We start from the raw sequence: 72,089 nt of genomic DNA on the forward strand, positions 1-72,089 counted from the left end.
GTAAGTAAGGTCACCAGGTATCTACTGCATGTAAGATGGCCATCATTTCCTTCTCATAGGTAGATTGTCCCAGATTCCTCCCACTTAGTTGTTGGCTTGTGAAGGCCAAGGGTCGACCTTCTTGCATTAAGACCACCCCAATACCCGTACCCGAAGCATCACATTCAATGACAAAAGATTTGGTGAAATCAGGTAGTGCTAAGACTGGAGTGGAACACATGGCATTTTTGAGAGCTGTAAATTCCTGTTGTGCATCATCATTCCATAAGAATGAATTTTTCTTCAGGAGTTGAGTGAGGGGCTTCGCAATGCGACCATAATTGCGGACAAATTTGCGATAATAGCTTGTGAGACCCAAAAATCCTCTCAGGCTCTTCAAGGTCTTAGGTTTGAGGCCAACCCTGCATTGCCTGGATCTTTTTGGGGTCCACCTTGACACCTTCACGCCCCACAATGTGGCCGAAATACTCAACTTATTCCATGCCCAAAGAACATTTGGATATCTTAAAAAATAATTTATGCTTGCGGAGCAGTTGCAAGAGCAGATCTACATGCTGAAGATGTGCGGCCCAAGTGCAACTATAGATGAGGATGTCATCGAAGAAGACAAGGACAAATTTCCTGAGATATGGTTTGAGAAGGTGGTTCATAAGGCTCTGAAAAGTAGATGGGGCATTACAAAGACCGAATGGCATGACCAGGAACTCATAATGGCCTTCATGAGTTCTGAAAGCAGTCTTTGGAATGTCATCTTCCTTCATGCAAATTTGGTGGTAGCTTGAGCAAAGATCCAACTTAGTGAAGAATTGAGCCCCATTGAGTTCATCCAGCAAATCATCAACAACCGGGATGGGAAATTTATCTTTGACTGTCAACTTATTAAGGGCCCTGAAGTCTGGACACATCCGCCATTCCCCATCTTTCTTGAGCACCATGACCACCGGTGATGAATAAGAACTAATGATGGGATGAATGACACCTGCTTCCAAAAGTTCCTTGATTATTTTTCCTATTTCATTCTTTTGGGTGAACGGATATCTGTATGGGCGCACATTTGGTGGTTGGGCCCCTGGAACCAAGGTGATGCTATGATCATGTTCCCCTCGCGAGGGTGGAAGCTCATGAGGCTTGTCAAAGACTGGCAGACGGTTATTTAAAATCTGTTACATCTCAGGATGAATCGGCAGAGAATTGGGTTCGACGGCCTAGATGGCATTAAATTGAGCTATAACTCCATAATGGCCCTTTTTAGCAATTTTTCCATCCTATGTGAGCTGATGATAGAGGGAGCTCCCGCTTGGAGTCCACGGAGGGTATGTGTGGAGTTGTTCTGCTTAAAGCTCATATATAACTCCTGGAAATCCATTGTGATTGGCCCAAGAGTGCGAAGCCATTTAGCACCGAGGACAATGTCGCACCCTCCCATGTGTATGGCAAACATGTGGGTCTTCAACTGATAATCCCCCATTTGAAGTTTGACATTTTCACAGCGGCCTTCACATTTCATTGTTCCCCCATCCGCAATTTGGACTTGGAAGTTAGAAACTGCTCGTAAAAAACAATGCACTGCTTCCGCGACTTTTTGATGGATGAAATTATGTGTACTTCCACTATCAATCAAGACTACTACTGGGCGATGTTTAATAAAACCTCTGATTTTGAGAGTTTGAGGTGAAGAAATCCCTGCCAAAGCATGCAGCGAAATAACTGGTTCGTCAGGGACACTGTCCTTCTGGTTGCCCTCTTTTACCTCTTCCGGTTCCTCAAGTGGTGGGGCTTCCTCCGATGAGCTGTAATCAGTGGCATCAATTTGAAAAAATTTAGGCTCCTTGCATTTATGACTTGGGGAGTATTTTTCATCACAGTAGTAACATAATCCCTGTTTTCTTCTTTCGGCCATTTCTGCAGGTGACACCTTTTGAACCTTAAGTGTTTGAGTCACGTTGTGAGCATGTGGGGGGCGACCTTTGACGGTGAAATTTGGGCGAATGGACTGGGCTGCTAACGCACGTTCCACGTTACGAGCTACCTTGCAAGCCTCCGACCATGTGGGAGGGTGGTGTAGTCGGACATGGGCTTGTATGGCCTCTTTAAGACCGCTGAGAAAACATTCCGTGTAGAACGCATCTGAGAGATCCCTAGTGCGGAAAGCTAAGGCTTCAAAGGCTGTAACATATTCATCCACTGTCCCAATCTGTCGGAGCTTAGTGAGACAACCCAAAAAAGAATATTCTTGGTCAAAGCGCTCTGTAAGAGCTTTTTTGAAGGTGGCCCAAGTTAGAAAACTTCCATTGCAACGTTGATGCCATTCCCACCATTGCCATCTTTCATTGTCCAAGTACATGCTCCCCACCATAAGTTGAGTCTCATTATCTAAGATGTTATTCAGATTGAAATACTGCTCCATTTGTGCTATCCATGCGGCCGGGTGAGAACCATCAAATTTATGCATATCCAACTTGGGAGGTCGCAGACGAGATTGTTGGTGGGTGCCCCAGAGGTGAAGAGAGCGGCTAGACTCACCCTCATTATGTCCATTGCCAATATACGCCTCCTCACGGGCTTCCTCCTTGCCCTTAAAGAGTGTGTCAGTTAGTCTGTCAAGCTGAGCTTGGATGGCTTGCAAGGATTGTTCAAGTTTGTCGATCTTCTCATTGGCCATAGCTTGCGCTCTAGTTTCTACCATGCACTGATCCGATGTACTTGAAATTTGGGACCGCCTGAATTTTTTTCACTAACAATTGAATGGTACCACCTTGCTCAGCTCGTCGTCTTGATTCTTATGGGCTAGATCACCAATAAGCGCCCGGGGGGTCTCCTAATGGAGTTTTACTCCTTGTTTAGGAATACTGCAGTAGCCGAATCCCCAAAATGTCAATGCTGCCAAAGTCATGCGAAAATCACGCCCCGGTATAGGAACCCCACACAAATACTCAAATCTGGTGGATCTGAGAGATCTGAATCGCTGATCGGATAGCTTTGAGTGGCGGCACCGATTGCTGCTGCGGATCTGATGGATCAGAAAGGCTGGTTTTCTAATTCGGAACAGCGGGACTGATGTCTGTTGCTGTTGCAACTCCACTTGCGAGATCTGATCTGGCAGAGATTATGTGTGATCCCGAGATAGAAAAGGGAACTATGGTCTCGAGGAGTGTCAGGTGTTACAGATCGCAATATACATAAGGGTCTGACAGTAGTACTCGGCCCAGTGTTTCAGGGCTCTAACTAAGGAGGATCAACCGTACCCTTAGCCATACAACCCGATTACCCTATCGTACGGGCAAGTAATCTCTCCGAGTGCGGTGTACTGTAGCAGCAAGACGGCCGATGGTTTATCTATGGCGAGGTTTCAAAGGTGCTAGGGGGCTTTCGATATACCTAGAGGGTACTTGGAAGACAGTCCGTGCGCGGTTCTGTCTAATGCACTACTGATCGAAGGGGTATCCACAGGGGTAACAAGGGAGTCCAACAAGCGTGACCACCTCTTGTATTTCCTGCGTGCATGCCTCCCCAAATCCGTAGGTTTATGCGCTCAACGACAGATCCCGTGGTTTAAAGACGCCGGAACATGTCTCTAGCCAATTTTTTTTTTGCTAAGAAATGGAGATCCCACCGGCCCTAGAAAGAGCTCTGATACCACTTGTTATGCTCTTAACCTGCAAGACGATACCAGAATACAGAATATGCGAAGAAATATACCCAGAACATAGAATAGTGAGAAACAACAGCAAGTATTTTATTATTTAGAAAGCAATGTTCACTTGCTTCTTCGAGGGGGCAACCTCCAGTAGAGCAGAGCTCGATTACAAAATAAGACACAATGCCCCTCGTAGGGAGTCTCTATCCTTTATATATGACTCATACATGCAATACCATGGTTCTTATTAATACCATCTATCTAATACCATGGCCCATTTGCATTAACTGTGGTCCCGTCATTAATTGCGGGTTAACCACTTGCAATTATTAATATGGGCTTTATTGACTTCTTACTTAACTATAACTGTGACTCGATCCTACTACATAAGTAAGGGGGTTAGGGTGGGACCCTAACATCTTGAAAATAATTGTAAAACAGCAAACCTCGTAATGTGGGATAAAAAGAAGTTCCTCTTTGAAACTTTAGTCACTCTTGTTATCTTATATGGATGTGAGGTTTGGGGTTGCAGCATCTCTAGAGAATCGTGGAAAAAGATTGAGCAAATCCAGAGGTGTTTTATAACATATAACCTGAAAATTAATTGCAATACACCCTACCCTATTCTCCTTGTAGAAGTAGGTCTTTCCCCTATCGAAAGCCTAGCTATGACTTGGCTTCTGTTGTACAAGCACAAGCTCAATAACATAGGAGATCATAGACTTCCCAAGCTAGCTTTAAATTCTAGCCAAAACCATCTAAGGCTCAAACAGGGATGGTATAAAGACACAAGGGCCTGGATGAACCATTAGGAGATCAATGAGAATGATGCATTGTAAACATTAATAACATTAAAAATATTGTTATTTCTAAGTTCAAAGAAAAAATGTGGTGTGAGAAAGATTTAGCGACTAAAAGAAAATTGAGTTATTATAAGAAGGTCATCAACCCCACCCTAGAAGATCAAAAGTATCTCTCTGTTTTAGCTAGCTCAAAGAAGAAAAATAATTTAGCAAAGTTTAAAACGAACTCTCATGAGCTCTATAGTGAAACAGGTCGTTGGACAGTTCATAAAACACCTTGGACGGAAAGAATTTGCCATCTCTGTGATAATAGGAACATTGAGGATGAAAACCACTTCCTCTTAGAGTGCCCCGCGTACAACCACATTAGATCTCAGTTTCATAATCTTTGTCGCGATACTGACCTTCCTAGCCTTTTACAATGTCAAAATTACAATGAGCTTGGGAGGCTTCTCTCCAAGCTTTTTGAGCATAGAAATAAAACCTTAAATCAAAGTAAATAATTTGTTTCTCTAAGTCCGATAGACCAAAGTTTGGTCTTAGTGGACATTAATCATCATCATCATCATCATCATCACATATATATATCTATATATATATATATATATATATATATCAACCACATATTTAATAAAATGAAAAAATATTAAAAAATTTATTATTATTATTATTATGTTCCTTAACTCACTTGAAAGAATGGACAAAAGTGTTCCGCACATTCAGTGAGATCCACCTCATCAAATTAGGAGTAGTCCACTGAGCGGAGGAATTGCCCGAACGGCCAAAAGTGGCCGGGGCAAAAAAAATTCAAAAAACTTTGTAGAGGGAGTGTTTGAATCATGTTTTTGATAGTAGAAATGGATTCAACACCATCAAAAATGTCTAAGACACCTAAAATTTTGAAGTTCAACAACTATAACTTAAATTTTCAAAATTCCTTGCCAGATTTTCTCTAAATATGACCAGAATTTCCATAAATTTCCAGACAATTCCTCTGGCTAATTAGACTACGACATCAAATTAGAATCACAAATGCCTTATGTATCTTTCAAGCGCTTAGTTGTACTACGCATAAATTTATAGTTCCTCAACGCGGTTTTAAAGCGGCCAAGTGTACTACTAAGCATAAATCCTTAGGAACTCAACGCGGTTTCTCTCTATATATATGTTGCCCTCCAGCTAAAAATCTTATGTCATCAGATTGCACAGATATTTACTTGCAATACTGTAGAAGCACCTTTATGCGTCCTGAGTTCAAACCCTCTAGGCTTCACATTCCCTCGTTTTCAAGACTTCAAGCTTCTCAAGCACTTCCTGAGTTCGCTCTGGAATACCAGAGCAACAAACCGATATGGCTAAACCCTCGCAAAACCTTAACCACCACAACAGACGCGAAAACTGTTCACTAGAGTAGCAGCAGTTCAAGGGAATCCGAATGGGGAAATGGGTGTCGGAAATTCGAATGCCCAGTTGCACTGAAAGAATTTGGCTCTGGCTCCTACGACACCCAAGAAAAGGCTGCCCGCACCCACGATTTTGCCGCGTATTACCTGAGAGGATCAAAAGCGAGCTCAATTTTTCCCTTTCCCCGCCGCAAATCCCCTGCGCCTCTTCTCAGTCGCCGCCTCAAATTCAATCCTCTGCCGCCAAGTTTTCCACAGAAGAATTGCACCGGTCTTCTGAAGCAGTGTTTTCATCCTCCTGTTCGGAAGCGGAACACTGCATTGATGTCCAAGAGATTTGATTTGGGCGCAGAACAATCCACCATTTTGGGATTGGGTACTTCTTGAATGTCTGAAGAGCGGCAAGGCTCCAAATTTAAATGAATTCCCGCCGTTGGATGAATCCATGGAGTACTTTGGAGTTCAATTGTAGCCCACGGAAGGCAAGGCGATTAATTTTTAAATTCTTTTCGGCTGCGGGAGAGAGCCGATAGTTAAGTTAAATTATTGTTTTTGACAAATTTATGACATTGGCGGATGAAATCTCCTCTTCACACTGAGAAGATGAACCGCCAACAGAAAATGAGGTCATTTGTTCACAATCAAGTTCAAACCAAAAATGGGCAAAAAGATGATAGAAATACAATCCATTCACCGGCTGAGTTTGATGGGCGTATGAAAGAATTGCAAGAATGAGATGACAGTCTAGCGCTGGTACATTAAAAAAATGTAAGAAAAAAAGGCAGAAATGCAGGGGATGTAGTATGGTTTTTGGTTATGTTCTTAATTTAGGTTTTTAGTGTGAGTTTTCAGACTTTTTAGTGTTGGAATTTAGCAGAAAAAATTGAGGTGAAATTTTGATTTGTGTTATTTAAATTGGTTTTTAATTATATATAGATTCAGATTCAACACCCTAAATCTAAAGAACGTCCAACATAAAATGTAATATATGACATTGGCAGATAACTCCTCTTCTTCACACTGAGAAGATGAGCCGCCAACATAAAATGAGGTCACATCTTCATTATCATTGGTAAACAATCAAGTTTAAACCAAAAATTGGCAAAAAGATGATAGAATTACATTCCATTTTGAGTTCCATTCACTGGCTGAGTTTTATGGGTGTATGAACGAATTGCAAGAATGAGACGACAATACAACACTGGTAAATTGAAAAACCGGTGGATGTAGTATGGTTTTTGGGTTATGGTCGTAATTTATGTTTTTAGTGTGATTTTTTGGTTTTTCTTGTCTCGAAATTTTGTGGAAAATTTTGAGGTGAAATTTTGATTTGTGTTATTTAATTTAATTTTTTGACTTTATATATGGATTCAGTACATAAATTTTTTTTCGAGTACTTTAATCATGCAAAGATTATCCATCAAATTTATGATTTCAATAAATTCTTGTCAAATTTTAGAGAAATTAAACCCAAAAAATTAAAAAAAAAACTTCTAACTAAAACAACTTCATAAATTGCTCCATAGTAGTTACTAATTAAACCTCAGATATCTCTTCAATTGAAAATTTCCTTTCAAACATATATATATATATGGTTTTGTATACAAGTTATGGTGAAGTCTGGACTATATTTGAAGAGACACATTAATAATTTTTTCCAAAAACTTGCGCCGGGTAGGGGATCATCTTTTTGAACATGGATTAGATTATCTTTTTGAACCCAGGATCCATCTTTTTAAAAATTGTTTAGATTATAGGCTCGAACCCATTTTTCACATTGTTGACATTAGAATTTTGGTATTGAAATATTTTCGAATAGAAATAATATGATTTAAAGGAGATAGAAATTGCAAAATCGGAGCAACGCTCTCATAGTTATTTCACAATTCCAATTGGCAATAAACATTAAACAAATTAAACTTAAGCAACACTCTCATGGTTACTTCACTCCTTAAATAGGTATTGTATTCTCCATTTTTCTAACAAAATTGGTACTTGTAATTGCAATATGATAGCGATGGCCATGAAGCCCAAAGGGCAATGTGTATATACACTAAGAACCATAAGGAGTATATACACTAAGAACCATAAGGAATGAACTATACTTAACAAGTATTTTAATAATTTTTTTTGAGATAATTAAATTAAAATATAAAAAATAATAAAAAAAAAATATAATATATATAGTTGAGGTAAAAGGTTTTTAATTAATATTGTTGGTATATAAATTAATGATAATTTTTATATTTCCAATAGCATTTTTTACATGGAAGTTTTTGTAGAGGTGAAAGTGTGTTAATGATTTTAATGTTTTATTTAATTGTAATTGAAATTATTATAGTATATGGAAAAATGTGTGTTTGGGAGTACAACATTACATTATAGATATAAAAGTTTTTGAATTCGATTTAATGACCGCAAACTATTTAGCGAGCTTGATATCATAACATATTTGATATTGTAGCATATTTTTAACAAGTCTACTATGTTATAGTAGAGCTCTAATATCCAAAAGAAATTAACTTCCATACAATGTTAAGTCTACTTATTTTGATATTATTTCATTTGGATTAGTTCCATTGAAATAACAACATTCAAATCACGTACTAGCAAATCAATATTACTTACAAAATTTCTAGTGGAGGTAGAACCTTGTGGGCCTTGAGTCAAGTCATGTGAAAGTTCCTTTCTCTATCATTGGCGACAATTTATCTCGTCTTCTGCCTACTAGAGTTGTACTCACCAATACAACAATATTGTCATAGTTAAAGTCAACCCAGTTGTCAATTGATTATATCTTAATTGTAACTGAAACATTGCATCTTGAAGCTCTTTAATTTGTTGCTTCAACTTGGGATGATTATTTCGTTTAAACATGTTTCCTCTACCAGTTGACCTTTAAAGTCTTAATGCTTCACATAGTTGTCCATGAAATGAATGCAACTCAATAGAAAACCTTTTCCCTAGTAAGAATTTTTCATTGCTTATTATCCTTTGTTTTCCCATGACATAATTAAATTATGGTTTGTCTCTTCTTGGACATTTATTTTCATTTTCACATTGATAGAAATAACACCAATTCACATGGTCTTATGCTTTGCCACCTCGCCACTCAAGTTCTGCCTCCATATTTTTCGTGCATTGTCAAATAGCATCCAAGTTTCCCTATCAAATTGATACTTATTCCTATAGCTTCCATTATTTTCATAAGAATTCATGTTTATCCATGATCCAATCCACAACAAATGAGTTGTTGCACTTGCCAAATCCCTCCCACCCGAGGGTATTTTAAATGATGTATCTCCCATATCATCACTTAGAGGATTTTCGAGTTGATAAGGCTTGTGCTTATTAATAACACAAGCTCCCATTATGGCTGAAAACCTACTGATATACCTGCATCTTCCTATCAATGTCATATCCACTTGATCCTTCCATATTTTCCATCTTATAAGAGTAGCACACAACCACAACTAAGAGGCCTTCCAATCTCGTGTGTCCCCGAGTTTCTTCAACTCTGTCTCTTGAATCTTCCTCCCATTGAAGCACAAGTGTCATAACTACATTTTCTAGCCACCTTCAAACCCCCCACCACATTTCATTATGTTATGGAATAAAAAGTGGATCACCCTCTCATTGACAAGAAGGGTGCCAAGTTCCAAATTTTTGGCTTTATTTGCTAAATGATTTGCTTCATAGTTGTTTTGTCGTAAAACATGGACGATTGAATATTCATTCAACAGATTTAATTGATCTCTCATCCTTTAAAAAAAATACTTGGCTTGAAATTTGTAGGAAAAGAGTCAAGATGAAGATGTCATACTATATTCTCATAATTCTTAATTATGATCAAATTACGAAGATTTAGCAAGGTGGCTTGGATCAACCCCTAAAGAAGAGCATAAGATTGTGCTTGGTTATTAGTGGCCTGCCCAAGGATCAATGAAAAGGATAATTCAACATGTCCATGGGGGTGTATTAGTACCCCCACCATGCACTTTCCACCCTTGCTGAAATTTTTAACTTTACAACAAAGAAAGGAAGGCATTTGAGATGAAAATACATATACACTCAGTTTCATTCTAATTTATTATTCCCTTTCTTAAGGAATCACATAGGAAATTTGGACAAATTACAAATAGGATTAGAGGTTCATGCAGAGTATAACTCAAGGAAAGATATGAGTCATCTTCAAGAAATCACATTATTTCTTTGTTAATCAAGTTGTTGGATTGTTTACTTCAATCCATTTTATTTTATTTATTTATTTGTAAAGAGGGAATTGATAACTAAAACACACAATCATCCCCATCATCAAAGGTTGCATGGCATTGCGACCATTATAACCCCTCAATATAATATAATATAATAGTCTGTAAACCATATCAGATGGTTTAGCCAAGATCTAAATTGAGGTGGGTGACATTAAACCATTGGTCTCAACCACTCAAGCTACCCTTAACCGACCAATCTGTCTATTTTCTAATAAGCATATGATGTTCTAGAAAACAAGTTAAGGCTATAATTTCAGTGACATTGTGAAAATATTTTAATCTTCATTCCATGAACCATCACGTAGGAGGCGAAAGCTTCATTCATCTTGATCTAGATTGGATCATTATATTGTTTTCCATCCATATCAACGCTTTTAAGGTGGAAAAATGAGAGAAATTAACTTCTAGGAGTAGTTTTAGCGGTGCGACCCAATTTGGAGAATTGGGGTCGGAAATCTTTCGAGGAAAGTTTCAGGCTTTAAATGATGTTTTTGTGGGGGATAAAACTTTTTCTCTTAAGTGTGGAACCCCTTCGTGCTATTCTACACTCTATTACCTTTCCAACAGTGTAAGAATTGCATCAATCAAACTTTGAAAACAAATGGCGTGCCTCTTGGGAGTTGACGTATTGCAATTGACTACCATAATTCAAGAGGATGCTACATTAGCCTCCATTACTCATGAAAAATGGTTATTCACGTGATCCCTTTGAAGAATACTATAAAATGTCCAATCATATTGAGGATTGATGTGTGAAATTCAACCACTAGTTGGTTATCAATGTAACACTCCCTCCCACCCCCTTGTATTATCTCGAGTTGCGAGAGGTGTTACCTGTTGATTTGAATCCATGTCTAAGTCATGAAGATCAAGTTACAAAATACTATTTTTACAATTCTATCAAAACTCAAAAAAAATGCCATCATCGTGTTTTTCTTTTAGAGAGATTTCTAGAAATATAAATTTCACCTAAATCCAAATTTGGGACTGAAAATTAAGACCATTTTAATTTTAGCCAATCATCTTATGCCATGTCAGCGTTGAGCTGCCACATGGTCCCTTCTTAGAGCATGTGAAATTTCCATTCAACATGACACAGAGTCCAGATCATAAATGTGTTACCATGTGGCATCCATGTCGTCCCTTTCTAGCCCATGTGGTGTTGACACATCAATGTAGGAATTAGGCCCACTGGGTCTGCCTCTTTTGGTGTTTTGTGACATTTTCCCATTATATCATATTTGCGGGAAATCCAACATTGCAATGTAGTTTCACCCTTTAACACTCCAGATCCCCAGGTCTTTGAATTCCCCTCATTCAATTCTTGAGTGAATGTGATATGTATCGTTGGAGGAATGATACTTAGTGACAAAGAATAAAAAATTCCTAGCAAGTCACCCATCCAAACACTACTCTATCCCAATCACACTTAATTGAAAAGTTCTCATGAAATTTGATGCATTAATGTTGTTGTGACCCAATTTGTATAAGAAATGCAACTTCATAAGTGACAAAGGAATATATCACAATGTGTGAGAGAAATAATGCAAAAAAAACATTATAAAAAGAATTGAGAATAAGGCACAATGCGGAAGAAAATATTGTTGAAAAACATTATAAAGATAACTCATAGTATAGCACCATGGTAAGAGAGACATTGCAGAAAAACAATAAAAACCAACTCAAATATTTATTGAATGGATAATATACCATGAGACTACATTGTGAGGAAAAACATGCTTTGCTCCTAGTGAATTCCTGTATTTATACTTTATATGAGAGTATTTCCACTAAGAGTCATCCCATTTTACAATTCAAAATACCTGGGTAAATACCATGGTTTATAAATCCATTGGTGAATATCACAAATTATGATGGTAAAAATTAAATCATGGTGTGATTCAAACACCATTGGTAAATACCATGGTTTAGAAAATTCATGGGTGAATACCATGGGTGAATATGATTGTAAAAAATAAATCATCATGCCATTAGATTCTTACTTCAATATTGTGATTTATTTATTTATGTTCCATGCATATTAATCCATGATTTTCAAGCAATGGTAGAAAATTAATTCTTAACTATGGTAATTATCATCCACCTGGATCATAATGAAATCTAGCCTTCCAACAATTTGACAACTCTTAACACTTATATATCATGTATCCCCAAATTTGAATCATCGCTGAACTCTTAACAATACATAAGTGTGCACAAACCCATAGAATCGTCACATCATTCATTAGCTCTAACCAAATACTCATTTAACGCACATCATATAAATTAAACTCATAACATGTAAAATAGCCTATAATCATGGATATGGCAGTGAGTGTCTCAGTTCATAATCATATAAGATAACAAAGAACTTATAAAATAACAAATTAAATGAGTGAAATTTATAAAATCAATCACAATAATGTAAGTAATCGTACAATTCATAAAGATGGAAAAAATCACATAGTTCAAGCAGATCAATATCATCATAGATATATATAAAACAACTGGTCAACCATGAATATGCAGTGATTTCAAGCATTCTTTCAAGAATGATACATGACCATACATCAGTCAATAATACAAAAACACACTTTCATAATCCATAATCAAATATGCATAAACCATTATACTTATTTGAGTGTGTTAGAATAGTTGGAAACTCAAGGAGGGACTTCAATTCTCCACCTAACCATAGGCTAGGTACATTGCAATCTCTCTTGCATATGACCACCCTCGAGCTTGTTCTAGAGTTTGAGGTGATGTTTGCACAAGGTAAATTCACATCAATGGATTGGTCCAACACTTAGGAGATGGTGTCCATTGTCTAGGTGGTTCATAAACTAATTTTCGATAGTAAGCAACTTAATGAGTCACCTACTTTCTAAATTTCAAAACACAGGGCTTCACCCAAATTCCAGAGGGGTGTGTTATGTAGTTTTAGGGGATTAAGTCCAATATGTAGTGTAGGTTTTTAACCCTATATAGATCATACTTGCAAACAAATTCTTAAATACAGAAAAACGTACAATGGTGAGAACATAAAATATACACATATATTTTTCTCCTAGAACCCAAAATCGAGAAGAATAGATTGATTTTTCATCATTATATTCCTTTCAATGTTGTAATATATTATATACATGTTGAAGCATTCATAAAACCCCAATCCATTAACTGGATCTACAAAAAAACAAGGGAAAAACCATGGGTGGGTTTGCTTAAAAAATATCAGGGGTGTTGCCCCAAACCTTATGTAGGGGGGCTAACCCCCCTGCAAAACCCCCGGTGGGGGGTTATTACCACCCCTACAACCCCCCGTCACACCTAGACTAGTCATGCAAAGAATATAACACATACCTAACATGTAGATGGTTGATCAACCATTTAATATGCATTTAGTGGTTCCTCATCCAATGGAAAGCACTAAGTGGTTCATCAACCAAACAATAAGCACCCAAGTGGTTTAAATAACCATTTAACAAGCGCTTAATGGTCCATCAAACAAATCGCAAGCACTAAGTATTTCATTATCCAATAAGAAAACACTAAGTGGTTCATCATCCAAAAAGAAAACACTATGTGGTTCATCCGCCAGAGGGCAAGCAATTAGTGGTTTGATTAACCATTCAACAAGCACTTAGTGGTTCACCAGCCAACCACTAAGCACTACATTATTTATCATCCAAATAGAAAGCATTAAGTGGTTCATGAGCCAAAGGGAATGCACTTAGTAATTTAATTAACCATTCAACAAGGACTTATTGTTTTATCAACCAATCGATAAGCACCAATTGGTTCATAAACCAAACAACAAGCATTAAGTGGTTCAATAGCTAAAGGGAAACACCTTAGTGGTTTATTCAATGAGCTTCACATTGGCCACACAGGCTTAGACAAGGAGTTCGACGGTGTTAAACACAATCATAGGGATTAGCACCCAGGGTCACAAAGTATAGGCTCAAGGTCACATAGCACAAACTCAAGGTCGGCTCCATAACTGCTTAGTCATCCATGTTATGCTTGGAAGCTCCATACTATCCCAAATCAATCATGAAGCCTTTATTTCCTTCACGAGAATAAGAGTGCCTATGCATCAAAATCAGAGAGAGAAATAATTCCTTTGCATGACCAACTAATAAACCAAACGGAAGACATCAGAAAAAGAGAAGAGTATGAGCCAACCAAAGGTAAATATGAGATCATGTTGATAAATGGCAACAAGAAATTCTAGTTTAATTTGTCCTTGAATTAAAATCGAATTATATTCTCATAGCAACTTGTAAATAGTTAATTAAGTTTAAATTAACTTAATTATCTTAGGAATTTTGATTTGGAAGTATTTTTGTAGTCATGTATATGTTCTCCCTAAATTTTAGGGGTCCAAGATGAGTTTATTTGAGTTGTAATTAGATAACTCAGTGTGACTGAGTTATGGATAGTTAAACTAGTTCTAACTATTTGTGGAACTAGTAGACGTCTAGTAGTGAGTTGGTGCACTGGTGCATCCTAGGTGCTACTCCAGATAACTGAATATTTCCTCATGAGAAACTCATGCATGTCAGTTTAGAGAAAGACGAAGTTGAGACTAGAGTGCATGTACTATCCGTTGTAGAGTGATTCGAGTTGTATAAATCATGCATGCAATTAGAAATTGGCTAAGTGTTGGTCAGTGCGGGCTTGTGAGGCATAGAGTTTATCATACTTGTGTGGAATTGTTCTTGTGAGAACAAGCTTTGTATTATCACTCATATTTCGGATTAATGCAATAGATATTCGGGGTTTTGAGCAATGGATTTTCCTAGAGAAACAATTGTGTTATGTGTCATTGATTATCTTCCTCTTGTCGATTATTATTTTCATGGATCATTGGTTTTCGTTGTTTAAGGAGTAGAGTAGATTCTTGTCATGTGTTTTAGTACATTACATGAGCTGTGAATCTACAGGAAAATCTACATGGTCTCGGAGCCGAAGACAATATACTAGCGGAGATTTTGAAGTTTTGAGTTTTGGGTTTTTTTGTCGCTTTTAGTGGCACTTGCAGCACAAGTGCTTCAGGAGACATAGAAATCTTTCTGGAGACAACCTCTGGGTTGATTATAGACCAATTCCTAGGACATCTTGAATAAAGGAGTGCATAGGAGATTATTAGTGAGGGATTTTTGCAGCGCTCCAATTGTCACGTAATTAAAAGATAATAAAAAGGGCTTAGTTCAATAGGCCTTCATTAAGGTAGACTCAAGCCAATACATGGATCCAAATGCAAGGGGTAAATCGGTGAGAGCTCAAAGAGAAATTTTTCGTTCTGGTGGCCGACACACAACAATGATACAACTTAATACTGAAATTGTAGTAAAGGTGGAGAGGAGGAGAGGAAGGAGGGAAATAGATGTGTAGGGTTGTAAATGAACAAAATCCTAAGCAACAATGTTTCAGCAGAAATATGGAAGAGGGAGGAGGTGGAATGGTAGAAACAATGGAGTGCTTATTGAGGCTTCGTACTAGATATAACATGGGTACCATTATCGCCAAACAACACGAGTAAATCTCAGCTCACACAAGTACCGCAAGTTAATCAAATAACATAAGTAAATATGTCTTGTACAGGTACTGCATGTTACAGACTAATAGAAGTAACTCTGTCTTAAACGCAAGGACTATTTGCTTATTTAGCAGCCTAGATAAATCCATGAATTAGAGAGAAACCGATCACTTCATTACACTATTTCAAAGAAAAGAAAACACAAATGAAATGAGATTTACAAAGAGGAAACATACTGCGCATTGATATGCTTGGAATCACCAAGATAGTTTCATTAATATTTGGAGGGTCAAAATAACCAGTCCATAACATTCAACAGTGTATCAGCCAAGTCCCCCATGAACAATCAGTTTAAAACCAAGAATGGCATCTCAGAATTTAGACCCACGCGGGTGCGAAATTTCAAAACCTTGTGTTCCCCCTATTTATAAGAAGAGGGGGAGCTTGGGTTATAGTTACAAAAAAATATTTGCTAGAGTATCTAGCTATCTGTTAAGCGCTCATGTCTTGTCATCCAAAAGATTGCAAAGGATTTGATTCTTTTCTTCAAATACAACAATTGTAGAATAAAATAAAAAGAAAAACTAAATGATAAGGGGCGTAAATATCCCTTTGTTGTCCCTGCGAAAGCCCTTAATCATGCCACGTCTCTGCAATGATGCGCTTCTTCTGCTTCTCTGCTAGTTCATGTCATTTTCACCTTAACTGCCTGAATAGCTCGTTCTCTGGAGTTGGAAGTGGGTCGACTATGAGTGCATATCGCGGAGTAGAAATGGAGCATGTCCCGACAGTCCATCGTTGTGTATCGAGGTGGAGCCCCATACCTCCATTTACTCTCTGAAGTCGTGCGGCAAAGTATTCGAATTCATTTCAGGGGCCCATGTAGTCCTTAGTTTCTTATTGCGGGGGCTTCTACAGGATTAGCCCATATCGCTCAGCCACTACCCCATACTTCTATTCAAAGTCTCATCTGCCGACCCGTTCGCCTTTAAAGCTTTGTACCATACTCTCAGAGCTCACAGTATCGTGGCTTTTACTATTAAAACATTATGAAACAACGAGCTTTGATGCCCCTTAGCCCCCTTTGGTTTAGCCCCTTTCAGTGTTTCTGCATCATAGGAGCAAGAGTTGTGACCTAGGGTTTAGTCCTTGAGTGTTAGGGTCTTTGGACTCCCTTCTGGGGCCATTTCCCTTTGTTGCATAAAATCCCACATATCGGTGGTTTATAACGGTCGCCTTTGGTATCTCCCCTTGACATCTGCGATTACCAATCTGCGCGAAGGGGCCCACCCGAGATATCGCAATCGAAATATAGGAGAGGGCCTTCCTAACTACTTTATAGATTTTGTCGATTGTTCAGACGCGAATCTTCCATAAGGCATATCACATAAAATATCACATCTAGGAGAGATCTCGCATATCGCAATCGCGAGTTGGAAGGAACTTCGGTAGAGGAGGAACTTTGAACTGTGCGATCGTCGATCTACGAGATTGGGCCCTTTAGTGCTTAGCCCTTGGTTCTTTGGCCCTCCATGTGATCGTGAGCAATCCCCCTTATCGGAGCCCCTTTATCGACAGTGCGCAATTGGTGAATTCCTTGTGGTGCACCATGCACTGCTACCTCCGATTGCCGATATGCGGGATTGATGACGTCATCAGTGCCACATGTCACTTTGTGAGTGGTGACATGTGTCACCTAGAAATTCCCCCATAGGACCCTGAAAATGCCAAATCAGCATGCCACCTGTCCTTCATACCGCCACATCATCTCCGTACTACCACGTCATGATGACATCAGCTTCCATGTGGATTCATAGGGACCAATGGTATTTCACCACGTGGCCCCCTAGAGGAGAGAGAAAAGGGCCCGCCTGCCTCTGGTTTTGCGACTAATTTCCTTTGTAAATCGGCATCAGCCCTCCCCTACTGCTTTAACACTATCGGCGAATTCCTCCGTAATTCCTTAAGAATGGTCCGTTGGACCTGCCGATCGCCGATTTGCCAATGTTGTGGGACTTTGGGCCTCTAGTCACCAATATACATTGCCCCTTTGCACTACACTTTGAAACCCTTCCGATCGTCAATATGTTGTGGACTGTGCCTAGGACCCACCGATCGTCGATATGCCGCGTCTTGGACCTTTGACTGTTACGATCGCCGATATCGGTGATCGCTAATCGCAGGCTTTCTCTATCCTCCCCCACCGCGTTGCTAGGAAACTCTAAAATGCATTTGCGATGAGCCTCCCTTGGTCTTTTCTCTTTGTTTTCTAGTTTTCAAAGGGCAACTTCAATCTGCTCTAACTTCTGATCCAGAAGTCCATTTTTGGACTTCCATATACCATTGGAAAGCTTATCACAAGCATTATGCAATGGAGAGGGTCTGACTTAGCTTAGAGAGTTTCTGTGTCTTGGGATATGGCTTCAAAATTCAATGCTCTTTCTCAATCTTTTCATAGCTAAAAACACAGTTATGAGTGACTACAGGGTTATAGGTGAAATTCAAATTTGCAATACATACTTCAAGATCATCATATGGTGTTCTACGATTTGCGGCTCGATTATTCCTTGGAAGGTAGCTCAAATTATATAGCCTAGAAGGACATAATGGAGGTTGTGCTAGAGGATAATGGCTTGAAGGAATTCATTGATCAAGACATTCCTTAGCCAACAACATTGGATGCATAGAATTTGGTCGAAAGGAAGAAGTGTGTGGCGAAGGCAAGGCAAATAATCCTTGAGGGCGTTTGAGACCACATTGTCTCGAGTCTCCATGGGAAGGAAACCGTGTATGCTATGTGGAAAGCATTGAAAAACCTATTCCAAAATAACAGTGACCATAGGAATTTTGCACTGAAAGACAAACTCCAAAAAATCAAGATGGAGAAAGGCGAGACCATTCCAAAATACTTGACCAAGTTCACTCATTGTTGTGACGATCTTGGAAGTGTTGGAATAATCATTGTTGAGGATGATATGGTGAGCTTAGGTCTCCTAGGTGTTAATGGGAGGGAGAAGCTGCCAGATTGGGAACGATTATGGTCAAATTTGATGCAGGAGGAGATCATAAGGAACACCAGAGATGTTTCCTCATCAAAGACTGATGATGAGGAAAATTGTGCCTTAGCGAGTAAGGCAAGGAAAGGGAAAGGAAGTCGTCCCATTCCAAATCGGATTCTTTCCATGGAGGTAAGAAGAAATACATGACAAAAGTTAAGTGCTTTCATTGTCATGAGCTGGGCCATTTTTCTACAAATTGTCTGCTCAAGAAGTCCAAGAAGAATTCCTCAGGAGGAGCGGTAGGTGAGGCTTTGGCCTCTCAATTCGAATTGGAATTTACTCTCATTGCATGCATGGTGTCATCAATGATGGGTAGTGTATGGTACCTTGACAATGGAGCTTCATTCCACATGACTGGTGACAAGGAGTTGTTCAGTGACCTAGAGGAGAAAGATCTCTAGATGCATATTGAGATGGGTGATGACGGGAGGTATAGTGCTACTGGATTGGGAACGATTACTTTTCAGAGGGAGTAGGTTTCTCCTCTCAGCTTGAGGAATGTTATGTATGTGCATGGGTTGAAGAAGAACTTAGTATTGGTTGCCATGCTTGAGGATAGAGGCTATGATGTGATTTTCTCAAATGGAAAGGCGCTTCTTCGACACAGCGACGGGTCAAGTAAAGAAGATATGGATTTGAGTTAAGAATCTCTGTAAGTTGGAGGTAGAGGATTGTGCTTCTTTGAGCACAAAATTAGAGAAGGTGCAGAGCCGAGACGTTGGTGAGTTGTGGCACATGTGATTGGGCCACTTGCATCATGGGGCTTTGAAAATCATGCAACAGATCTCTACTGGTCTTCCCAAAGGTATGCTAGAGCAAGTTGATATATGCAAAGGGTGTACTTTGGGAAAATACACCAAGGCTTCCTTTCATGACAGAGATAGAAGAGAAGAGGAAATTCTAGAGCGAGTCCATTCAGATGTGTGGGGACCATGCTCGACAGCATCCACGATGAAACACAAGTATTATGTTATATTTGTTGACAAATTTTCTCGTAAATGCTGGATATTTTTCATGCAGAAGAAGGATCAAACTTTCACAAAGTTTTGTGAATTTAAAACATTGGTTGAGAAAGAGTTTAGCAAGAAGGTTAAAGCTCTGAGGAGTGATAATGGTGGTGAGTATGTCTCAAATGAGTTTAAGAACTTTTGTGCAGCAGAAGGGATTAAATAGGAGTTGACGACACCCCATAACCCACAACAGAATGGGGTGGCCGAGAGGAAGAACATAAGCATTGTAGGGATAGCATGGGTGATGTTGCATGATCAGGGCCTACCACTACACTTGTGGGTTGAGGCATGCAACACACCGGTTTATTTGCAAAACCGTAACCTGCATTTGATTTTTGGGATGAAAACACCAAAGGAGGCTTATTCCAGTAAGAGACTAGATGTAAATTCGAGTTTCACAAAGATAGGATCAGGGTAGCTGATAATCCCTTTCTTGTTGATAGGGAGTGTCGAGAAATGGCAACAAGAAATTCCAGTTTAATTTGTCCTTGAATTAAACTGTGAATTAAAATCGAATTGTATTCTCGTAGTGACTTGTAATTAGTTAATTAAGTTTAAATTATCTTAATTATATTAGTAATTTTGAGTTGGAAGTCTTTTTGTAGTCATGTATATGTTCTCCCTAAATTGTAGGGGTCCATGATGAGTTTATTTGAGTTGTAAATAGATAACTCAGTTTGATTGAGTTATGGATAGTTAAACTAGTTCTAAATGTTTGTGGAACTAGTAGAGGTCTAGTAGTGAATTGGTGCACTGGTGCATCCTCAGTGCTACTCCAGCTAACTGAATATTCCCTCATGAGAAACTCATGCATGTCAATTCAAAGAAAGACCCAGTTGAGACTAGAGTGCAGGGACAATGTACTATCAGTTGTAGAATGATCCAAGTTGTACATATCATGCATGCAATCAGAAGAGGACCTATATTTGTATTGCGCAGTTATAAAAGAAGGAATTCCCAATTAAATATGGGTTATTCCTCACATGAATTGCGCAAGTAAATAGGGGCTCAGTACGCAGCAGAAATTGGCTAAGTGTTGGTCATTTCGGGCTTGTGAGGCAGAGAGTTGATCATACTTGTGCGGAATTGTTCTTGTGAGAACAAGCTTTGTATTATCATTCAAATTTCTGATTAATGCAATAGATAGTCAGGGTTTTTGAGTAGTGGCTTTCCCTACAGAAACAATTGTGTTATTTGTCTTCGATTATCTTCCTCTTTTTGATTATTGTTTTTATCTTGCACTTTTGAAATTTGTACATATATATAATTCTCTACATCCCTTTGTGTATCAAAGAGAGCCTTGTCTTGGCTCTTCTAAGTTTTCCTGAGGGCATAGTTTGGCTTTTCGGTGTTGTTTTCTAAAGGGTTGTCTCTTCGATCTGTGAGGGGAGAAGGTGAATAGGAACGCCCTCTCCTTCCACTAGCCCGTTCTGATCTCATAATGACTATCAATAAACTCTTCTGATTCCATTTCACCCCAATCGCATCACAAAAAAATATGTTAGGTAATGGCTTCTTGAGTTTGCAAGTACCTTTGGCATTAAATTTGGCTAGGTTAGGTCATGGATTTTGAAAATAGGCAAGCAAGTTTCTTCCCTCAAACCAAGGATTCGTAAGGTTGTCCCTCCTTCAGTTGTTTTTAATTAATATTTAATTAAAGATTCAATCAGTCATGGTTCTCCACATTAGTATAACCCGTGACAATTAATATTACAAAAAGCAGGGGTAAAATAGGGGGATGTTAGAAAACCCACCCGTTTAAAGGATCACCATCCTCAATTTTCTATAACAGAGAACAAAAACAATAACTAAGCTTTATAGTTATATCTCTTACATCAAAAACATTTTTCCATGTCCTGAAATTTATGTCCATGGCATGTCGTTCATCATCCTTAAGGATTCCACAAGGAACAAACTTAGCTCATTTCTTTCTAGGACACACCCAATGCATTTTTCATCCCAATGAGTATGCACGTGAATCTTTGAAAATTAGTTCATTCAAGTCACCCCTTCCTTGCAGTCACACACCTTCCAAGTTTAAGCATCCCCTTGTCTTCCTCCCTAGTCCCTCGGATGATCCAGTCCTTAGCAATGCTTCCTCACATATAAAGAGCCTTGATTGAGTCTCACGTCCAAGGAATCCCTCTGGATTGCTCTAACAACACAACACATTTGTATTTCATGGTGATCAATACATATCACAAGGTTCTAGTGTCACCACAATAACTTAGTCTCTAAGGTCTTTAGCTCCCTACGCTTTTGTTGCGCCACTCTGACATTACTTGTAATCAACATCATATATCATTGTTGGACAGTTCAATAGTTCACCTATATCACAAGAATCCAGTTATCATGGGACTAATCAATATAATTTTAAATTGAAACTAAACAAAAGTTTCAACAAGTAATTCTTTAAATCGATATTTATCTTTATGGTTATTCTTTGCTTCATTTGTCTCCATAAGTAACAAGTCCAAATCGTTGTCTTCCCTAAATAGGCTCCTTCATATTCACATCCCAGTGAGTAGGGGTATATTTCTTCTCCCATAAGTTACTCACCCTTCCAAGCCCATATATTAACCCACATTCTGGGCAGTCTACCTATTAAAGGGTTTTCCTACATGGGCCTCCATTAGCTACTCACCCTTTCGTCCTTAAGAAACCTGCATTCTAGGTAGTCTACCTGTACAAGGATTTTCATGCATGGTCCCCCATCAACTACTCACCCTTTTGGGCCTAGGAGACCCTAATTTTAGGCATTCTACATGTCCAAGGGTGTTCCTACATGGGATTATTGTTAGAGTCTTATAGCCAAGTGTCAATCTTGCATGCTCTATTATATTGTGCATGGAATGTTATGGCCAAGTATCATTATGGTGTGCTCCACTGCATTGCTCATGGAATCTTATAATCAAGGTTTCAGTATTGACTTGTTCCCAAGAAGTAGTTAGAGTGTCATGGGGCTACCATGTTACCACAACAATATTCTTCCATAATCTCCTTGCTCCATCATTTCACCTATGTCACAACATTCAATTCTCATGAAATATACTCAAAATATTCAAATCAAAAAATATTTAATTCTCCAAATGTGCTTCATTCAAAAGCCAAGTCTCATAAACAAGAGACTTTTAATCATGTTGTTGGGCTCCATTGTAGGTGGTGATATTCGGTCATGGTGGCTTCTATCTCACACCTAATTCTAGCACTATTCTTACAATTTGATCTTTCAATCAGCCAAATAACTGCCAGTACTCATAACATCATATATGTGCATCACACTTATTCTAAACATTTCATAATACAATCAAACTTTTATTCCACGAACCCAAAGAGTTAGAATTAAGAGATAATTATTTTAAAATTCATGAGTAATTTAGTTCTCTGTTTTGTTTTGCATGCATTACTAAAGTAATTCCAATCTTTCCTATTGAAGGCTACCTGTGTTAACCATCCCCCTTCTTGAGCATTGATACAATACATGCACTGAATTTGAATCAAAAGATATGAATTTCAGCTTAAAGGAATTCTTACCCAATTCCTTTCCTTTACCATTTTACCTTACTGCTTGCCTCACTTACTTGGCTACCATTACAAGCACTTCCAGCCAAAACCTTTTGAAGGAGTCCAACTAGCTTGCAACATACATGTTACTACAATATTCAACTATCCTTGAAATTATCTCAACTTCACATATTAGTCACATCTCTACCAATTTAGATGCTTACAAATTTGAATGAAATTTTCCTAAAGGTATTTGAATTAAATATCCACTTTATGAATTCTAACATTGTCCTATCATTTTTAAAGTTAAATTTTAGCCTCTATTGTTTTCAAATATTTACATGATTAGGCTCATGAGCCCAAGCATATCATATGCACATTGATAGTGGTAGTTAATAGCAAAATATCATTATTTCACACTTTCCTCATGGATATTCCACCTGATATGGAATCTTTTTAGGTAACCTCGTTGCATTACCCAAAAAGATAACAAGTATTATACCATTCACACAATACTAATATTTATAACTACTATTAAGAATATTTTACAATATTTTATGTTGGTTAAATTCTTATTATTCATCTAATAATTATTATGCGAATATGTTTGTCTCTTTTGGAATAGGTCTTCCAAAATTTTAATTTAATTATTAATAGTTAGTAGGTGGATGGTAGGGATTTAATATCAATGAAATATTTTAGAATATTCATAGTAATATACACAAATCAATGTTTGAAATTTATCTCTAAAGAGATTATGCTCTTTTTACCCTTTTAATTAAATTGATTAATTGAAAAAAATGTCATATGAACAAGTGTCATATGGAGTGATTTATGACTTTTTGGGCATGTGGTATTCATAAGATGATATTGGACCATATTATTGTAACAAGGCCTATTTATAGATTAAGAATCTTCATGGTAAAGTGGAAGCAAATCTCCATGTCTAAGAATCTTGTACCATTTAAAAAAAAAAAATTGATGTTTAATTTATATATTAATTCTTTTAATAATAATAATTATTATTATTGTTATAAAAGTTACAATTTAGTTAGTTTTTATGATTTTTTTTTTCAATTTTAGCAAACATAAAATGTATCATAAAATAAGTATTATATATTTATTATGAATTCATATTTATAAATGGAGTTGCAGGGGTTGCCCATCAAGCTTGCAATCTTGTCCAATTTTAGAGAAATTAGACTAGAAAAAAGCTTGAAATTTCAATAAATTTCTGGCGGATTTTAGAGAAATTAGACCAAAAAAACTTCCAGAAAGTCACACGAAAAATAACTCGTTTATAAATATTTACTAGTGATTTAACTTATATAACTACTTCAATAAATTCAGATTTTAGAGAAATTAGACCAGAAAAACTTTCAAAAAATCACATGAAAAATAACTCATTTATAAATACTTACCAGTGATTTAACTTATATAATTAGGTTAACTCATAATTAAATTAAAAATCCAAAAGACTTATTCCAAATAAAAACAAACTTATTGACATAGTTAATTTGTTTTTCTAAATATAAATTATTTATTTCAAAGACGACTTTTAGAATTTAAGACCATATTTTTATGATTTTGATTAATCCCTATCCCCTTTTAGATTAACTTTATTAGTTATATTCGAGATTATGTTGGATTTAAATCTCATAACCTAATTATTATTTGGTATTACATAGCAACTTTTTTAAAATTATTCTCAAACCAACCTTATAACTTTATTATTATTTAATAACACTTTTTTATTAATTACTTATTCTTAACCCCCTTATTAATTTTCTTAACAATATCCATTCATCTAACTTCTACTTTATAACTAAATTTAGAAAATTTTAAATAATTTATAACTAATTTTAGAATATTAAATCTACTTTTTAATAATAATAAAAATATTTGTGTTTGGCTATTCTCCAATGGCTAGTTTTCAAAGCTACCCTTGAACAATAATGCATCCTTTATTCATGAAGATTGTATGATTTTTTCACCTTGTCCTAAAGATAAACCACATTGGTTGGTTCAAAACTTTAACCAAATCTTAATAATATTATTAATCCGAAAAAGCATTTATCTATCGTATTTTTTAGCAAACAAAAATATTCTTCAAAATTATACCTAACTTCTTTAAATAAAAAATTCAAACTTAAATTCGTAATCTCCATTTATTGAAAACAAAATTATATACTTCCGAAGGAAAAAAATAAACCTTTGTTAAATACGAAGTTTCAAAAAATTATAAAATAGTGAAAATTACGGAGTATATTGTTCTAAACTAATACATAATACATAAATATCTTTAATCATTTCTTAACAAATAGTTTAAAATAATCTCAATATATGAATCAGATCTACATGTACACATTTCAATCAATAAGGTGTCACTTTCCACGTCCTAAAATTTAGTTTAACAGACAGAAATGGGTTTAAAAAAATTATAAAAGTAAAATGTCTAGTGGAAACGTCAAATTCAAGGTCATTTTGAGCTTCCGTCTATAGATGCGTGAAACCATAAACGAAGATGCTACCCCCTCCTTAATGCTACTGTACATTCAGTGCTCTCTTCATCACAAGAAAGAAGCGTACGACCTATCGATCACATATTTGTTGTGTTCCTTAACGCATTCGAAAGAATGGACAAAAGTGTTCTGCATATTCCCTGAGGAACCACGTCATCAAATCAGATTCACCAATCAAATTATTTTCACCTTCGCATGTCTTTGCCTTGTCTATTTTTCAAACGGTGTGTTCTACTACAACGCATAAAGTTATACATCCTCAACGCTGTTTTAAGCGGCCACGTGTACTAGTACGCATAAATCCTTAGGAACTCAACGCGGTTTCTCTCTCTCTATATATATTGTCCTGCAGCTAACACTCTTATCGTTATCACTAAGCACAGATATATATTGTCCTGCAGCTAACACTCTTATCGTTATCACTAAGCACAGATATTCACTCGCAATACTGCAGAAGCACCTTTATGCGTCCTGAGTTCAAACCCTTTAGGCTTCACACTCCCTCCTTTTAAAGAGTCCAAATTCGTAAGCATTTCGTGAGTTCGACTCCAGAAAACTCAGCAACACGACATGGCTAAACCCTCGCAAAACCAGAACCAACACAACAAACGCCAAAACCGCTCACTGAAATCGCGGCATTTTAAGGGAATCCGAATGAGAAAATGGGGGAAATGGGTTTCGGAAATTCGAATGCCCCATTGTACTCGCAGAATTTGGCTGGGCTCCTACGATACCCCGGAAAAGGCTGCCCGCGCCTACGATTTTGCGGCGTATTGCTTGAGAGGATCGAAAGCCAAGCTCAATTTTCCCCATTCCGGCCGGAAATCCCCTGCGCCTCTTCTCTATCGCCGCCTCAAATTCAAGCCTATGCCGCCAAATTCGCCACAGAAGAATTGCAACTGTCTTCTGGAGCAGCGTTTTCATCTTCTGATTCGAAAGCGGAACACCGCAATGACCGCCCAGAGATTTGGGCGGAGAAGAGTCCGGCATTTTGGGATTGGGTACTTCTTCAATGTCTGGAGAGTGGCAAGTCTCCAAATTTAAATGAATTCCCGCCGTTGGATGAGTCCATGGAGTACTTTGGGGTTCACTTGTAGCTCAAGGTCTGGCGACTGCAGTAATTTTTAAATTCTTTTCGGCGGCGGGAGAGAGCCGATGGTTAAGTTTACTTGTTGTTTGGGAAATTTATGAGATTGGTATATGAGAAGATGAGCCGCAAACAGAAAGTGAGGAGTCGGCGAGTCCTATTTCCAATCCTATAACATATTTATGACACTCTGACATGCGCCGGAGGAGATAGCTATTTCCAACACCGGGTCCGGATAATTATAGAAAAAAAGAAAAAGCTAAAGAGCTATCTCCCGAACATGTCAGGCGTCATAAATATGTTATGGGGTTGGAAATAGCTCTTGCCGTGAGGAGTCACATCTTCATTATTACTTGTACCAAAGTCACGTGAATAATTAGACCAAGGTTTTCATGTCATGGTGGTGTGACGTGTCTTTAGCTCAAATATCTGTGAACCTGAAAGTTATCTTTTAAGGATATATGTACGGTTTTCTTAGAGAAATATGTGTGTGTTTGAGTTATGGTAAAGTCTTCACTATTTGAAGAGTCAAATCAATATTGACTTTCCAAAAACCCTGCCGAATAGTTAAGATTGATTCTTGTTTGACAAATCTATGACATTGGTGGATGAAAGCTCCTCTTCACTGAGAAGATGAGCAGCCAACAGAAAATGAGGTTACATCTTCATTATCATTTGTACACAATCAAGTTTAAACCAAAAATTGGGAAAAATAATTACAATCCATTTCGAGTTCCATTCGGCGGCAGAGTTTGATGGGCGTATGAAACAATTGCAAGAATGACATGACTATACAGCGCAGGTACATTGAAAAACCAGTTGATGTAGTATGGTCTTTTGATTATGGACGTATATTTTTTTTATTATGGAGTCTTGGTTAGATTGTTTTTGTTGTGGAAATTTTGACAAGATTTTGATAAAATTTGTCAAGGATTTTTGTAAATCTAGGTTATAATTATTAGATTTTAAGGTTTGGATGTTTTAGAAATTTTTGATGGTGCTGAATCTTTTTCCATCATCAAAAATATGATTCAAACACTGTTAGTGCAAGTTTTTTGTTTTTTTTTTTCTCTAGATTTCAACCATTTTAACTGTCCAGACAATTCTTATCCACCTTCCTAAACACTTCCATAATTCTTATCCACCTCCCTAAACACTTCCATAAATTACTCCAATTAAAATTATTGTCCACCTCCATAAAAAACTTCCATAAATTACGTCAAATATCTCTCCACTAAGTTTCCTTTCAAGAATATATATATATATATATATATGAGATTTTGTATACAAATTATGGTGAAGTATATATACATATGGTTGTGTGTACAAGTGATGGTGAACTCTGGGCTATATTTGAAGAGGCAAATTAATAATTTTTTCCAAAAACCTGCCCCGATTACGGGATCCATCTTTTTGAACATGGATCAGATTATCTTTTCGAACCCATGATCCATCTTTTTAAAAATTGTTTAACTTATATGCTCGAACCCATTTTTCACTTTGTTCAAATTAGAATTTTGGTATTGAAATATTTCCGAATATAAATAATATGATTTAAAGGAGATAGAAATTGCAAAATCGGAGCAACACTCTCATAGTTATTTCACAATTCCAATGTGCAATAAACATTAAACAAATTGAACGTAAGCAACACTCTCATGGTTACTTTACTCCCTAAAGAGGTATTGGATTGTCCATTTTTCTAACAAAATTGGTACTTGTACTTGCAATATGATAGCGATGGCGATGAAGCCTAACGTGGGTATTTGTACTTGCAATATGATACCAATGGCCATGAAGCCCAAAGGGCAAGGTGTATATATACTAAGATCTATAAGGAATAAATTATACTCAAGAAATATTTTAATAATTTTTTTTTGAGATAATTAAATTAAAATATAAAAAAAAATTAACAAAAAAATATAATATATATGGTTGGTTTAAGAGTTTTTAATTCACTTTAATGGCTCCTGACTATTTAGCAAGCTTGATATAATAACATATTTGATATTGTAGCATATTTTTAACAAATCTACTATGTTATAGATTTTAGTAGTGTAAATTGTCTAGTAGAGCTCTAATATCCAACAAAATTTAACTTCCATACAATGTTAAGTCTACTTATTTTGATATTCTTCCATTTGGATTAGTCCATTGAAGTAACAATATTCAAATCACATACTAGCAAATCAATATTATTTACAAAATTTCCAGTGGAGGGAGAACCTTGTGGGCCTTGAGCCAAGTCATTTTAAAGTTCCTTTTTCTATCCTTGGGGGCGATTTATCTCATCTTCTACCTACTGGAGTTGTACTCACTAGTACACCAATATTGCCATAGGTTAAGTCAACCCTATTATCAATTGATTATATCTTAATTATAACTAAAACATTGCATCTTGAAGCTCTTTAATTTATTGCTTCAACATGGGATGATTATTTCGTTTAAACATGTTTTCTCTACCAGTTGACCTTTAAAGTCCTAATGATTCACATAGTCGTCCATGAAATGAATGCAACTCAATAGAAAACCTTTTCCCTAGTAAATATTTTTCATTGCTTATCGTCCTTTGTTTCCCCATAGCATAATTAAATTATGGTTTATATCTTATTGGACATTTATTTCCATTTTCACATGGATCGAAATAACACCAATTCACATGGGCTTGTGCCTTGCCACCTCACCACTCAAGTTATGCCTCCATATTTTTCATGCATTGTCAAATAGCATCCAAGTTTCCCTATCAAATTGATACTTATTCCTATAGCTCCCATTATTTTCATAAGACTCCATGTTTATCCATGATCCAATCCACTACAAATGAGTTGTTGCACTTTCCAAATCCCTCCCACCTAAGGGGATTTTAAATGATGTATCTCCCCTATCATCACTTGGACGATTTTGGGATTGATAAGGCTTGTGCCTATTAATAACACAAGCTCCCCTTATGGCTGAAAACCTACTAATATACCTACACCTTCCTATCAATGTCATATCCACTTGATCCTTCCATATTTTTCATCATATAAGAGTAGCACACAACCACAACTGAGAGGACTTCCAATCTCGTGTGCCCCCGAGTTTCTTCAACCCTGTCTCATTGGCAAGAAGGGTGCCAAGTTCCAAAGTTTTGGATTTATTTGCTAAATTATTTGCTTCATAGTTGTTTTTTCGTAAAACATGGACAATTGAATATTCATTCAACATATTTAATTGATCTCTCATCCTTTAAAAAAAATACTTGGCTTGAAATTTGCAGGAAAAGAGTCAAGATGAAGATGTCATACTATATTCTCATAATCCTTAAATATGATCAAATTATGAAGATTTAGCGAGGTGGCTTGCAGCACGGGGGTGTCACTTAATGAATCTCTGACATATCACGTGTGTTCGTGGCACACTAAACAATACCCCTAATTTGACTACATATTGGAAAATACCTCTAAAATTCACATTATTTAACACCCTACCAATACGAACCCAATACACCTTTCCAATTCAAAAGGCCCCTACTTTCACTAGATATTGTAGGTATCCATTTTTTCATTAACATTTTTTATACCCCTTTATATTTTTTCATTAACTTTAAGATCCATTTTTTATACTTGCCAATATAAAAACCCTTTACCCCCTATATATCCCCCAATATATTATGTCATTTTTTCCTCAATATATGTCCCCCAATATGAACCCACGTGGTATGGCATTGCTCTCCCAGTGAAGCCCCCTATGGCTTGGAGCAACCCCTAAAGAAGAACATACAATTGTGCTTGGTTATTAGTGGCCTGCTCAAGGATCAATGAAAAGGATATTTCAACATGTCCATGGGTGTGTATTATCACTCCCACTGTGCACTTTCCACCCTTGATAATTTTTTTTAACTTTACAACAAAGAAATTAAGGAATTTGAGATGAAAATACATATATACATAGTGTCAATCTAATTATTATTCCCATTCCTTAAGGAATCACATAGGCAATTTGGAAAAATTACAAATAGGGTTAGAGGTTCATGCAGAGTATAACTCAAGGAAAGATATGATTCATCTTTAATCAATCACATTATTTCTTTGTTAATCAAGTTGTTGGATTGTTTACTTCAATCCATTTTATTTATTTTTTTTAATTTTTTTTAGAGAGGGAATTGTTAACTAAAATACACAATCATCCCCATCATCAGAGGTTGCATGGCATTGCTACCACTATAACCCCTTAGTATAATATAATAGTCTATAAACCATATCAAATTGTTTACCCAAGATCCAAATTGAGGTGGGTGAAATTAAACCATTGGTCTCAACCACTCAAGCTACCCTTAATCGACCAAGCTATCTATTTTTTAATAAGCATGTGATGTTCTAGAAAACAAGTTAAGGCTACAATTCAGTGACATTGTGAAAATATTTTTATCTTCATTCCATGAACCATCATGTAGGAGGCCAAAGCTTCATTCATCTTGATATAGATTGGATCATTATATTGTTTTCTATCCATATCAATGCTTTCAAGGTGGAAAAATGAGAGAAATTAACTTATAGGAGCAGTTTTTGCGGTGGGACCCAGTTTGGAGAATTGGGGTCAAAACCCTTCCAGGCAAGTTTGAGGCCTTAAATGGTGTTTTTGTGGGGAATAATTTTTTTTTTGTCTTAAGCGTGGAACCCCTTCATGCTATTCTACACTCTATTACCTTTCCAACGATGCTAGAATTGCATTAATCAGAGTTTGAACACAAATGTCCTGCCTCTTGAGAGTTGGCCTATTGTGATTGACTACCATAATTTGAGAGGATGCTACATTAGCCCCCATTGCTCATGAAAAATGGTTATTCACGTGGTCCTTTTGAAGAATACTATAAAAGGTCCAATCCTATTGAGGACTGATGTGTGAAATTCGACCACTAGTTGGTTATCAATGTAACACTCCCTCCCACCCCCTTGCATTATCTCGAGTTGCAGGAGGTGTTACCTGTTGATTTGACTCCATCTCTAAGGTTCGTTATGAAGATCAAGTTACAAAATACTATTTTTACAAGTCTCTCAAAACTCAAAACAAATGCCACCATCATGTTTTGCTTTTCGAGAGATTTCTAGCAATATAAATTTCACATCAATCCAAATCTGGAATTGAAAGTTAAGCCCATTTTAAGTTTAGAAAATCATCTTAGGCCATGTCAACGTTAAGCTGCCACATGGTCCCTACTTGGAGCATGTGAAATTTCCATGTCAACATGACACATAGTCCACATCATCAATGTGTTACCATGTGGAATCCATGTGGTCCCTTTCTGTCCCACATGGTATTGTCACATCCCCCACATGGTGTTGAAACGTCAACGCAGGAATGGGGCCCACCAGGTTCGTCTCTTTTGGTGTTTTACAACATTTTCCCATTATATCCTATCTGTGGGAAATCGAACATTACAATGTAGTTTCACCCTTTAACACTTCAGACCCTGAGATCTTTGAATTCCCATCATTCAATTCTTGAGTGATATGTATCGTTGGAGGAATGAGACTTAGTGACAAAGAATAAAAAATTCCTAGCAAGTCACCCATCCCAGCACTACTCTAGCCCAATCGCACTTAACTGCAAAGTTCTCATGAAATTTGATGCATTAATGTTGTTGTGACCCAAGTTGTATAAGAAATGCAACTTCATAAGTGACAAAGGAATATATCACAACGCCTAAGAGAAATGTAGAAAAAACATTATAAAAAGAATTGAGAATAGGGCACAATGTGCAAGAGAAATATTTTGGAAAAACATTTTAAAGATAACTCATAGTATAGCACCACAGTAACTCAAATATTTATTGAATGGATAATATACCATGAGACTACATTATGAGAAAAAACATTTTTTGCTCCTAGTGTCTTAGTGAATTCATGTATTTATACTTTACACTAGTCTTTCCACCGAGAGTCATCCCCTTTTACATTTCAAAATACCATGGTTTACAAAATCCATGGGTGAAGATCACAAATTATGATGGTAAAAATTAAATCATCATGTGATACAAACACCATGGGTAAATACCATGGTTTAGAAAATTCATGGGTGAATACCATGGATGAATACGATGGTAAAAAATAACTCATCATGCAATTAGATTCTTACTTCATTATTGTAATTTACTTATTTATTAATTTTTCGTGCACATTAATCCATGATTTTTTACAAGCATTACTAGAAAAATAATTCTTAACTAAAATCTAGCCTTCCAACAATTTGACCACTCTTAACCCTTATAGATCATGTATCCCCAGATCTCCATCATCGCTCAAAAGTAATCCAGCCGTGGTTGCATTCTACCTTTGCTAGTGGGAACACCCTTTTACCAAACCTGGATCTCGGATGCTCAGATACAACTCTCGCTCGAAGTTAATCTAGTCGAGTCACCTCTGGCGAGTCATAGATGTGAGTGCCCCGCCACAGCTTGGATGCCCAAATACCAAATGTGGGCCACATTGAATAAAGGAAATTCGACCCGAATGGGATTTGGCTTACACACATAGGTGATGGCCCTTGCCACAATCGGAGTCCTGAATCACCAGATGTGGGATGCGTTGAATAAGGGAAATCCATCTCGGATAGGATATGACCTTTGCACATAGGTGGTGGCCCTTGCCATTATCGGGTGCCCAGATCTTCAAATTTCTATAACAACTATGAAGGAAAGTGGAAATAAGGGGAATTTGGAAATTTGTTTAAGTAAATGGAAAATGCATGAACACCAAATTTCTTACAACGAAGGCCTAGGTCTGAACATAGATTCTCAACAACACTGACCCTTTTTTGTTAAAATATCAAGAGGGCATTAGTAAGGCCTAGAATTACACCATATCTTGAATAAGAGGAAGATATATCTCCAAATCCAATTTACCCAATTCAACACTGCACAAAGTAAATTGTGTAGAAAAATCCAACTCTTCCCTACTATGAGCTACTAATTTTTTTCAATGAGATTTGGCTTCTTCATTCATCTTCAAAGAGACATACAAGTTTATATAATCACTAAAGAGGTCTATAAACCATGTTTTAAACAACAAATCTTAGGATGTTAAAATTGACTATAATTTTTAGTTACAACAATACATAACTGTGCACAAACCTGTAGAATTGTCACATCATTCATAGATTCAGTGACCATTAGCTCTAACCAAATACTCATTTAACACACATCATATAAGATAAACTCATAACATGTAAATTAACCTATAATCATGGATATGGCAATGAGTATCCCAATTCATAATCATATAAGATAACAAAGAACTTATAAGATAAAAAAATTAACTGAGTGAAATTTATAAATTCAATCATAATAATGTAAGTAATCCTACAATTCATAAAGATGGAAAAAATCACATAGTTCAAGGAGTTCAATATCACCATATATATATAAGACAACTTGTCAACCATGAATATGCAGTGATTTCAGGCATTCTTTCATGAATGATACATGACCATACATTAGTCAATAATATAACAAACACTTTCATAATCCATAATCAAATATGCATAAAACATTATACTTATCTGAGTGTGTTAGAATAGTTGGCAACTGAAGGAGGGACTTCAATTCTCCACCTAACCATAAGCTAGATACATTGCAATCTCTCTTGCATATGACCACCCTCGAGCTTTATCTAGAGTTTGAGGTGATGCTTGCATAAGGTAAATTAACATCAATGAATTGGTCCAACACTTAAGAGATGGTGTCTATTATCTAGATGGTTCATCAACTAATCTTCGACAATAAGCAACTTAGTGAGTCACTTACTCTCTAAGTTTCAAAACATAGGGCTTCACCCAAATTTTAGAGGGGTATGTTATGTAGTTTCAGGGGATTAATTCCACTATGTAGTGTAGGTTTTTAACCCTATATAGATAATACCTGCAAACAAATTCCTAAAATACAGAAAAATATACAATGGCGAGAACATAAAATATACACATATTTTTCTCCTAGAACCCAAAACCGAGAAGACTAGATTGATTTTTCATCATTATATTCCTTTCAATGTTACAATATATTATATACATGTTGAAGCATTCATAAAACCCCAATCCATTAACTGGATCTACAAAAAAAAACATGGTAAAAACCATGGGTGGGTCTGCTTAAAAAAAAAATTCAAGGTGGGGGGTGGGGGGATATTACCCCCCCTACAACCCCCCATCACATCTGGGACTAGTCATGCAAAGAATATAACACATACCTAACATGTAGGTGGTTCATCAACCATTTAGTAAGAACTTAGTGGTTCCTCGACCAATAGAAAGAATTAAGTGGTTCATCAACCAAACAATAAGCACCCAAGTGGTTTAAATGACCATTTAACAAGCACTTAGTGGTCCATCAACCAAATCGCAAGCACTAAGTGGTTCATCAACCAAAAAGCAAACACTATGTGGTTTATCCGCCAAAGGGCAAGAACTTAGTAGTTTGATTAACCATTCAACAAGCACTTAGTGATTCACTAGCCAACCGCTAAGCAGTAAGTTATTTATCATCCAAATAGAAAGAATTAAGTGCTTCATCAGCCAAAGGGCAGGCACTTAGTGGTTTAATTAACCATTCAAGAAGGACTTATTGTTTCATCAATCAATCAATGAGCACCAACTGGTTCATCAACCAAACAACAAGCACTAATTGGTTCATTAGCTAAAGGGAAACACCTTAGTGGTTTATTCAATGAGCTTCACATTGGCTACACAAGCTTAGACAAGGAGTTCAATGGTGTTAAACACAGTCATAGGGATTAGCACCCAGGGTCACAGAGTATAGGCTCATGGTCAAATAACACAAACTCAAGGTCAGCTCTAAAACTACTTAGTCATCCATGTTATGCTTGAAAGCTCCATACTATCCCAAATCAATCATGAAGCCTTTATTTCCTTCACGAGAATAAGAGTCCCTATGCATCAAAATCCAAGAGAGAAATAATTCCCTTGCATGATCAATTAGCAAACCAAATGGAAGATATCAGAAAAAGAGAAGAGTATGAGCCAACCAAAGATAAATATGAGACAATGAGAGAACTAGCTTTGTATCAAGACTGAACACTAAGAGTTTAATAGTGAATAGTTTATCAAATGAAATCCAACCAAACCCCAAAGATGAAAACTCCCAAAGAACTCTTGTTTCTCTTTTGCAATTCGTACATATATATAATTCTCTATATCCCTTTGTGTGTCAGAGAGAGCATCATCTTGGCTCTTCCAAGTTTTCCCGAGGGCGTAGTTTGGCTCTTTGGTGTTGTCTTCTAAAGGGTTGTCTCTTTGATCTGTGAGGGGAGAAGGCGAATAAGAACTGCCCTCTCCTTCCACTAGCCCAGTCTAATCTCATAATGACTATCAGTAAACTCTTATGACTCCATTTCACCCCAATCACATCACAAAGAAATATGTTAGATAATGGCTTCCTGAGTTTGCAAGTAACTTTGGCATTAAATTTGGCTAGGTTAGGTCATGGATTTTGAAAATAGGAAAGCAAGTTTCTTCCCTCAAACCAAGGATTTGTAAGGTTGTCCCTCCTTCAGTCATTTTTAATTAATGTTTAATTAAAGATTCAACCATTCATGGTTCTCCACGTTGGTATAACAGTCGCAATTAATATTACAAAAAGCAAGGGTAAAATAGGGGGATGTTAGAAAACCCACCCCTTTAAAGAAACACCATCCTCAATGTTCTATAAGAGAGAACAAAAACAATAACTAAGCTTTATAGCTATAGCTCTTACATCAAAAACATTTTCCCATGTCTTGAAATTTATGTCCATGGCATGTAGTTCATTGTCCTTAAGGATTCCACAAGGAACAAACTTAGCTCATTTATTTCTAGGACACACCCAATGCATTTTTTATCCCAATGATTATGCACATGAATCTTTGAAAATGAGTTCATTCAAGTCACCCCTTCCTTGCAGTCACACACCTTCCAAGTTCAAGCATCCCCTTGTCTTTCTCCCTAGTCCCTCGAGTGATCCATTCCTTAGCAATGCTTCCTCACATAGGAAGAGTCTTGATGGAGTCTCACATCCAAGGCATCCCTCTGGATTTCTCTAACAACACAACACATTTGTCACAACATATCTCATGGTGATCAATACATATCACAGGGTTCCAGTGTCACCACTATAACTTAGTACCTAAGGTCTTTAGCTCTCTACGCTTCTGGTGCGCCACTCTAATATTACTTGTAATCAACACCATATATCATTGTTGGACAATTCAATAGTTCACCTATATCACAACCATCCAGTTATCATGGGACTAATCAATATAATTTTAAAATAAAATTATTCAAAAATTTCAAGAGGTAATTCTTTAAATCGATATTTATCTTTATGGTCATTTTTTGCTTCATTTGTCTCCACAAGTAACAAGTCCAACTCATTGTCTTCCCTAAGTAGGCCCCTTCATACTGACATCCCAGTGAGCAGGCGGTATATTTCTTCTCCCATAAGTTACTCACCCTTCCAAGACCATATATTAACCCCCATTATGGCCAGTCTACCTATCCAAGGGTTTTATTACACATGCCTCCATTAGCTACTCACCCTTTCAGCTCTAAGAAACCTGCATTCTAAGAAGTATACCCATACAAGGATTTTCATGCATGGGTCCCCATCAACTACTCACGCTTTTGGGCCTAGGAAACCATGATTCTGAGTATTCTACATGTCCAAGGGTTTTCCTACATGGGGTTATTGTTAGAGTCTTATAGCAAAGTGTCAATCTTGCATGCTCTATTATATTATGCACGGATTCTTATGGCCAAGTATCGTTCTGGTGTGCTCCATTGCACTGCTCATGGAGTCTTATAATCAAGGTTTCAGATATGACTTGTTCCCAAGAAGTAATAGAGTGTCATGGGGCTACCATGTTACCATTTCAATCTTCTTCTTGAGCTCCTTTCTCCATCATTTTACCTATGTCACAATATTCAATTCTCATGAAATATACTCAAAATATTCAAATCTAAAAATATTTAATTCTCCAAATGTGCTTCATTGAAAAGCCAAGTCTCATAAATATGAGACTTTTAATCATCTTGTTGGGCTCCGTTGCAGGTGGTGATATTCCGTCATGGTGGCTTTTATATCACACCTAATGCTAGCACTATTCTTGCAATCTGATCTTTCAATCACCCAAATAACTGCCAGTACTCATACATATGGCCTTTTTCATTGCAAAGATTCACAATACCCTAAAGTGGTCTTAGAATATTGCACATTTAATAATTCTATCACCTCTATTTGATTTCAAATAGATTGAAATGAAACCTATCATAACATCATATATGTGCATCACACTTATTCTAAACATTTCATATTAAAATCAAACTTTTATTCCAGCAGCCCAAAGAGTTAGAGTTGAGAGAAATATTTTTAAATGCATGTGTAATTTAGTTCTCTATTTTGTTTTGCATGCATTATTAAAGTAATTCCAATCTTTCCTATTGAAGGCTACGTGTGTTAAGCATCCCCCTTCTTGAGCATCCATACAATACATGCATTGACTTTGAAGCAAAATATATGAATTTCAAGGCTACGTGTGTTAACCATCCCCCTTCTTGAGCATCCATACAATTTATGTATTGACTTTGAAGCAAAGATATGAATTTGAGCGTAAAGAAATTCTTACCAAATTCCTTTCCTTTACCATTTTAGCTTATTGCTTGCCTCACTTACTTGGCTACCATTACAAGCACTTTCAACCAAAACCTTTTGAAGGAGTCCAACTAGCTTGCAGCATACATGTTACTGGAATATTCAATTGTCCTTGATATTCTCTCAACTTCAAATATTAGTCACATCTCTATCAATTTAGTTGTGCACAAATTTGAATGAAATTTTCCTAAAAGTATTTGCATTAAATATCCACTTTATGAATTCTAACATTATCCTATCATTTTTAAAGTCAAATTTTAGCCTCTATTGTTTTCAAATATTTACATGATTAGGCTCATGAGTCCAAGCATATCATATGCATAGTGATAGTGGTAGTTAATTGCAAAATATATTTACATGATTAGGCTTATGAGTCCAAGCATATCATATGCATAGTGATAGTGGTAGTTAATAGCAAAATATCATTCTTTCACACTTTCCTCATGGATATTCGGAATCTTTTTAGGTAACCTGGTTGCATTACTCAAGAAATAACAAGTACCATACCATTCACACAATACTAATATTTATAATTATTATTAAGAATATTCTACAATATTTTATGGAGGCTAGATTCTTATTATTCATCTAATAATTATTATGTGGATATGCTTGTTTATTTTGGAATAGAACTTCCAAAATTTTAATTTAATTATCAATAATTATTAGGTGGATTGTAGGGATTTAACATCAATGAAATATTTTAGAATATTCATGTAATATACACAAATCAATGTTTGAGATTTATCTCTAAAGTAGTTATGCTCTTTTTACCCTTTTAATTAAATTGATTAATTGAAAAAATGTCATATGAACAAGTGTCATATGGAGTGAGTTATGGCTTTTTGGGCATGTGGTATTCATAAGCTATGGTATTGCCCCATATTATTGTAACAACGCCTATTTATAGATTAAGGATCTTCATGGTAAAGTGAAAGCAAATCTCCATGTCTAAAAATTTTGGTCCATTTTTTTAATGTATATATGTTTAACTTATATATTAATTATTTTAATAATAATAATAAATTATAATTAGTTAACTTTTATGATTTTTTTTTAACAACCTGAGATGTATCATAAACTAAGTATTATGTATTTATTATGAATTTATGTTTATAGATATTTATTAGTAATATAACTTATATTACTACATTAACTCATAATTAAATTAAAATTCCAAAAAACCTATTCCAAAATAATTGACATAATTAATCAAAAAAATATAATATTTTATATTAAGTATCATTTATATTTATTATTTCTTAAAAGTAATTTTTAAAAAATATATAATGAATAATAATAAAAAATTAAAAATATAAATTATTTATCTCAAAAACGTTGTTTAGAATCTCGACATCATATTTAAAAACAAAGACATTGTTTGATATTATAGCAACTTTTAAAAAAATAAAGAATTCAAGTTACATTTATTAATTTCCTTTTATTGATAAAAATTTTAAAAGACAGAAATTATATACTTCTAAGGAGAAAAAAAAAAAACCTTTGTTAAATACAAAATTTCAAAAAATTATAAAATAGTAACAATTACGGAGTATATTGTTCTAAACTAATACATAAATATCTTTAATGGTATATTATAATGTAATGATAGAGTTCTCATTTCGTAATAAATAATTTAAAATAATTTCCTGGATTTGTTTTTAGTCTGATTATAATTTAAAATAATCAAACATTTGTTGTGTTCCTTAACGCACTCGAAAGAATGGACAAAAGTGTTCTGCATATTCCCTGAGGAACCACGTCATCAAATCATATTCACCAATCAAATTATTTTCACCTTCCCATGTCTTTGCCTTATCTATCTTTCAAACGCTGTGTTCTACTACAACGCATAAAGTTATACATCCTCAACGCGGTTTTAAGTGGCCACGTGTACTAGTACGCATAAATCCTTAGGAACTCAACGCGGTTTCTCTCTCTCTATATATATTGCCCTGCCGCTAACACTCTTATCGTTATCACTAAGCACAGATATTCACTTGCAATACTGCAGAAGCACCTTTATGCGTCCTGAGTTCAAACCCTCTAGGCTTCACACTCCCTCCTTTTAAGGAGTCCAAATTCGTAAGCATTTCGTGAGTTCGACTCCAGAAAACTCAGGAACACGACATGGCTAAACCCTCGCAAAACCAGAACCACCACAACAAACGCCAAAACCGCTCACTGAAGTCGCGGCAGTTTAAGGGAATCCGAATGAGAAAATGGGGGAAATGGGTTTCGGAAATTCGAATGCCCCATTCTACTTGCAGAATTTGGCTGGGCTCCTACGACACCCCGGAAAAGGCTGCCCGCGCCTACGATTTTGCGGCGTATTGCCTGAGAGGATCGAAAGCCAAGCTCAATTTTCCACATTCCCGGCCGGAAATCCCCTGCGCCTCTTCTCTATCGCCGCCTCAAATTCAAGCCTCTGCCGCCAAGTTCGCCACAGAAGAATTGCAACTGTCTTCTGAAGCAGCGTTTTCATCTTCTACTTCGAAAGCGGAACACCGCAATGACCGGCCAGAGATTTGGGCGGAGAAAAGTCCGGCATTTTGGGATTGGGTACTTCTTGAATGTCTGGAGAGCGGCAAGTCTCCAAATTTAAATGAATTCCCTCCCTTGGATGAATCCATGGAGTACTTTGGGGTTCACTTGTAGTTCAAGGTCTGGGGACTGCCGTAATTTTTAAATTCTTTTCGGCCGCGGGAGAGAGCCGATAGTTAAGTTTACTTGTTGTTTGAGAAATTTATGAGATTGGTAGATGAAAGCTCTTCTTCACATTGAGAAGATGAGCCGCAAAGAGAAAATGAGGAGTCACAAAAGTTCTCTTTTAAGGATATATGTATGGTTTTCTTAAAGAAATATGTGTGTGCATGAGTTATGTGTGTGCATGAGTTATGGTAAAGTGTTCACTATTTGAAGAGTCAAATCAATATTGATTTTACTTATTATCCTTTGTTTCTGCATGGTATAACTAAAGTATGGTTTATATCTTTTTGGACATTTAATTCCATTTTCACATGGATGGAAATAACACCAATTCACATGGGCTTGTGCCTCCCCACCTTGCCACTCAAGTTCTTTCTCCATATTTTTCGTGCATTGTCAAATAGCATCCAAATTTCCCTATCAAATTGATACTTATTCCTATAGCTTCCATTATTTTCATAAGACTCCATGTTTATCCATAATCCAATCCACTACAAATGAGTTGTTGCACTTTCCAAATCCCTCTCACCTGAGGGGAATTTGAAATAATGTATCTCCCCTATCATCACTTGGAGGATTTTGGGGTTGATAAGGCTTGTGCCTATTAATAGCACAACCTCCCATTGTGGTTGAAAACCTACTAATATACCTACATCTTCCTATTAATGTCACATCCACTTGATTCTTCCACATTTCCATCATATGAGAGTAGCACACAACCACAACTGAGAGGCCTTCCAATCTCGTGTGCCCCGAGTTTCTTCAACTCTGTCTCTTGAACCTTCTTCCCATTGAAGCACAAGTGTCATAACTACATTTTCTAGCCACCGTCAAACCCCCCACCACATTTCATTAAGCTATGGAATAGAAATGTGAATCACCCTCTCATTGACAAGAAGGGTGCCAAGTTCCAAAGTTTTGGCTTTATTTGCTAAATGATTTGCTTCATAGTTGTTTTGTCATAAAACATGGACCATTGAATATTCATTCAACATATTTAATTGATCTCTCATCCTTTTAAAAAAATACTTGGCGCAGGAAAAGAGACAAGATGAAGATGTCAGATTATATTTCCATAATCCTTAATTATGATCAAATTATGAAGATCTAGCGAGGTGGCTTGCAACAACCCCTAAAGAAGAACATAAGATGGTGCTTGGTTATTAGTGGCTTGCCCAAGGATCAATGAAAAGGATAATTCAACATGTCCATGGGGGTGTATTATCACCCCCACCATGCACTTTCCACCTTTGCTAATTTTTTTAACTTTACGACAAAGAAAGGAAGGAATTTGAGATGAAAATACATATACACACAGTTTCAATCTAATTTATTATTCCCGTTTCTTAAGGAATCACATAGGCAATTTGGAAAAATTACAAATAAGATTAGAGGTTCTCTCAAAGTATAACTCAAGGAAAGATATGAGTCATCTTCAATCAATCACATTATTTCTTTGTTAATCAAGTTGTTGGATTGTTTACTTCAATCCATTTTATTTTATTTTATTTTTGTAAAGAGGGAATTGATAACTAAAATACACAATCATCCCCATCATCAAAGGTTGCATGGCATTGCTACAACTATAACCCCTTACTATAATATAATAGTCTATAAACCATATCAGATTGTTTAGCCAATATCCAAATTGAGGTGGGTGAAATTAAACCATTGGTCTCAACCACTCAAGCTACTCTTAACTGACCAAAATGTCTAGTTTTTAATAAGCATGTGATGTTCTAGAAAGAAGTTAAGGCTAAAATTTCAGTGACGTTGTGAAAATATTTTAATGTTCATTCCATGAACCATCATGTAGGAGGCCTGAGCTTCATTCATCTTGATCTAGATTGGATCATTATATTGTTTTATATCCATACCAACGCTTTCAAGGTGGAAACATGAGAGAAATTAACTCATAGGAGGAGTTTTAGTGGTGGGACACAGCTTGGAGAATTGGGGTCAATAACCTTTCAAGACAAGTTTGAGGCCTTAAGTGGAGTTTTTGTGAGCGATAAAACTTTTTCTCTTAATGATATGTAATTGATCTAAGACAAACAATTAAGGTATTACAGACTCATGTGCATGGATGTGCCCATGTTATTTTATGCAACGGATAGATAAGATTGTGAAATACACAGGTACTGAAGCAGTTAGAGAAAACATAACAGGCAAACATGTAAACACAACAAGTTTAATAAGGAATTCACCCAATACTCCTGGGCTACGTCTCCCGATCCAGCCTTCAGTGGTGGCCTCTCTATTATGTTTTCTAAAGCAAAGTTTTTACAACAATGAGCTCAATTTGAGTCTCACATAGTAGATACAAATCAGTAGAACTGTACTTGAATCTCCCAAGTCTCTGGATTACACAAACTCTCCTTAGTGAAACTCGACCTCTATTGGTCACAGTGGTATGAGCCCAATCTGAGACTCATACATGATAGGCATATACAAAGGAGTTCACTTAAACCTCTCAAGCCTTCTCTGGAGTACACAGACTCTCTGACTCTCTCTGGCTTTGTCTGGCTCGATGCTGCCTTTGCTTCTGCAGGTCAACTCGGCTTCTTCTCTCTGCTCTCAATTTTCTTCTTCTAACTTACTTGCTTCTTTCTCCGTTAGTTCGTGGCTTTAAAGCCAATTTGCTTTTTGACTGTTTGTTTCTGCTTCCCGGCTTTCTGGTTCCCCTGCCTTTGTCCATTTGAATCCCTCTGTTCTGCGTAATCATCACTGTATAACGCCTCCCAGGGAGGTGGCCACCTATTTCATAACGAACTAAGTGTCAGTTCTCTTGGATGTTTTCAAAACGACCGTTTATTCCGTTAACTCCAAGAATGCCTGCGAACCCGACCTTTTGCCAATGCATCGTCCACGTCGGACTTCAAATCTTATACAACTCTACCTGTTAACCTCGTCAAATCCGGTCATCCATTGGAACGCATCTCCGTCGTTGATCTGGAGCCTCCAGATCCTATGGTCATCGTTCATATTGGGCGGGTAAGTAACATGTCGTTTACCCGTTCGATGTAAGTGGTTTTATCTCTCTTCCGTTGGACGCATGGCACCCATTGTGTGGCATCGGACGGGACTCAGTTGAAACCGCTTACCGCTCGAAGCCCTTCCGATATTCTGTTGGTTTTTGTGGGACCTCGCCTCTGACGGAATCAACGTGATATCCGTTACATTTTATAACTTTTCGGGTCTAGGCACTCGGGGCTTTTCCTTCTCAAATGGGTTTGCCCGACGATATGCGGTTAGTGACTTATCGCATAATTGCATATCAGAAACCACCCCCGTTTCTTGAAAATGCCTCTCGTTTTGCTAATTCGCGACAGTGTGCGTTACCATGGGCTGACGGTCTGCACACATGACCGAGGGTCCTCGTTGCTCCGCCCTGATCACAAATTGCAATTGTTAGAGGATATCTCTAATAAGCTTGATCTTTATAAGACTTTGAAACTTTGGCATAATTTTAAGAGTTCATGAAAACTTAGAGAGTGTTCTAGGATCCAATTCGGATCACGACCTTCCCACTGAAAAAGCTTTTGGACCACCAAAAGTTGGTTTTTAAGCATCAATCAAGTGAGGGTATAAATTCCTCACTTGCTCAATTTCTATTCATCCTTCACTGCTTGGTTTTAAACCTTTGAGCACAATCCTGAGGTACTCAACATCCCCTCCGCACATTGTTCTTACCTTCCTGTCCAGAATTGTATCTTCCTACAATTCATTGAGATATTCAGGCAACAAACCATTAATAGAAGGCAATTGACTCTGCTCTTCGGGATCGTCAATCAATGAAGGTTCAAATAGTCTCAAGCTTTCTGCATTAACAACTGAATAGATGTGCATGTAAGCTGGAAAATCAAGGCGAAAAGCATTCTCACCAATTTTCTCAAGTATTTTGAAAGGTCCATACCTTATTGGCTTTAGCTTCTTACCTTCACCTTGCATTCTGTCTTTGCTGATATACAACCAGACTTGATCACAAACTTGGAAACTATGCTTAATCCAATGCTTATCATGCCTTGCCTTGTACTTGGCTTGGCTGTTTTCCAGTTGTTCCTGTACTGCCTCGTGAATCTCTTGGATTTGATCAATGAACTTGGTTGCCTTGTCCACATCACTGTGTCCATCAGCTGCTATGTCTTTACCAAAGATAAAATCCAAGGGAGACCTTGGTGCGAAACCAAGACAGGTCTCAAAAGAAGATCTCTATGTAGAAGAATGTTTAGCTCGGTTGTAAGCACGCTACACATAACATAGGCGTTCATCCCAAAGCTTGGGATGCTTTCTGCAATAGCCTCTGAGCAACTAGATCATTGTCTTATTGACCACTTCTATTTGGCCGTCTGTTTGCAGATGAAAAGTCATGCTCTTATTCAGTTTGGTGTCCATCAATTCCCACAGACTCGACCAAAATTTCCCAACAAATCGGGAGGCTCAATTAGATATAATGGAAGTGGGTAATCCAAAATGAACCCATACATGCTGAAAGAATAATTTTGCAGTTTGTTCAGTTGTAATCTGTTTGTTACAGGGTATTAAAATACACATTTTTCTAAACCTATCCACAATAACATATAAATAGTCATGACCTTTTCTAGATTTAGGCAGCCCCTCAACGAAGTCCATGGAAACACTTTCCCAAGGATGAGACGGAACTGATAGTGGAGTGTACAAACCTAGTTTTCTATTGTTGGGCTTGCTTTTAGCACACATGGTACACCCTCTTAAATATCTAGAAACTATTTCATTCATTTTTGGCCAATAACAAAATCTTTGCAGCTCTGCAACTGTTTTACTTACACCAAAGTGACTTGATATTAGAGAAGTGTGTGCTTCTCAAATTATCTTTACACTTTTAGTTTGTGGAATGCATAACTTTACAAAATGATACAGGAGTTGGTCCTTAACATGATAATCCAATTCTTCTACTTGTTTTCCATGACTTAAAGTTGCATATACATCTTTAAAATCTATATCTTGAGCATACTGTTCAATGTAGATTTCATGCAATACTAAATTATGCTTTAGTATAGTAGATGCATTTATGATTGGTCTGGACAACATATCTGCAACTTTATTGTGTATGCCCTTTTTATATCTGATGACGAGATGAAACTGTTGTAAAAAACCCATCCAACTATAGTGTCTTGATTGTTGCAACTTAGTTTGTGAGTGCAAATATTGAAGTGGTCGATGATCAGTATGTATAATTGTCTCTTTGCCCATTAGGTAATGTTTCCACTTTTTCACACTCTATACTAATGCATACAATTCTTTATCATATGTGGGATAATTAACTACTGCAGAATTAAATGTCTCAGAATGATAACATATGGGTTTACCATGCTGCATCAACACTGCTCCCATAGTATAGTCACTGGCATCTGTTTCAATCTCAAATGGTCATTGAAGATCAGGCAGTGCTAGTACTGGTGCTGTACTAATCTTTTCTTTCAAGGTGTCGAAGGCTTTCTGCTGTTTTCCTCCCCACTGAAACACCTTTTCAATCCTGTTAAAGCATGTAAGGGAGCTGCACTCAAGAAAAAGTTAGAAATAAACTTTCTCCAATATTTTGCTGCTCCTAGGAAGATTCTAACTTCTGTAGCAGATTTGGGTTTAGGCCAGTTTACAATGACTGTAACCTTAGAGAAATTTATGACATTGGCAGATGAAAGATCCTCTTCACACTTAGAATATGAACCACCAACATAAAAATGAGGTCATTTGTACACAATCAAGTTTAAACCAAAAATTGTCAAAAGGATGATAGAATTACAATCCATTTTGAGTTCCATTTACCGGCTGAGTTTGATGGGCTTATGAAAGAATTGCAATAATGAGATGACAATGCAGCGCTGGTACATTGAAAAATCAGTGTGTAGTATGGTGTTTTGGTTATGGCCTTAATTTATGTTTTTAGTGTGATATTTTAGATTTTTTTATGTTGGAATTTAGCCGAAAATTTTGAGGTGAAATCTTGATTTGTGTTATTTAAATTGGTTTTTGACTCTATATATAGATTCAACACTCTGAAAATATTTTAGGGCACTTTGATTGTGCAGGAGTTACCCATCAAGCTTGTAATTTTAATAAATTCCTGCCAGATTTTAGAGAAATTAGACCCTAAAAACAAGACCAGAAAAACTTACAAAAATCACACTAAAACAACTCCATAAATTACTCCATAATCACTAATTAAACCTCAAATACCTCTGCACCTGAAAATTTCCTTTCAAGGATATATATATAAAAGTTATGGTGAAGTCTCGAGGCCCATTAATAATTTTTTCCAAAAACATGCCCTGAGTATGGGATCCATCTTTTTGAACATGATTAAATTATCTTTTCGAAGTCAGGATCCATCTTTTTTAAAATTGTTTAAATTATATGCTCGAACCCATTTTTCACATTGTTCCCATTAGAATTTTGGTATTGAAATATTTTCGAATAGAAATAATACAATTTAAAGGAGAGAGAAATTGCAAAATCGGAGCAACACTCTCATGGTTATTTCACAATTCGAATTTGCAATAAACATTAAACAAATTGAACTTAAGCAACACTCTCATGGTTACTTCACTCCCTAAATAGGTATTGTATCGTCCATTTTTCTATCAAAATTGGTACTTGTAATTGCAATATGATAGCGATGGCCATGAAGCCCAAAGTGGGTACTTGTACTTGCAATATGATAGCAATGGCCATGAAAACCAAAGGGCAAGGTGTATATACACTAAGAACCATAAGGAATGAACTATAAAAATTATTTTTTTTGAGATAATTAAATTAAAATATCAAAAAAATATAATATGTATGGTTGGCTTAAAAGGTTTTTAATTAATATTATTGGCTTATAAACTAATGCTCATTTTTATTTTTCCAATAACATTTTTTATATTGAAGTTTTTGTAGAGGTGAAAGTGTGTTAATGTTTTTAATGATTTGTTTAGTTGTAATTGAAATTATAGTATATGGAAAAATGTGTGTTTGGGAGTACAACATTACATCATAGATATAAAAGTTTTTGAGTTTGATTTAATGATTGTCAACTATTCAACGAGCTTGATATCATAACATATTTGATATTGTAGCATATTTTTATCAAGTCTACTATGTTATAGATTTTAATAGTGTAAATTGTCTTGTAGAGCTCTAATATCCCAAAAAAATTAACTTCCATACAATGTTAAGTCTACTTATTTTGATATCATTTCATTTGGATTAGTTACTTACATAATTTCTAGTGGAGGTAGAACCTTGTGGGCCTTGAGTCAACTCATGTAAAAGTTCCTTTCTCTATCCTTGGTGGCAATTTATCTTGTCTTCTGCCTACTAGAGTTGTACTCACCAATACACCAATATTGTCGTAGTTAAAGTCAACCCAGTTGTCAATTGTTTATATCTTAATTATAACTGAAACATTGCATCTTGAAGCTCTTTAATTTGTTGCTTCAACTTGGGATGATTATTTCGTTTAAACATGTTTCCTCTACCAGTTGACCTTTAAAGTCTTAATGCTTCACATAGTTGTCCATGAAATGAATGCAACTCAATAGAAAACCTTTTCCCTAGTAAGTAAGGCCTTTTCATTGCTTATTATCCTTTGCTTTCCCATGACATAATTAAATTATGGTTTGTCTCTTCTTGGACATTTATTTTCATTTTCACGTTGATCGAAATAACACCAATTCACATGGTCTTGCGCTTTTCCACCTCGCCACTCAAGTTCTACCTCCATATTTTTCGTGCATTATCAAATAACATCCAAGTTGCCCTATCAAATTGATACTTATTCCTATAGCTTCCATTATTTTCATAAGAATCCATGTTTATTCATGATCCAATCCACTATAAATGAGTTGTTGCACTTGCCAAATCCCTCCCCCCTGAGGGGATTTTAAATGATGTATCTCCCATATCATCACTTGGAGGATTTTAGGGTTGATAAGGCTTGTGCCTATTAATAACACAAGCTCCCATTATGGTTAAAAACCTACTAATGTACCTGCATCTTCCTATCAATGTCATATCTACTTTATCCTTCCACATTTTCCATCATATAAGAGTAGGACACAACCACAACTGAGAGGCCTTCCAATCTTGTGTGCCCTCGAGTTTCTTGAACTCTATCTCCTAAATCTTCTTCCCATTGAAGCACAAGTGTCATAACTACATTTTCTATCCACCTTCAAACCCCCCACCACATTTAATTATGTTATGGAATAGAAAAGTGAATCGCCCTCTCATTGCCAAGAAGGGTGCCAAATTCCAAAGTTTTGGCTTTATTTTCTAAATGATATTCTTCATAGTTGTTTTGTCGTAAAACATGGACGATTAGATATTCATTCGAGATTTAATTGATCTCTCAACCTTTCAAAAAAATACTTGGCTTGAAATTTGCAGGAAAAGAGTCAAGATGAAGATGTCATACTATATTCTCATAATCCTAAATTATGATCAAATTACGAAGATTTAGCAAGGTGGCTTGGAGAAACCCATAAAGAAGAGCATAAGATTGTGCTTGGTTATTAGTGACCTCCCCAAGGATCAATGAGAAGGATAATTCAACATGTCCATGGGGGTGTATTAGCACCCCCACCATGCACTTTCCACCCTTGCTAATTTTTTTTTATCTTTACGACAAAGACATGAAGGCGTTTGAGATGAAAATACATATACACACAGTTTCAATCTAATTTATTATTCCCTTTCTTAAGGAATTACATAGGAAATTTGGACAAATTACAAATAGGATTAGAGGTTCATGCAAAGTATAACTCAAGGAAAGAAATGAGTCAACTTCAAGCAATCACATTATTTCTTTGTTAATCAAGTTGTTGTATTGTTTACTTCAATCCATTTTTTTATATTTATTTTTTTGTAAATAGGGAATTGGTAACTAAAACACACAATCATCCCCATCATCAGAGGTTGCACGACATTGCTACTACTATAACCCCTTAGTATAATATAATAGTTTGTAAACCATATCAGATGGTTTAGCCAAGTTATAAATTGAGGTGGGTGACATTAAACCATTGGTATCAACCACTCAAGCTACCCTTAACCAACCAATCTGTCTATTTTTTAATAAGCATGTGATGTTCTAGAAAACAAGTTTAGGCTACAATTTCAGTGACATTGTGAAAATATTTTAATGTTCATTCCATGAACCTGTTGTGCCCTACAACAACCCCCCATTTCATATCACTTATATTCCAAACAATTAACATATGAAATGGGTCCCTTTTAAAAAATTTAATTGGCATTAATGAATTTGTTCGAAAAAGGTATGATAATCAAACGAATTTGTGAATGAGAGCCTTTTTGAATAAATATCAAGCAATTTTTGGTTTGTGCGAAAAAGCAATCGCAAGATCGCATGACGCAATAACAAGAGAAACACATTTAAATATCACCTTGGTCCTTGCCGATGCGATATCGCTATCGGCGATCGGCGGTATTCAATGCACACACAAAAAGAGCACATATCTTACACCCCGATGCGATGTGATATTGGCGATCGGTTATCGGCGCTGCCTCTTGTGGAAAAACGCCTTAAGTTATAAGCCCCGACCCGATGCGATATCGCTATCGGTAGTCGGCGGAATCCCAAACACTTTCACAGGACGCGCAGGTCTTTTCCCCGATGTGATGTGATATCGCAATCGGAAGTCGGCAAATCATTTGACATACATCTAGTAATGTGCTCATGCGCTAATTCGATGCGATGTCGCAATCGACATTCGCCAAAACAGCTCCCAAATGATAGTATCACTTACACCCCAATGCGATGCGATGACGTGTAATGATGATTAGAGTTCTTAAAAGGTGATTGCTTCAAGCTTTTAAGTTATATTTAAATCCGGTTGATAAAGCACAGATTTCAAAATGCCGTTAAATGCAGGGATAAGGTAATGCATGCGTATTTAAAACTTTGCCCCTTCGATTTAACGAACATTTACGATTAGACCTTTAAAAAATCTGTTGCACGCTTTAAGGGGTCATTCAGCCTAATAACGATGTAATGGTCATTTATGGAGCTGCAGGCCGTAAAATCACCATCATTGCATCTGCGGTGTCTTCTTAAATAATTAGATCCGCAGCCCCTTTTAGAATTGATCTTGCCACGCTTCAAGTGATATATCTTTCCCGTTATGGATTGTCATTGTTATTTCCTCGTTACGATTTCTCTTGCATTTGTGTAGAGTTCAGCTGTCGACAGAAGCCTGAACATGATGGGGAAGAAGTTCAAGAAGGTTGCGGGTTCTACTGCAGCACCCGTCGCAGGTCAAGCTGCCACAGTTTCGAAGAAAGGCCTAATCTCAGATACTACATGCACCGGTCTTCCTAGCACTACATGGCAGGGTACATATAATCTGTTAGAAGTCGAGCAACCGGCGAAGACAGTGACAGAGGCTAGCGTGGATGAACAAAGGAAGTCTGATGCAACTCTCAAAGACTTGGCCGACTCCTTTTTGCACAGGATAGCAGTAAGAGAGCAGGTCCTACCTTTCACTGATGTGGTACGTTGGGCGATCGAGGAAATTCCTCTCACTGATAGAACTTTTCATACAAGGGATGGAAGAATTTTCGGGTCGTTCAAGCCTGATGACCTGAGGCAAATGTATCATTTGCCTGAACCGGAGCTAGTTTATAACAGAGCTTTCGTGGAGAAGTTCGCGAACGAGAATGAATCACCATCCGAACCCCTCCGAGATTGGAGGCAGAACCCAGCCAAACACAAGCATGAAAGTTCGGGTAAGTACTCCAATGCTTCTTTGGCTTCTCCCTATTGCTATGCGGGGATTATGATGTGTAGATTGTGGGGATTACATGACTCCGCTAATATCCACATTGACATGGTTCCCCTAATGGAAGCGGCTGTCAATAGTACAATTATGGATTGGGCCACTATTCTGTCTGATAAGTTGGTCATAGCTGTTCGTGAATTTAGAGCCAAAACCATAGTCAGCGAAAGGAAAATCCCACCGTTTTATTACTCTGCTTACATTATGGATACCCTGTGTTTTAATTCTGAGTTTCCTGTCCTCGGTTGGAGATGGACCACCCATGATCCAACACCCATACATTTGTACCATCGAAAATTGTGGAAGTCCTCTTACAAGGACCATTTGTATCAAATTTGCAATGGTTTCATGGTGCCTATTCACTATTCTATTTTCGACAGACCCATCCCAAGAATTTCTCATGAAGCTTCTTTTGACTTACCAGCCGTAGCTAATTGGTTCGGGGAAGAACATTTCACCTATATTAGAGTTTTTGGAAGCAGAGCTAGGCCGCACGTTCTCCCTTTATACATCCCAGACAAACTGTTAGCCCGGGAAATCTGCTACCAGATTATGTCCGAGAGTGTCACACAAACTCTCAAAGAGGAGAAGAAAAGAGGTTGGCCCTCTTTTCCTTTAAGAATTGGAGTTTATACTCTACTTAATTACAAGCATGCAGAAAAGGAAGCAACAAAACTCCAAATGATATCCCTGGCCACTATCCCAAATAGACTCTATGATCCAAACAAGACTGCTTTCATTGCCCTGGAACAGGCCAAACTGTCAAAGATTGTCCATCAAGAAGACGAGTTTGATGACCTGTTCGTAGGTGCCGGTTCAATAAGCCAAACCAAACAGCTTGCTGCAGTGAGATACAATGATGTGGCGTTAACTGAGTTTAATAAACTTAGAGAGCAGAGGTTGCAAACTCTGCCTCTAGATTTATTATCCACAAACCCAGCATCTTCCTCAAGCGAGCCTGGTCGGCAGCAGATACGTTCACCTCCTGTTACAACTAAAGAACAGGATAAACAACAGGAGGAAAGGCAAAACAAGCTGCAGGCAGAAAGGCAGCAAAAGGCACAGAAGGATCAAGAGCAAAGAAAGCAGAAAGAGATAGAGGAACAGAGGAAGAAGAAAGAAGAAGAGAAAGCAAAGAAAGAACTGGAAGATAGACAGAAAAAGGAATTGGAGGAACAGCAGCGGAAAGCGCAGGAGGAGCAGCAAAGGGCAGAACAAGAAAAAGAACGGAGCAAAGCCCACACAGAGCAACATGAGCAAACCTCTACCGATCCTGAATTGATTAAAGAATGGAACCAATTCGATTCCATTATCAGTGGTAAGGAAGCCTCCAAAGACTCTGACACCTCTAAAACAAGCAATGCTCCTGATACTACTTCTTCTCAGGTTCTAGAAAGAACCAGCGGCCCACCCATTTCACAGGATGTCGAGGTAATCACTCAAGACCCGTCCGATCAAGTTGATCTCCAGGTGGAAGAAATTCCTCCCCTGGATATTTTCTACAGCCCAAAACATAGAGCCATTGTTAGGCGCTCTAGGAAGAGACGAAGGCTTGATCAACCTTCTATTTCTCCTGAGCGAACAGTCACGGGCAATGTGGTCTGGAAAGGGGAATTGGACCCCTCCGATGATCTAACTAAGCTATTGCAATTCGCGGGAGCTTATTCGGCAGCAACTATCGACAAAGCATCAGAGGTAAGTCTTATGTTGAAGACTAAGGACCATGAAATTTATGCATTACAGGCAGAAGTAATTGAGGCGAAAAACAAGGCAGCACAGGTAGAAGAGCAGTTGCTGGCTCAACAGCCAGAAAACAATTTGTTAACCCAGCAGCTGCAAATCGAAAAACAGAGAATAGACCAGAGCGCAGTCCAGAGGCAGAATGAATTGTCAGAGACATTGGCACAGTTGAGAACGGTGAATGAGCTGATAATGAAATCGAAAGATGAGCAAATAGCTCAGCTATCGGCACAGCTCGAAAGTATCAAGGACGCCCAGAGTGTTGACGATTTCAGAGCGGAGGCAACCCGAATAAATGGCGCATTAATATCTCAGATCAGGCTCTTATGCCGACAACTTACTGACGCTGAGTCATTATGCGAAACATCCACAGCAGTATGTCAGCAGATAGAGAAAGCCAGAAATGAGCTAGATCAGGCCGAAGATACCATATCCGAATATCTTGAGTGGCAAGATTCTGAAGAAGGGAAAGCGGCAAACTTGCCCCGAATTTATGAAACGTACAAGGACATACTCTTCATGGAATGGAACACCCAGGTAATGAAAGCGGAAAGGGCGGCCTCAAGATGTAAAATGATTGCCAGCAACATGATCAATCTAGTCAACGACACACTCTATCTGGCAAACATGATCTCCCAGTGCACACCTGGAAGCATAACAACAGCAAACATGCTTGAGCAGAGAAATTATCCTGATCTGGAGAAACAAGGAAGGGTAATCGCTGGAGTAAATACTTTAACCTCCGACGCATACTGGCTCTTTCTGATTAAACCACATTCTCAAAGTTCGGCTCTCAACTGTTTAACAGATGCCCTCCGATACCTGATTTCCGACATTCAGGATGCCACATATGATGCCCAGCTAACTTCGCGTCTCAACACTCCACCAGAAGTGGAGCCAATGCTGGCGATATGTCAGCAAAGGAGTAAAGGCAAAGAGACCACCGAATGAAGCATCGCCGCCGACTGCCAGATCGCCAGAAAAGATGATGATATTTGTTAATGCCAATTTAGTAGCTTTTCAGTTTTTTTAGATATTTAGATTAGCATAGTATTTATAGACCCTTTCATTGTTTTGGAAAGGGTCGTAAATTTTTGTAACAGACTTAAAAGCTGAAGTTTGCACTACTGTGCTTCAGCCTATATTCTTTTGTGAAATTCGACCAATAGTTCTTAATTTAACGAGAAGGCTGTTATATTCAATTGTGCACTATTGTCTATTGTTTGGAATGCTTTCTAGTTTGAAGGAAGAACTGCGACATAGCGATTGATACACTGGATTGTTGAGCAGCTTACATGGTACTTTTATCTGCATCTGCATTCTTTCCTTTTATATGAATTGCTGTGTTATTATCTTTGCTATTGTTGAATACATGTATGCGATATAACAACAAATCTTCATTTCATTTCATTATTGAATGTTTTGTGATTTGTTATCTCTTTTACTCATGCGTGTGTCAATAATATAAATGAATAAGTGTAGTAATTCGCTATTATCGCTCTGCATAACTAATTATACAGAGCAATCTTAAATGATTTAAACCTCTATGCTTTAGTGTTAGAGTCATCTATATGCCTGCCTTAAAGCACAGATTATCAAACGCTACGCTTTGAAAGATTGATAAGATCCCGGGATATATTTTAGTTGTTATATTCTTGCTAATAGTTTAAGTCCATCGCTTACCGCTAGCTTAATTCAGAAGTCACTCATCCATCCCATTTATCTATATTTCTGGGAAACTGGTCCCATTATCCCCAGTCGGAGCCACTATTCCAAACGGAAAAGGAGCTGCACTAAGGTCCGGACCGGGTGGTTTCCCCAATGTTGTTGCAACGATTTTCGGGGCATCAACAGAACCATCATGTAGGAGGCCAGAGCTTCATTCATCTTGATGTGGATTGGATCATTATATTGTTTTCCATCCATATCAACGCTTTCAAGTTGGAAAAATGAGAGAAGTTAACTTACAGGAGCAGTTTTAGCGGTGGGACCCAGTTTGGAGAATTGGGGTCAAAAACCTTTCGAGGAAAGTTCAAGGCCTTAAATGGTGTTTTTGTGGGGGATAAAACTTTTTCTCTTAAGTGTGGAACCCCTTCGTGCTATTCTACACTCTATTACCTTTTCAACAGTGCAAGAATTGCATCAATCAGAGTTTGAACACAACTGTCCTGCCTCTTGGGAGTTGACCTATTGTGAATGACTACCATAATTCGAGAGGATTCTACATTAGCCCCCATTACTCTTGAGAAATGGTTATTCACGTGGTCCCTTTGAAGAATACTATAAAAGGACCAATCGTATTGAGAATTGATGTGTGAAATTCAACCACTAGTTTGTTATCAATGTAACACTCCCTCTCACCCCCTTGTATTATCTCGAGTTGGGGAGGTGTTACTTGCTGATTTGAATCCATCTCTAACATTTGTTATGAATGTCAAGTTACAAAATACTATTTTTACAATTCTGTCAAAACTCAAAACAAATGTGACCATCATGTTTTTCTTTTCGAGAGATTTCTAGCAATATAAATTTAACCTAAATCCAAATTTGGGATTGAAAATTAAGCCCATTTTAAGTTTAACCAATCATCTTAGGCCATGTCAGCATTGAGTTGCCACATGGTCCCTGCTTGGAGCATGTGAAATTTCCATGACAACATGACACGGAGTCCACATCATCAATGTGTTACCATGTGGCATCCATGTGGTCCCTTTCTAGCCCACGTGGTGTTGCCACATCAATGCAGGAATTGGGCCCACTAGGTCTACCTCTTTTGGTGTTTTGCGACATTTTCCCATTATATCCTATTTGCGGGAAATCCAACATTACAATGTAGTTTCACCCTTTAACACTTCAGACCCCCAGATCTTTGAATTCCCCTCATTCAATTCTTGAGTGAATGTGATATGTATCGTTGGAGGAATGAGACTGAGTGACAAAGAATAAAAAATTCCTAGCAAGTCACCCATCCCAGCACTACTCTAGCCCAATCACACTTAACTGCAATGTTCTCATGAAATTTGATGCATTAATGCTGTTGTGACCCAAGTTGTATAAGAAATGCAACTTCATAAGTGACAAAGGAATATATCACAATGCGTGAGAGAAATAATGCAACAAAACATTATAAAAAGAATTGAGAATAGGGCATAATGCGGAAGAGGAATATTGTTGAAGTACATTATAAAGATAACTCATAGTATAACACCATGGTAAGAGAGACATTGCAAAAAAACAATAAAAACCAACTCAAATATTTATTGAATGGATAATATACCATGAGGCTACATTATCAGAAAAAGCATGCTTTGCTCCTAGTGAATTCCTGTATTTATAGTTTATACGAGAGTATTTCCACCAAGAGTCATACCCTTTTACATTTCAAAATACCTGGGTAAATACCATGGTTTACAAAATCCATGGGTGAAGATCACAAATTACGATGGTAAAAATTAAATCATCATGTGATTCAAACACCATTGGTAAATACCATGGTTTAGAAAATTCATGGGTGAATATGATGGTAGAAAATACATAATCATGTCATTAGATTCTTACTTCAATATTTTGATTTATTTATTTTCCATGTATATTAATCCATGATTTTGAAGCATTGGTAGAAAAATAATTCTTAACTATGGTAATTATCATCCACTTGGATCAGAATGAAATCTAACCTTTCAACAAATGGACAACTCTTAACACTTATATATCATGTATCCCCAGATATGCATCATCGCTCAAAAGTAATCCAGCCCTGGTTGCATTCGACCTTCGCTAGTGGGAACACCCCTTTACCAATCCTGGATCTTAGATGCTCAAATCCAACTCTCGCTTGAAGTTAATCTAGTCGAGTCAGATCTGGCGATTTGTAGAGGTGAGTGCCCCACCACACCTTGGATGCCCAAATACCAAATTTGGGCCACATTGAATAAAGGAAATCTGGCCTGGATGGGATTTGGCTTGCACACATAGGTGATGACCCTTGCCACAATCGGATGCCCAAATCACCAAATGTGGGTTGCGTTGAATAAGGGAAATCGATATTGGATAGGATATGACCTTTGCACATAAGATGGCCCTTGCCATTATTGGATGCCCAGGTCTTCAAATTTCTATAACAACTATGAAGGAAAATGGAAATAAGGGGAATTTGGAAATTTGTTTAAGAAAAGGGAAAATGCATGAACACCAAATTTCTTACATTGAAGGCCTAGGTCTGAACATAGATTCTCAACAACACTGACCCTTTTTTGTAAAAAGAAAAAGAGGGCACTAGTAAGGCCTAAAATTACACCATATCCAGAATAAGAGGAAGATATATCTCCAAATCCAATTTACCCAAATTCAACGCTGCACAAGGTAAATTGTGTAGAAAAATACAACTCTTGCCTACTATGAGCTACTAATTTTTTCAATGAGATTTGGCTTCTTCATTCATCTTCAAAGAGACATACAAGTTTATATAATCACTAAAGAGGTCTATAAACCATGTTGTAAACAAAAAATCTTAGGATGTTAAAATTGACTATAATTTTTAGTTACAACAATACATAAGTGTGCACAAACCCATATAATGGTCACATCATTCATAGATTCAGTGACCATTAGCTCTAACCAAATACTCATTTAACGCACATCATATAAATTAAACTCATAACATGTAAAATAACATATAATCATGGATATGGCAGTGAGTGTCTCAATTCATAATCATGTAAGATAACAAAGAACTTATAAAATAACAAATTAATTGAGTAGTTCAAGCAGTTCAATATCACCATAGATATATATAAGGCAACTTGTCAACCATGAATATGCAGTGATGCCAGGCATTCTTTCAAGAATAATACATTACCATACATCAGTCAATAATATAAAAAACACTTTCATAATCCATAATCAAATATACATAAACCATTATACTTATACGAGTGTGTTACAATAGTTGGCAACTGAAGGAGGGACTTCAATTATCCACCTAACCATATGCTAGGTACATTGCAATCTCTCTTGCATATGACCACCCTCGAGCTTGATCTAGAGTTTGAGGTGATGCTTGCACAAGGTAAATTCACATCAATGGATTGGTTCAACACTTAATAGATGGTGTTTATTGTCTAGGTGGTTCATCAATTAATCTTCGACAATAAGCAACTTAGTTAGTCATTTACTCTCTGAATTTCAAAACACAGGGCTTCACCCAAATTCCAGAGGGGTATGTTATGTAGTTTCAGGGGATTAATTGCACTATGTAGTGTAGGTTTTTAACCCTGTATAGATAATACCTGCAAACAAATTCTTAAAATATAGAAAAATATACAAGGGTGAGAACATAAAATATACACATAGATTTTTCTCCTATAAACCAAAACCGAGAAGACTAGATTGATTCTTCATCATTATATTCCTTTCAATGTTACAATATATTATATACACATTGAAGCATTCATAAAACCCCAATCCATTAACTGGATCTACAATAAAACATGGGAAAAACCATGGGAGGGTTTGCTTAAAAAAATTCAGGGGTGTTGCCTTAATGATCTATTGTTGAATGTTAGTTTTGTTGTTCTAATTTCAACTTCAGAATTAAAAACAAATGCTTCTCAAGTGCTTCATGTGCATAGGTTTCCTTATGGTGTTTGTGAATAAAAACAAGTAAATTTGTCAAGTTTTATGTTAAGTTCATGAGAAAAATAACATGAAAGTAAAGTGTTGAACAACAACAAACAAATGTACAACAAACCATCAAAATGAACACTTAACATAGTGTTTTGATGAAGGAGTTCACCCCTCCTCGGTTACATCTCCTTGGTCTAGCTTTCATGGCTTAGGCCTCTGTATTAGCTCAAAATGGAAAAAAAAATGTTGTTTACAATGCTCTACTACTCCTGAAACCTGATTCAATGTGTTCATAGCCTCCAAATCATCTAGGAATGATTTTTTCTGAGCCCAATTTGGTCGAAATTTGAAAATGTTATGACCAAAACTGTTTCTCCTAGTAAACCTCCACTAAAACTGGAGGAACTCTAGTTAGTCCCCCTAAAACTGGAGGAATCTCCAAATTTATCAGACCCGCTAACTTCTCTGTCAAGTTTAACTACAATTTAATTATGGATAAGCGCGATTAATTGCATGTTAATTGGAGGTTAGCACTAATTGCGCGGTTAATGGATAAATCGTTAGCATTAACCGTTTGGTCTTCGTGGTAGTGGACATATGGTGGCGGTAAATGCCACAATTATGGCAAACGTTAGTTGGCGGTTTTGGAGAGCCATTAGCTAGAAGTTATTGGAGTGATCACATGGGAGGGGGTTGGCCCACGGCTTGGCTCCCTCCTAACCCCCAACCATAAACTGTTATCACATTAAAATCAACGAGAAACCATAGTAGGTTAAGACACGCAGTTGTGGTGGAATAGTAAGCCTTGGAGTTAATGCGGGCGAGGTTGCGGCGTCGACTTCACCGACCTGCCAAATGTTTTTCCAATGCATGCCATTGACACTGGTCCTTTAGGGAGGGACACATGGTGACCTCCAGGCTTGTAACTTGTCCGCTCCTCATTGGTCTATCCTTCGACCAATAAAAACATGCCAAATCACCACACCTATGGACCAACCACAATATGAAACTTGGAAAGTCCTGATTGCATGTTGACCATCCCATTGACCTGCTCAATCACCTGCAGTACGAACTACTCACTATGCAGTGACTGTACCTTTTTTTTGCAAAAAATCCTTTGTTTGGCAAAGCTAACAAAATGTGGTATCTTCCTCATACGAACTCAGTTTTTAACGAAATGAGTTGCGTTGGGATTGTATCACGGAGACGAACGCATTCGTTCACATTTTGAGCGATTATGAGAACTTTGATTTTTGAGCTAAATATTGAGCACCTGATCATTCCTCCCCACTGGAAGCCTTTTGGACCCCAAAAGATACTATCAATTGTTCAGCAGGTGAGGGTACAACTCCCTCACCTTCTCGATCTACAACCATTTGGCTTTAGAAGGATTTTGTTCCTTCAGTCCCACTCGAAGGTATTCAACATTCCCTCTCTTTGAAGTTCTGGTTCTTATGTCAAGTATGAGATCTTGCCAAAGTTCATCAAGATATTCTGGTGAGAAATCATCTATTGATGAACCCTGAACATGCTCTCCTTGATCATCAATCAAAGGAGGCTCAAACAACCTCAAATTTTCAACATTAACAACAGAGTATATTTGCATATAAGGAGGCAAATCTAGCTTAAATGCATTGTTACCAATCTTTTCCCGAATTTTAAAAGAACCATAAAAGATTGGCTTAAGCTTTTTACCTTCCCCTTGAAGTCTCTCTTTGCTAATATACAACCAAACTTCGTCACCAACTTGAAATTTATGATCGACACAGTGTTTGTCATGCTTTGCCTTGTAGCTACTTTGACTTCTTTCATGTTGTTCTTGCATTGTGTGATGTATCAACTGAATTTTCTCGATGAACTTCCTTGCCTTATTGATGTCGCTATGACCATCGATGGCGACATCTTTCTCAAAGATGAATTCCAATGGCGATCTTGGCAAGTACCCAAAACATGCCTCAAATAGCGATGTGTTTGTGGAAGAATGCTTTACCCTGTTGTATGCATGATGTATGTAATGCAATTGTTCATCCCATAACTTGGGATGTCTGCTGCAATATCCTCTAAGAAGATGAATGACTGTCTTGTTGACCACCTCGGTTTTTCCATCCGTTTGCGGATGAAAGGCTGTACTCTTCTTCAACTTAGTGTCCATCATGTCCCACAAATTTGACCAAAAATTCCCAACAAATCGAGAATCTCGATCACTTACAATGGAAGTAGAAAGACCAAAATGAACCCAAATATTTTGAAGGAAAAGATGAGTTGTTTGTTCAGTTGTAATTTGCTTTTTAGATGATGTTAGGATACACATCTTGTTGAACCTGTCTATAACTACATACAAGTAATCATGACCTTTCCTTGACAATGGAAGACCTCCTACAAAATCCATTGAGATACTCTCCCATGGACATGAAGGTACCAGAAGTGGAGTGTACAATCTTAGTTTCCTATTGATAGGCTTACTTTTTGCACACAAAAAACATCCTCTAATGAAACTAGATACATTATCATGCATGCGTGATCAATAAAAATACCTTTGTAGATTCACTATTGTCTTACCTACACCAAAGTGTCCAGCAACCAGTGAAGTGTGTGCCTCCCTTATGATACTGTTTCTTTCTCCCTATGGAATACATAACTTGCCCAAGTGATACAACAAACTATTATGTACATGGTAATATAACTCTTCAATTTGGTTTCCTTGCCTCAAGCTTGCATACACATCTTGAAAGTCATTATCATATGCATATTGCTCAATGTAACTTTCATGTAAAACATAATTGTGCTTGAGTATAATAGATGAATTTACAATAGGCCTAGAAATAATATCAGCTACCTTATTGTAGATTCCCTTTTTTTACTTGATAACCAAATGAAACTGTTGTAGAAACCCATCCATCTGAAGTGTCGTGATTGCTGCAACTTCGATTGTGACTATAAATACTACAATGGTTGATGGTCGGTATGGATAATGGTCTCTTTTCCCATCAAGTAGTGTTTCCATTTTTTAACACTTTGTACCAATGTGTAAAGTTCTTTGTCATAAGTGGGATAGTTAGTCACAGCTCCATTAAAAATTTCAGAATGAAATGAAATGGGCTTACCATGCTACATAAGAACTGCTCCCATGGCATAATCACTAGCATCCGTTTGAATCTCAAATGGTTGTCTAAGATCCGAAAGAGCCAATATCGGTGCTGAACTGATCTTTTGTTTTAAAGCATCAAATGCTTTCTGTTATACGTATCCCCAATGGAAGACTTTCTTGACACTAGTCAATGCATGTAGTGGAGCTGCAATGGAAGAAAAATTAGCAATAAATTTCCTCCAATATTGTGCTGCCCCTAGAAAGATTCTTACCTCTGTAACTGTATTGGGCTTGGGCTAATTCAGAATGACCCCAACCTTAGAGGGGTCTATCTTCAGCTCACCTCCTCCAACAATGTGTCCCAAATACACTAAAGAAGTCTTGCCAAATTCACACTTTGACATCTTTAAAAACAATTGTTCTTTTCTCAAGACATCAAGTACTTTGTTCACATGCATGACATGTTCATCTCTGGATTTGCTGAATATGAGAATATCATCTAAGTAAACAATGACAAAGTCATCTAGAAATGGTCTTAATACATCATTCATAACTCTCATGAAAGTAGCTCGAGCATTTGTAAGATCGAAAGGCATAACAAGCCACTCAAATAATCCTTGTTTAGTTTTAAATGTGGTTTTCCAAATGTCCTCTTCAGCTATTCTAACTTGATGATAACCACTTCATAAGTCTAACTTAATGAAATACTTTTCATACCTCAATTGATCAAGAAAATAATCAATTCTTGGGAGTGGATAATGATTCTTTACTGTTATTTTGTTCAGTGCACGGAAATCCACACACATGTGCCAAGTCACGTCCTTCTTTGGCACCAAGACAATGGTTGAACCACATGGCAAAGTAGATGGGCGTATGATACCTTTGTTCAAAAATTCTTGAATTTGCTTCTTGATTTCCATATTTTCCATGATCAACATGTGATACATATCAATGTTTGGAAGTGGAACATCCTGTTGCAACTGTGGCTCATATTGAATTCCCCTCTCGAGAGGTAACCTCTTTGGTTCCTGAAACATCTCGCCATTCTTGCTTACCAAATCAAACAAATCAGATTTTAATTTTTCATCACAACCTTCAAAAGATTCATAATCAATATCATTATTTTTCTTGATCATGAGAAGCGCAAAACTTTTACTTGCATTTACTAGTCTCTTCATCTTCCCTGCATTAACCAAAGAAATATTTAACTTTTTGTGATGGGCTCTCACAATGTACTCCAGTCCATTCTTGAGCAATAGGTATTTGTTCTCATGGTGATAAAATACTGCTCTCCTATCATACAAATAAGGACTTCGCAAAATGGTTCCTGTCATTTCAAGTGGAACTACATCTAACTCAACTTCATCATTGAATTTTTCAGTAATGAAAAACCCGAATAAGAATTTCCTTGTAACCTGTAAATTTGCATTATTGACTATCCAACCCAATGGATATGGCTTGTGATGAGGTACAGTTTCAAGGTTAAGCTTTTTGACCAAGTCTTCTGAAATTAAGTTTGATTGTGATCCACTATCAAATAATGCCTCAATCTTTGTATGATTTGAAATTACCCTTACATGGAACAACTTTATTCTTAATTGTTCATTTGGAGTGTTGTTGTGATTATGTGAGGAACTAGTGCTTGCAACAACTTATTTTCCTTTTGTGACCATGGCTTAAATCTTAGTCTCATCGCCGGAATCTGATCTAAGATCATGGTGTGTGGTAGCGGTAATTTTTTATTTTCCCTTATTGTTTGGTTTCTTAAGCCTTAGTTCGGGATGTAATTTCCAACAATGGGTTTCATCATGCCCAGATTTGGAACAATGTTGGCATATAGTTTTCTCCCCTTCTTTCTTCACATTTGCATTCTTCTTTCCTTTCCATTTTCCACCCTTTTGTTTCTCCTTACCCTTGAATGGATTCTTCTTACTACCCTCTTCCTAAATGTTCTTTCCTCTTGCTTCAAGGTGCGTGGCTTGCACACATACCTCATCTAAATTGCTTGGATTTAACATAAGGATAGTATGTTTTAAGTAGGAATGTAAAACCCCAATATATTTCAACAGTGTATCTTGGGAATTCAAGTTTACTCCTAAAAGCAACGCCCTCTTCCTAAACTCCTGGGTATAGTCTTGAACTATTTGGCCCTTGAGTTGCCTAAAATTTTTCCAACTCATAATGGATTTTTGCATATAGGTTAAAGCATAAAATTGTCTTTTAATTGCAGAAACAAATTCAACCCAAGAAATGGATATCTTACCATGAATTCACATTTCCTCATGAGTCTTTGATTCCCACCAGACTAGCGCTGCTACTTCTAGCCTCAATGAATCCAACTAGATTTTTATGTCATCTTCTTGAAGGTTTTGAATTCTACAATAAACCTCCAATTGTCGAATCCAATTGTCTAACTTTTCTGCATTCACCTCACCATTGTACATGGGAAGTTCAAACTTAATTTCCAATTTGAGTAAGGGAGTTTTTTCCTTTGGGGTTTTTGAATGAGTATGAACAATTTTTGTGGTGGAAGTGGAAGTGGAAGATGATGTTGTTTGAGATGATTAGGATGATGAGGAAGATGATGAAGATGGTGGAGATGGAGGTGGCTTTCCTCCACTACCCTTTGAATCCTTCTTTTCATTTTTTTTATCTCCTGAACTTCCCTCTCCATGTGGGGACTTAGAACTCTCTCCAACCATTATAGTATTCCTCTCTTCATAGAGGACTCTAACCATGTCAGTTAAGTCATAGAAATATTTCTTGAATGCTTCCTCTTTTGAAAGACCTTCAGCCTCTCCTGCTCTAGACATGATGGATTTGGATTCAAGCTCATCTTCTGGTACTGATTCTACCTCCTCAATCTCAATTGAAGGTAAAACTTGAGGTGTTTCAAGTGCAACTGGGATTGGAACTTTGGGTGGAGATTGTGGCCTTGTGGCTCTCCTTCTTCTAGGCATTACCTCAGGAGTTGCAACCAATAATTTATCTTCTCCTCTCTACAACTTTAACCTTGTAAGCATCACAAATTTGCAACCATTAAAACCCTACTTGCACAAAACTCAAGCAACCAAGAAAATAACCTTTTGCTCTGATACCAACTTGATATGTTGTTGAATGTTAGTTTTGTTGTGCTAATTTCAACTTCAGAATTAAAAGCAAATGCTTCTCAATTGCTTCATGTGCATATGTTTCCTTATGGTGTTTTTGAATGAAAACAGGTAAATTTGTCAAGTTTTATGTTAAGTTCATGAGAAAAATAACATGAAAGTAAATTTTTGAACAACAACAAACAAATGTACATCAAACCATCAAAATGAACACTTAACACAGTGTTTTGATGAAGGAGTTCATCCCTCGTGGGCTACATCTACTTGGTCCTCTGTATTAGCTCAAAATGGAAAAAAAATTGTTTGTAATGCTCTACTGCTCCTTAAACCTGATTCAATGTGTTCAAAGCCTTTAAATCATCTAGGAATGACTCTTTCTAAGCCCAATTTGGTCGAAATTTGCAAACATTATGACCAAAATCGTTTGTCCTAGTAAACCTCCACTAAAATTGGAGGAACTCTAGTTAGTCCCGCTAAAACTGGAGGAATCTCTGAATTTATCGGACCTGCTAACTTCTCCGCCAAGTTTAATTGTAGCTTAATTATGGAAAAGCATGATTAATTACGTGTTAATTGGAGGTTAGCGCCAATTGCACGGTTAATGGATAAATCGTTATCTTTATCCCTCTGGTCCTCGTTGTAGTGGACATATGGTGGCGGTAAATGCCACGGTTATGGCAAGCAGTTGGTGGCGGTTTCAAAGAGTCGTTATCTGGTGGTTAGTGGAGTGATCACATGGGAGGGGGTTGGCCTACGGGCTAGCTCCCTCCTAACCCCCAATCGTAAATTGTTGTCACATTAAAATCAACGTGAAACCATAGTAGGTTAAGACACACAATGTGGTGGAATGGTAAGCCTTGGAGTTAATGCGGGTGAGGTCGCGAGTTCGACTCCGCCGACCTGCCCAAAATTTTTCCACTGCATGCCATTGACACCGGTCCTTTGGGGAGGGACACGTGGCGGCCTTTGGGCTTGCCACTTGTCCCCTCCTCATTGGTCCATCCTCCGACCAGTAAAAACATGCCAAATAACCACACTCGCGGACCAACCACAATATGAAACTTGGTGAGTCCTGATTGAATGTTGCCCATCCTGTTGACCTGCCCAGTCACCTGGCATGTTAGTAGTATGGACTGCTGACTGTGCAGTGACTCTACCTTTTTTTTGCAAAAAATCCTTTGTTTGGCAAAACGGACAGAACACGATATCTTCCTCATACAAACTCGTTTTTGAGTGAAACGAGTTGCGTTGGGATCGTATCTCCGAGTCAGACGTGGTAATTTAGGTTTTGAGAGATTATGATAACTTTGACTTTTGAGCTAAATACTAAGCACCTGATCACCTAAACCTTATGTAGGGGGGCTACCCCTTGCAAAACCCCCAATGGGGGGGGGGATATTACCACCCCTACAACCCCCCATCACACCTAGGATTAGTCATGCAAATAATATAACACATACCTAACATGTAGGTGGTTCATCAACCATTTAGTATGCACTTAGTGGTTCCTCAGCCAATGGAAAGCACTAAGTCGTTCATTAACCAAACAATAAGCACCCAAGTGGTTTAAATGACCATTTAACAAGAGCTTAGTGGTTCATCAATAAAATCGCAAGCACTAAGTGTTTCATTATACAAGAAGAAAACACTAAGTGGTTCATCATCCAAAAATAAAACACTATGTGGTTCATCTCCCAAAGGGAAAACATTCAGTTTTGAGTGAAACGAGTTGCGTTGGGATCGTATCGCCGAGACAAACATGGTCGTTCAAGTTTTGAGCGATTATGATAACTTTGATTTTTGATCTAAATAATAAGAACTTGATCACCGGAACCTTATGTAGGGGGGTTACCCTCCTTGCAAAACCCCCAGTGGGGGGGGGATATTACCACCCCTACAACCCCCCATCACACATAGGACTAGTCGTGTAAAGAATATAACACATACCTAACATGTAGGTGGTTCATCAACCATTTAGTATGCACTTAGTGGTTCCTCAGCCAATGGAAAGCACTAAGTCGTTCATTAACCAAACAAGAAGCACCCAAGTGGTTTAAATGACCATTTAACAAGAGCTTAGTGGTTCATCAACAAAATTGCAAGCACTAAGTGTTTCATTATACAAGAAGAAAACACTAAGTGGTTCATCATCCAAAAAGAAAACACTATGTGGTTCATCTGCCAAAGGGCAAGCACTTAGTGGTTTGATTAACCATTCAACAAGCACTTAGTGATTCAACAACCAACCGCTAAGCACTAAGTTATTTATCAGCCAAATAGAAAGCATTAATTGGTTCATCAGCCAAAGGGTAGGCACTTGGTATTTTAATTAACCATTCAACAAGGACTTATTGTTTCATCAACCAATCAATAAGCACCAAGTGGTTCATTAGCTAAAGGGAAACACCTTAGTGGTTTATTCAATGAGCTTCACATTGGCCACACAGGCTTAGACAAGGAGTTTGATGGTGTTAAACATAGTCATAGGGATTAGCACCCACAGTCACAGAGTATAGGCTCGGGGTCACATAGCACAAACTCAAGGACAACTCTAAAACTACTTAGTCATCCATTTTATGCTTGAAAGCTCCATATTGTCCCAAATCAATCATGAAGACTTTATTTCCTTCACGAGAATAAGAGTGTCTATGCATCGGAATGAGAGAGAGAAATAATTCCCTTGCATGACCAACTAGCAAACCAAATGGAAGACATCAAAAAAAGAGAAGAGTACAAGCCAACCAAAGATAAATATGAGATCGTGATGTTGAGAAATGACAACAAGAAATTCCAGTTTAATTTGTCCTTGAATTAAACTCTGAATTAAAATCGAATTCTATTCTCATAGCAACTTGTAAATAGTTAATTAAGTTTAAATTAACTTAATTAGCTTAGGAATTTCGAGTTGGAAGTATTTTTGTAGGCATGTTTATGTTCTCCCTAAATTTTAGGGGTCTAGGATGAGTTTATTTGAGTTGTAATTAGATAACTCCGTTTGATTGAGTTATGGATAGTTAAACTAGTTCTAACTGTTTGTAGAACTAGTAGACATCTAGTAGTGAGTTGGTGCACTGGCGCATCCTTAGTGCTACTCCAGATAATTGAATATTCCCTCATGAGAAACTCATCCATGTCAGTTCAGAGAAAGACCCAGTTGAGACTATAGTGCAAGGACAATGTACTGTTAGTTGTAGAGTGATTGAAGTTGTATAGATCATGCATGCAATCAGAAGAGGACCTAGATTTAGATTGCACAGTTATGGAAGAAGGAATTCCCAATTAAATATGGGTTATTCCTTACAGGAATTGTGGAAGGAAATAGGGGCTCAGCAGGCAGAAGAAATTGGCTAAGTGTTAGTCAATGTGGGCTTGTGAGGCATAGAGTTGATCATACTTGTGCGGAATTGTTCTTGTGAGAACAAGCTTTGTATTATCACTCATATTATTTATTAATGAAATAGATGGTCGGGGTTTTGAGAAATGGATTTCCCTAGAGAAACAAAGGTGTTATGTTAGGCCCCTATACTACTAGTGTAACCCCCTATTGTTGTTAGTATAACCCACTTATTATATTGATGTACCCATGTAGTGCCCATATTGTTACTATTGTGCCACATAGAAGCCCACTATGGTTATTATTGTGCCCTTACATTATTATTGTTATGTCGGCTTTGATTATGTTATAACCCCTTAGACTCCTATATATAGAAAGGAGGTCTTTTCATTTGTATCATCCAAGAATTGTTCATTTATGTAATGTAAAGGAGGTTGCCCCCTCGAAGAGGCTGAATTCTAAGGCGTTGATCTATCTTTTCTATCTTTTCTTGAGCTAGTTTCATAACATTTGGTATCAGAGCTTTGGATTCTAGGGTTTCGCTGCTCCAAACAGGTCATCGTGGCATTTTCGCTATAACTTTTTTTCTGTGATGTGTCAGAAGTCGAAAAAAAAACCCCTTTGAGAAGAAATCGCGCTGAACCTTGGGTCTGAATTTCAGAGCTTTTTGCGTGATATTTTCGGAGATATGATCTGAGGAAGTTGGTCTTTTTGCAGACTCCTGAATTACACTCAAAAAAGGTGACCTGGGGAAAATCGTCATAACTTTCTTTCTGAGCATTGGATTGAAATTTCGTAAGAAGGTACAGAAAGAGGACGGACTGTAGTTTTCCTTTATATACTTTTCAGAGTGAAAGGTTGAAACAATGACACGTGGCACTTCATACAAGTTCGCTATACTGAACTAGTTTATAATCAGGTCACTGCAGGAGATTGTGCATAACTATTTCTTGGAGAATCCAATTTGGATCAGACTTGTGGCATTGGAAAGAGGACACAGAGGGCTCAGGTCACAAATTCAGAACTAGGTGATTGAAAAGTACAGAGTTACAGTCGTTTGAAGGTCGAGCTCCTAAAATCAAGAAAAAGCAAGATGAGGAAGTTTGATGGCAAGGATCCGGTAAATTGGATACTTCAAATGGAGCAATATTTTGATCTACATGGTGTACAACTGTTACAAAAGGTATGTATTGCATCTTCATATTTAGAAATAGATCAATTTTTATGGTATGAAGGGCTTTGTGCTCGTAAAAAACTTGTTACGTGGTCAATTTTCACGGAGGAAATGATAGCACATTATGAGGATACAAAGAGCAACACCTTTTTTAGAGCAACACCACAACAATTGGAAAGAGTAAAAGGGCTTTGTGACATAATGGAAAGAAAAATTATGGAAACCAGGAAGCATACCCCTCACAACTATGAAGATGGAAGTGTTGTTTCTCCCAGCCTTCCACAACTTACAAGGGTTACACCACAACAATTGGAAGAAAAAAGAGAAAAAGGGCTTTGTTACAATTGTGATAGCAAATGCACTAAAGGTCATAGGTGTGCTGAGAAGAAATTATTTTACATAGAATATGAAGAGGAGGAAGAAAAGGATCAAGAAACATTTAAAGAAGAGGATAGACGCCAGGACACCACCCCAGAGAAAGAAGAAATGAATCAGACCATATCTTGTAAAGCATTGGAAAGAATTACCACTCCTCAAACTCTCAAGATAGAAGGACATATCAAGAAGAAAAAGGTGCAAGTAGTGAAATATCACATCGAGAAAGAAGAAATGAATCCAACCATATCTTGTAATTCAATGGACGAAATTACCACTCCTCAAACTATCAAGATAGAAGGACACATCAAGAAGAAAAATGTTCAAGAAGTGAAAGATCACATTGAGCATCAAGAAATGAATCTGACCATATCTTGTAAAGGATGGGAAGAAATTACCACTCCTCAAAAGATAGAAGGACATATCAAGAAGAAAAAGGTTCAAGCAGAGAAAGATCACATCGAGCATCAACAGCAAGTTCTCCAACTTTTAAAGGATAACGCCACTTCGGTGCAAAATCAAACGAAACAACAGGTATATCAACATCGTAGTGAAAAATGTTTTGATGTAGGTGATTTGGTATTTTAACTGCTACATCTCAAGCAAGCTATTTATGAGAAGGAAATGTTGGCAATACTACATGCACTTAAAAAATGGCGACCTTACTGAATGAGAATACTCTTCAAGGATGAGGATGTGGAAGCATTGTTTTTTGCTATTTATATTATCCAACCAAATTGGATAAATGAAGCAAGGGATGAATGGAAGAAGGACGAAGAAGTATGGCCACTTATTCAAAAGTTGCAAAAGATCCCAATTCAAGCAATATTGTCAGAAATTGAAGAGGAAGGAAAAATCATATTGGAACCTGGAGCGGTCACAGAAACAAGAACCCGACAGCTACGAAATCGATCAATTTTAGAGTATTTCATCAAGTGGAAGAACTTACCCGCTGAATATTCAACATGGGAGGACAAGAATTTTATACAGAAGCATCAAGAACTACTCAAGCGTTGAGGACAATGCTTTTTGAAGGAGAGGGGCATGTTAGGCCCCTATACTACTAGTGTAACCCCCTATTGTTGTTAGTATAACCCACTTATTATATTGATGTACCCATGTAGTGCCCATATTGTTACTATTGTGCCACATAGAAGCCCACTATGGTTATTATTGTGCCCTTACATTATTATTGTTATGTCGGCTCTGATTATGTTATAACCCCTTAGACTCCTATATATAGAAAGGAGGTCTTTTCATTTGTATCATCCAAGAATTGTTCATTTATGTAATGTAAAGGAGGTTGCCCCCTCGAAGAGGCTTAATTCTAAGGCGTTGATCTATCTTTTCTATCTTTTCTTGAGCTAGTTTCATAACATGTTATGTGTCTTTGATTATCTTCATCTTGTTGATTATTGTTTTCATCGATCATTGGTTTTCGTTGTTTAAAGAGTAGAGTAGATTTTTGTGTTGTGTTTTAGTATACTACATGAGCGGTGAATCTACATGAAAGTCTACATGGTATTGGAGACAATATAAAAAGCACGAGTGCTTTGGGAGACATAGAAAGCTTCCTAGAGACAACCTCTGGGTTGATTG

At 37.2% G+C, this 72,089-nt stretch overlaps 2 pseudogenes; both read left to right on the top strand.

Annotated features, from left to right (window-relative positions):
* The first annotated feature begins 26,189 nt into the window (after nt 1-26,189).
* On the top strand, nt 26,190-27,334 carry LOC149176341 (ethylene-responsive transcription factor ERF018 pseudogene; annotated as a pseudogene).
* Nucleotides 27,335-40,506: 13,172 nt separating this feature from the next.
* On the top strand, nt 40,507-41,380 carry LOC149176342 (ethylene-responsive transcription factor ERF018 pseudogene; annotated as a pseudogene).
* The last annotated feature ends 30,709 nt before the right edge of the window (nt 41,381-72,089 follow it).

The sequence above is a fragment of the Pinus tabuliformis genome, chromosome 4_1 (genome assembly GCF_031772625.1).
Source record: "Pinus tabuliformis cultivar Carrire ecotype Pingquan chromosome 4_1, CPIR1, whole genome shotgun sequence".
Lineage (NCBI taxonomy): Eukaryota > Viridiplantae > Streptophyta > Pinopsida > Pinales > Pinaceae > Pinus > Pinus tabuliformis.